General features: G+C 37.2%; 1 protein-coding gene across 2 annotated transcripts; it reads left to right on the forward strand.

Moving 5' to 3' along the window:
- Window positions 1–9,158: 9,158 nt before the first annotated feature.
- On the forward strand, window positions 9,159–49,324 carry LOC122042330 (coiled-coil domain-containing protein SCD2-like). 2 transcript variants are annotated; one of them, XM_042602375.1, is made up of 17 exons: window positions 9,159–9,619; window positions 14,189–14,355; window positions 14,723–14,798; window positions 14,995–15,036; window positions 15,113–15,175; window positions 19,033–19,082; window positions 19,171–19,198; window positions 19,731–19,805; window positions 19,916–20,026; window positions 20,129–20,189; window positions 44,817–44,933; window positions 45,043–45,164; window positions 45,330–45,399; window positions 46,118–46,159; window positions 46,468–46,508; window positions 48,109–48,235; window positions 48,893–49,324. In XM_042602375.1, exons 1-17 carry the CDS (start codon window positions 9,257–9,259, stop codon window positions 48,988–48,990), a joined length of 1,653 nt encoding a protein of 550 aa, XP_042458309.1. In that variant the 5' UTR covers window positions 9,159–9,256; the 3' UTR covers window positions 48,991–49,324. The 2 variants fall into 2 exon arrangements, with proteins under 2 accessions (XP_042458309.1, XP_042458310.1); XM_042602376.1 differs by lacking the exon at window positions 9,159–9,619 and adding an exon at window positions 9,931–10,407.
- The last annotated feature ends 22,765 nt before the right edge of the window (window positions 49,325–72,089 follow it).

The following is a 72,089-nucleotide window of genomic DNA, read 5'->3' on the forward strand; positions in this document are numbered from 1 at the left end:
CATTATTCTGCGAAGAGCAATGGCTTCTAGTTCTGAAGCGGTGCCTCAACGTCCATTGGTGAGAGTTCCTGAACCAAAGTCTTTCGGAGGCACGCGGAGTGCCAAGGAACTCGAGAACTTTCTGTAGGACATGGAGCAGTACTTTGTTGCTGCCAAAGTGCCTGAAACCGAGAAGGTAACAATCTCTAGCATGTACCTTATTGGCGATGCGAAACTCTGGTGGCGGACTCACATGGTAGATGATGCAAATGCGGGCCGACAGAAGATTGATACGTGGGATCGGTTGAAGAAGGAAATGAAGGACTAATTCCTTCCTGGCAATACTTCCTGGATTGCGCGCGACGGCTTGAAGCGTCTCAAACAAAGCGGTTCTGTGCGAGACTATGTCAAAGAATTCAGTTCTTTGATGCTGGACATTCAGAATATGTCCGAGGAGGACAAACTGTATAATTTCTTGTATGTCTTACAACCTTGGGCGCAGGTTGAACTTCGTAGGCAAAACGTGAGGGATTTGCCTAATGCAATTGCTACTGCTGATGCCTTGGTGGACCTTCGCATGAGCAAGGAAAATCTGAACATGTCTTCATCTTCCATGTCCAATTTCGTTCGCAAGGACAAGAAAGGAGATTGGAAGAAGGAAGGCAAGAAGGATGCTAAAAAGAAGGATTCGGGGAACAACCATGGCAAAGGAAAAGCAGAACATTTGGCGGTTCGAGGGAAAGATAACTTGAAGAATCAGGGTTGTTTCCTATGCAACGGCCCCCATTTTGCCAAGGACTGTCCGAAACGCGAGAAGTTAAACGCTCTCTTGTTGGGTGACAAAGAGGATGACTACGAACAGGAAGTTGCTACACTTGTCAATCCTTTAAAATTGCTCAACACAATTGTTGCTTATGAGCCCCTTGAATTACTAACCAATATGTCAGAGGACATGGTGCGGACTCATTCTCAACTCCTGCACATTTCTGTGATGCTGAACGGGAAAAGTGCATATGCTATGGTGGATACAGGGGCTACTCATACCTTTGTATCTGCCAAACTGGTGCAAGACTATGGGTTGTCAATAAGCAAATGCCCGAAATACATCAAGTCAGTGAATGCCAAGGCGCAAGCAGTTGTGGGTATGACTTACAACGTACCTTTAACTGTTGGCACTCAGGTGGGGAAAGCAAACATGATGGTGATTCCACTTGAAGATTTCCAAATCATACTTGGTATGGATTTCTTACGAAAGACGAAGACGATGCCTATGCCTCACTTGGATGGAGTGATAGTGATGCAAGAGTCCAACCCGTGCTTCGTATCGGCTGTGCATCCTTACGGAAAGGGCCAGAACAAGGGGAAAACCAACATAATATCAGCCATATCCTTGGAGAAAGGCTTGAGGCGGGGCGAAACAACTTACTTGGCGGCCATGATCGATGCGAAACCAGATCAGAATGTCGAACTTGTTGGGGTTGCAAGGTTGCAAACATAGTCCCACATTGAAAACACATGGGAAAGATCATGGGTTTATAAGAGAAAGATATCTCCATTTGGCATGAGGCCTTTTGGGTAGAGCCCAAGAGCAAAACCATGAGGGCTTAGGCCCAAAGTGGACAATATCATGTCATTGTGGAGATATCTAAATTCTTTTCGATCCTACAATTGGTATCAGAGCCCGGACTGCCAGAAGGTTTAACCACCGACTGTGCACAAGAGCTATGGTCTGATTGAACCATGTGTGACCTCGAACAAAGAAAGTGGGGGCTCCTATGTTCGTATCAAGAGGACCAGACACCAGGCAGGAAGTCCTAGTTGCGGCTAGGCAAGGAAGTCCTAGTAGGTCGAGTGGACCGAGGGACAGGAAGTCCTAGTTGCGGCTAGGCAAGGAAGTCCTAGTAGGTCGGGTAGACCGAGGGGCAGGAAGACCTGGTGGGTCGAGGATCGGACGTGGAAAGCCCGTGGTCCTTTGTTTGAGGGGGGGATTGTTGGGATTGCAAGGTTGCAAACATAGTCCCACATTGAAAACACATGGGAAAGATCATGGGTTTATAAGAGAAAGATATCTCCATTTGGCATGAGGCCTTTTGGGTAGAGCCCAACAGCAAAACCATGAGGGCTTAGGCCCAAAGTGGACAATATCATGTCATTGTGGAGATATCTAAATTCTTTTCGATCCTACAGAACTGCCAATTGGTGTTCAAGACATTCTGTCGAAATTTGAAGATGTGATGCCTTCGGAGTTACCGAGATGCTTACCACCAAGGAGGAATATCGACCACAAAATCGAACTCGTCCCTGGTGCTGTCCCTCCTGCGAGTTCTCCATACCGCATGTCTCCCTTGGAATTTGTGAAATTACGAAAGCAATTGAACGAGTTGCTGGAAGCAGGACATGTGCGACCATCAAAGGCTCCTTTTGGTGCGCCTGTGTTGTTCCAAAAGAAGAAGGATGGTGACTTGAGGATGTGCGTGGACTACAGGGCCCTGAACAAGGTGATGGTGAAAAATAAGTACCCTGTTCCATTAGTGCAAGATCTGTTGGACAGACTAAGCAAGGCATCATGGTTTTCGAAACTTGACTTGCGATCGGGATATTGGCAAGTTAGAATTGCGGAAGGAGACGAGGCAAAGACAATATGTGTAACTCGTTATGGCTCATACGAGTTTCTGGTCATGCCTTTTGGCTTGACCAATGCCCGTGCCACTTTCTGCAACTTAATGAACGAGGTGTTGTACGACTTCTTAGATAACTTTGTTGTTGTTTACTTGGACGATATTGTTATCTACAGCAAGTCCTTGGAGGAGCACTTGGAGCACTTGGGGATGGTGCTCCAGCGGCTAAGGAAGCATAAACTCTTTGTGAAGAAAGAGAAGTGCGAATTTGCAAGCCAAGAAGTCATGTTCTTGGGACATATGGTCAGCAAGTGCAAGGTGCGGATGGATCCAAAGAAGGTGCTTGCCATTGTTGAGTGGCAGACCCCTTCAACTATTCCAGAACTACGGTCATTCTTGGGCTTGGTGAACTACTACCGCAAGTTTATTGCTGGATATTCAAAGAAGGCTGCCCCATTGACAGACCTCCTAAAGAATAACATGCAGTGGGAATGGTCAGATGCATGCAAGGAAGCATTTGAAAAATTAAAGGCAGCAATAGCATCTGAACCTGTATTGCGATTACCGGACTTCGAATTGCCCTTCGAAGTTCATACGGATGCTTCTGATAGAGCCATTGGCGGTGTGTTGGTGCAGGAAGGTCATCCCGTTGCCTTTGAAAGCAGAAAACTCAATGCGGCAGAACAGAAGTACTCTGCCCATGAAAAAGAGATGGCGGCAGTAGTGCATTGCCTTTAGGTTTGGCGGGTATATTTACTGGGAACAAAATTTCTTGTTCAAACAGACAACATTTCTAACACTTTCTTTGCAACACAAAAGAAGTTGTCTCCTAAGCAGGCCCGTTGGCAGGAATTCTTGGCTGAGTACGACTTTGCTTGGGAGCACAAACCTGGAATGCACAATCAAGTGGCTGATGCATTGAGTCGGAAGGAAGCTTTTACTACTTTCTACTCTATCTCAAGAGTAGAATCTGATATGTTGGACAGGATAAAGGTTGTTGCTGCAAGTGACACAACTTATGGGAAGTTGGTGCAGCAAGTAAGAGACGGAGTCCTTCGGCGGTACTGGATTGAGGACGATCTCCTAATCTACAAGGGGGGAGAGTCTTTGTGCCTGCAGCGGGTGGTCTGCGGAAAGAGTTATTCAAATAAACTCATGATCCACTATGGGCTGGACATCCGGGTGTCGAGCGGATGCTGGCTTTGTTGGCTCGTTCTTACATATGGCCAAAGATGGAGAACGACGTAGAAGCCTACGTCAAAACTTGTCTTGTGTGCCAACAAGACAAGACAGAAAGAAAAAAGGAGGCAGGACTACTTTAGCCGCTGCCCATTCCGGAGAAACCTTGGGTTTCTGTCTCCATGGACTTTATTAGTGGCTTCCCGAAGGTGGACGGCATGTCTTCCATCATGATGGTGGTGGACAGATTCTTAAAATATGCTATTTTCATTGTGGCTCCTTCGGCTTGCCCCTCGGATGTTGCTGCGGAATTATTCTACCGTCATGTGGTAAAGTTCTTTGGCTTGCCTAATGACATTGTGAGTGACAGGGACACTCGATTCACTAGGAGATTTTAGATGACCTTGTTCAATATGATGGGGACCGACCTAAAATTTTCAACAGCAAATCATCCGCAGACGGACGGGGCAAACGGAGAGAATTAACCATGTGCTTGAGGAATACTTGCGGCACTATGTGACAGCAATCCAGAAGAACTGGTTGGGGTTGCTGGACAGTGCACGTCTGCTACAATCTGCACAAGTCCTCAGCAACGGAAAAGAGCCCATTTGAAATAGTGCTGGGCGAGCAGCCAACAACGCCTATGGAGATAGCCAAGTAAAAGTCTGGAGGAAAATGCCCTGCAGCCTACAGATATGCAAGGGAAAAGCAGGAGTTGCTTGAGAAAGCCCAAGACAGTTTAAGAAAAGCGGCTAGAAGGATGAAGAAGTATGCTGATAAGAAACGAAGGCCTTTGGAATTCGCTGTTGGGGACGAGGTATTACTGAAACTCACGCCTCAAATCTGGAAGAGAATAAGCAGCAAGAATGCTCACCGGGGGCTAATTGCCAAGTATGACAGACCCTTCCAAGTTGTGGAGAAGGTTGGGAATGTGGTTTACAGGCTGAACTTGCCTGAAAGGCTAAAGGTACATCCTACATTCCATGTAAGTTTCTTGAAGAAATATCATGTAGATGACATGGATCCATCAAGAAGCTGTGCCAAGAGAGCTCCGCCTGTTGTACGGATGCAATTCAGTGATGATGTTGAGGAGATCCTGAATCACAGAACATTTGGCATGAGCAAAAAGAATAGAAGGACAGAATTCTTGTTTCTGTGGAAAGGAAAACCCAAGTCAGAGGCTACATGGGAAAGAGATGTTACTTTGTGGCAATTCGAGAAGTAGATCCAAGCATACTTACAGAAGCAATCGACGAGGGCGTCGACTTCTTCTGGTGGGGGTGGTTTGTTAGCCCCTTAGACTCGACGGCATGGCTGTGTGCAAGGATTGGCTCGTTGCTCCTTGGATCCAGCAAAGTGGGCATGTGCGCAAGACATGCCAAACAGCGGGTGGACATGGGACAGTGCGAGGGCACTGTCCAAGCACAAGTCGAGCGGGAGGTCGACTTGGCGGTGGCAAACAGATGCGAAGAAGCGGACGCGCGGAATCGGAGCATTTGGCCAAGCATGACTCGCAGAATTCGTGAGCCATGGCATGCAGCGGGTGCATGCAATGCAGCATACGAAAGATGCAGCAAAAGGGGATATTTCGGCCCAAGCCCATGAAGCAGAACCATGGACAACACAAGGGTGCAGGCTTGCTTTGACATGGCGACAAGGCAGTGACGAGGTGGCTGGCGGTTTGGGACATGTGGCATGGCAGTTGAGCCAACTGCCATGCAACTGCTTGTAAACTGCCAAACCAACCCTGCCTATGCATTATAAATAGACAAGGGGGTGGCAAAGGCAAGGCACAAGAGAGATGTATGAGCATTCTGCCAAGAGAGTCACTGTAATCCTTTGTTTGTGAATACAAAAAGGTTGGGAGTTTTCCTGTACGTTGGCTTGTCTTCTTTGTGCGTGGCTTGTGCATTCTCTAGCACATTGGTGGTGCAACTCGGAGGCTGAATCAAGTGCGGAACTTGACTGCCACGCAGGAGTTTTCAAAGGTGAAAATTTACCCCTATGACACCTACCCACGTTCCTAATTGTGAGAGAAATGAACATCTTTAAAATTTAACTACTATTCTTAAAATAAAAATCTCAAACCTTGCGCCTATAGTACTTCGAGTGTTTTGGTTTCACAAACCTAGAGGTGACACATAGGAGGCTAAGGGTGCGTTTGGTTTGCCCCATTTTCATTTTCTGAAAAACGCACGTTTTTCATTTTTCAGAAAATGATTTTTTCGCATTTTTTGTTTTCTTAGAAAGCACTCTCTCATTTTCTTAAAAATGAATGTGGAAACGCAAACCAAACGCATTTTCCATTTTCTCAGAAAATAAAAACAGAAAACAGCGTAGAAAACACAAACTAAACGCCCCCTAAGCTTTAGCCCAAGCTAGTCCTCTTCTTATAGGGATATACTACCTACCCCAAATATTCAAAATTTATTATAAATTTTTTAACTACCTCAGTATATCCTCTTCTCCATTCACTTATAGATTATTTGATTGTTTACATTGAGTGAGATTTTTTCAATTTAATATATGTCAAATCTATAATAGATAAGTTTGATGAGAAATTTAATAGAGTAAAATATAGTATCAATAAACTTGATTACTTGTATTTTTTATTATTGTAGGATTATTTTTTTTATATTTTTTTAATTTGTTTTTGTTGTTTGAATTATTTATTGTTTATATTTTATTGAAATATTATCATTATGATATGAATGACTTGTTATATAATATGTTGTATTAATTAAATTTAAGCCTCGGAATACAATTCGAATCTCACCCCTAAACAAACCTCTCCAAAAACTATGCATAGGAGTTATCCTAAAACTCAAGAATATATGGCAAGCGAAAAGTAATGATGATGGTGAAAAAAAAAATGAAATTAGATGTGCAAGGATAGAATAGCAGAAACTATGTGTGTGATACAAGAAGAAAATAAAATCACAACGTAACTTAGGTATTATATTAGGAATGAGTTATGGATAGAGAGAGCTGAAGTTTAAATATTATACATAATGAAGATAGATAACTAGTACCGAAATCAAACCATGTACCACTTGACACAGTAGTGGATATTGAATCATCGAACCACCCATGATTCCGTCCGAAAGCTGAGTCGGATGGAGGCGAGTCTTGGTGTACTGGAAGTTGAAGAAAAGTCGCCGAAGCATCGGATCTACCTGGTACCCCTTGGAAAGATTTGCTCGGGCGGCTGACGAAGGAAGATGACCAGAACGATGATGTTGCGGCTCTGTGCACACTCAGACGAGCTCATGAGTCGTTAGAGATCAGAAACCAGGGAAAAAGTCTCCGGGTCAGGCCCTTCGACGCTCAAGTCAAGTACTTTTTCCCCATAAGACACAGAGAAAGAACGAATTAAAGACTAGTAAGAAATGACGAGTGAGCGTACCTGCATAAGGGACAAAGCATCCTTTTTTATACTGCAACTGATGTTTCTGGGACCTGGCAGGTGTCAGGGAATGCCGGCTGTCAGACTTTGTCTAGCAGTGAATGACATGTGGCTTCTCCTGATAGGCTGGCGACAGAACCAAAGTGGGAATGAACACCGATTGTTAGCATATTCCCTGACACACTGATGATTCTCTAGCATTTTCTGACGAGCAATTACGATTCTTTGGCTTGTTTGTCCGATAGTGTCATCCATGGCTTGTACGTTCCAACCTACCCTACCGGTCTGTTTCCTGACCTGCATTTGTCTACTGTTATCCATGGCTTGCACGTTTCGACCTGCCCGACCGGTCTGTTTCCCGACCTGCTTTCGTCTACTGTTATCCATGGCTTGTACGTCCCGACCTGTACGCTAGGTCTGTGCCCAGACCTGCTTTTGTTTACTATTATCCTTGGCTTGTACGTCCCGACTTGTACGCTAGGTCTGTGTCCATATCTGCTTCTATTTACTATTATCCTTGGCTTGTATGTCCCGATCTGTACGCCAGGTCTGTATTCCGACCTGCTTCTGTTTACTGTTATCATTGGCTTGTACGTCCTGACCTGTACGCCAGGTCTGTATCCCGGCCTGCTTCTGTTTACCGTTATCCCTGACTTGTACGTCCCGACCTATACGCCAGGTCTGTATCCCGACCTGCTTCTGTTTACCGTTATCCCTGACTTGTACGTCCCGACCTATACGCCAGGTCTGTATCCCGACCTACTTCTGTTTACCGTTATCCCTGACTTGTACGTCCCGACCTGTACGTCAGGTCTGTATCCCGAGCTGCTTCTGTTTACCGTTATCCCTGGCTTGTACGTCCCGACCTGTATGTCATGTCTGTATCCTGACCTGCTTCTGTTTACCGTTATCCCTGGCTTGTACGTCCTGACCTGTACGCCAGGTATGTATCTCGACCTGCTTCTGTTTACCGTTATCCCTCGCTTGTACGTCCCGATCTGTTCGCTAGGTTTGTTTTGCGCCAAGGGCCTTCTTCCCTTTACCCTTATGTGGCTTGTGGGCTCAGTCCTCAGTTGTACCTAACCCGTGGGTTCTGTCCTTAACCTGTATCTGGCCAGTGGGCCCTATCCTTGACTACTATCAGGGCTGGCACTTGTCCGACTTATAATCCTATCATTTGACCGCCCCGTCAGCTGAGACTTTAACCCTGGCCACGTAAGTTTGACTTCTGACCTCCACGTAAGCCTGACTTCTGACCTCCACATAAGCTTGACTTCCGACCAGCCATGAAGGCTTGACTTTTGATCACATCATCTTACCGACCCCATGAACATGCGCCGTATCAACCCACTAATTAAAAATGAAGTGAAACCTCACACACACCCACAACAAATCATATAAAAAGTAAAATATAAATTATTATAATTTAAAGATGATTAACATACAAGACTCTAAACTTTTTTTTATAAATACAACTCAATAATAAATATACAAAAAAATATTCTAAATAAAGAAAATAAATTCTTTATTTATTACTAAAATAAAAAAACTAATTACAAATAATAAAAATTAAATCTTTGATTTATTACGGATGCATAAATTTTTAATATTTTTAATTATAAAGTTTTTTATTTTTTGCTTTTATTTGAATGTCTATCTTTAATTTATTTATTTTTTAAAATATTTACATTATTCTTTTCATTGTTTATATAAGAATTTCTAATATAAAAAATTAAAATAGAATATACAAACCTTGACATCAAGTCCAATCTCACGTTCGTTGACATTTTAAAGGTGAGAAGCCACTCGTTGGCACGCACGTCTAACTCATGACCGTTTACCGGCAGTAGCAGCTCTACTAACTCCACCAAACGCAAAACTCCAACTGTTCATCGCGTGGCAGGGTTCCGTTGCTTTTCACGTCCTTTGGAAAGTTCTGGTGGTTCAAGCTTCACAGCGGATCCGTCGGATGTTTTAATTGCAGAACCCACGACGCTGTCATGAGCGTCGCGAGTTTCTTTTAATTTAATTTCCCTCTCGAGTCTTCGTCTTCCGCCGCCCCCTCGCCGCTGCGATGGATCGGAGGAGGGCGAGGAGTCCTGTTTATGCTCGGCAGTACAGCGGAGGATCGGCCCCGTCGTCGCCAGTCCACCCGCTCTCGATGGAATCGGCCACAGGAGCCGGCTTCTCTCACGGGAGGCGGGGTTCCTCACGGGCGGCCGCAGCCAACGCACGCCTCGCGAAGGTGATGATGAAGAAGAGTAAGGCTGAATACGACGAAGACTCGGACGGGGAGGACGTCGACCCTATCCCCGCCATCGTCGGTGGCGGCGGGAGCGGAGCAAGGTACGGGAGCGGATCGCCGCAAGTGGGATCTGCCGCCGCCGGGAGCTATGGAGGTGGAACTCTGACCGCCCCGAGGAATCCATCTCCTATGGTAACGTTTTGAAACCCTTTATTTCTCAATGTACTTTGTTTGTTCCTCTCTTTTTCTTCTTCCTTCCTCAGATTCATTTCATTCGAAATTGAACTTAATTCTCTTATTATACATAGTTCTTTTGACGAAACTCCTTATCGTAAACACATGAGAACGGATTCGGGAACGCGATTTTTGAAATTCAAATGTATTTTCTCCAATAGTTCGTCTAAAGTTCTGACGTCGGTAAGAAGGAATTTTGCAATTTATGGAAGTTTTTTTTCTTTTCTTTATTTTTTGTCTTTTTGGTGAGGATATGGAAGGAATTTACAAGATTATAAAGTCGTAGATGCTCCGTTTCATCCGACTTCGCGGCCGCCTTCACCTCCGCTCGAATCCCGCTGTCCCAACAACACGGTCGCCCGCTGTCCCAACAACACGGTCGCCGGCAGATCTTCCCTGGGCGGTTACCCTTAAATCTCTCTCTGTAAGCGGCGATGGAACACCGGATTCGCCGCACCCCAAGTCCGGCACTCTCGCGACGGAGTAGCGCTGCATCTAGTGGGTCCACTTCCGGGCGGGCAATGCCTCCCGAGTATCCCCGATCGTCATCCATCTCCTGTGTTTCTGGCGTCAAGCGGACCCAGAACCTCGCTGCGAAAGCCGCGAATGCCCGCCTAGCCTTGGTAATGGCGTCGCATACTTCCGAGGATGAGGAAGATGATGATCTCGTTCCCGATGGCGCCGGCACTAGTGCCCGTACGTGGTTCGGGCTGACGAGGCCGGTGGCCAGGGCCCCATCACCTGCGGTAATTGCGAAACTTGCGCTTCAATCTGGAGACTTGTCTTATATCTATAACTTTATCCACCTAATTCCATGATCTTAATCTTTTCTTTAGTTCCGGTCACTTTTTAGTAAGCATCTGCGTGCAAGTAACCGTGGAATTTCTGAAAGTTTTACGCCGTGGAAAAGTGGATATGTGATTTGTGATCTATACAATTTTGTTTTACTATTTATTCCTCAATTTTAGCACTTCTAGTATGGTTCCCACCCACAAATTTATTATATGTTCAAGAAGTTGATTTTCTGACGCATGCACTTTTTTTGCTTAGCAGTCCCCACTTCTAATACGTTTTAATTCTACTAATCGCGCTATGCTGATAATTTGTTGCTGTTTTTTTTCTCAATTTTAATCTGTTTTCATACTATTGGCAGGGAAAATGGAACCAGAAAGTCCATGTTCTACTAATAATGTTTTCTCTTTTCTTACATATTCCCTAAAGTTAAATTACATGAACTCTTGATAATTTAAATTTCATTTTTACTGCTTGGAATGGAGTTGACACTTTTAATCCCAAAGAATTTAAGCCCTCTAACCCCACCCCCATTTTATTGATAATTGTTGAAACTATTGAATGTGAATGCCAATTCCATGATCATTTCATTGTTGTTCGTTTTTTTTTTTTTGACTTGTTTTAACTTCGATGCTTGGCCAAATGGAGAAGTGCTAGTTTCGACCTATACTAAAAACATTAAAAGTCAGCATCGAACTCAAATTGAACATCGGTTCTAACGGACCCAAGAACCAATGACATAACAGTTATGTTAGCTTTAGAACCAAAAAAACCAAAATTGTGATTGACTCAGGTAACTTGACTGAGTTTGGACAAAAATAAAGAACAACATTTTTTAAAAAAGTTAAACCTTAACCATCTTACATCCCTAAAATAACTAATTGAAGAGATTCTTTCTTTAGAAATGACTAAAATATGACTTGAATTTTTATCTCATCTATTAGATATGCCCAAAATAAATAAAATTTTAGAATATCATTATAAATATGTAGATGATTTTTAGGGTTGATCTAGGTCAACCAAACCTATAATATTGGTAGGTTTGATTATTGTATACATGCATTTCATTGCTAACCCTTAAGTCTGTAAGGATCTCGAGCGCAAAACAACACAAACGTAGCGGAATACATTTTCAAGATCCTTCCCAGAAGATCTATGTGAAGGAAACCGTATACTAGTTGTGATGAGAGTTATACCTTTGTTGCGTAAAATACAAACTCCTGACAGCAACTTTGCCCTCGTTGGATCTCAGCACGATCAGGTGTTCGCGCCTCTTTCGGTATCCATACGAACACGTTTCGTCCATCTCACAAACTCGGAGAAGAAAAACCACCTTAGGTTGTGCTAGCAACCAAACAATGAGGTTTCTGCCAAAGAGGAAGAAGGAGAAGAAGAAGAGAAAGAACACGAGTGTATCATGATGAAATGAATCAAAAATCCTTTTGTACTCATTCAATCAATTGCCTTAATGTCAATTGCCTTAATTGACATTAATATTTGTCTTCATCCAATGTATGATCAATTTGAAATTGACCACCTTTTTGCTCTTTATCCAATTCATGATCAATTCTAAATTGAACACTCCTCTTCCTTTATGAATTCAAATTCACCAACACACTCAATGAGTCTAACTCATCAATCCGAATTGACTCAATGAGTGTAATTCGAATTGGACTCAATCCAATAGTTGGATAAAATTGAGTCTAACTCAATAAGTTTAATTCAAATTAGACTTAATCCAATGATCCATCATATGAACCCATCTCCAAATTAACATGTTCATTATGTGTGTGACCCAATATGTTCTCGTAAAGTTGGCAATGTCTCTAAAATCATTTTAGATACATAAGCAATGAGTGACATATAGCAAGGCATCATTGCTATCCAAGTGACGAGAATATCGAGATCCTATCCAACCTTTCCGTGCCTATTATCTTGTATGACTCAATCCTTCTATCCTTGATATCTAGATTGATCGAGGCATAGACTGTGTCATCCTCTTATCAATCTTTATGTTTCTTGATCTCTAAGTAGCACACTCAATCAAATAAGCTCAATATCTCATATTGACTCATTTGAGCATGACCATACATTCTTGTGTCCTACTAATCAAGGGGCCGATAGAAGCGATAGATCCCATCTACATTACTCACATCCCTCGGCATAACTTATTGCATACCCAATGATCGACTTTATAGTCCACCTTGTTACAAGTGACGTTTGCCGATACCAAAGTACACAACTCCTTATGTAGGGAACCGTAGTGACTTCAGGTCTAAGGACTATTTATACTAACAGTCACTATGAAAATATTTATGACACTTATAACGATCCATGAAACATTCTCATGGCGGGTCATTTCGTACATATTCTTTAATATATATTCATGTGTCTCCATATCCGTGGGACCGGCTCTAGGGGGGCCCCTGATGTGGCGGTTCCACATTTTTTTTTTAATATATATCCATGTGTCAACTTGATATCTCATATCCATGACTTGTGAGATTAAGTCATTCGTTGAACTACATGCTAGTCTCAACGCATTAATATTGTCCTTGTATATTAATATTTAACTAGGAATAGTTAAGAGTAGCATTCTATATATATGTATCTATAATATCCCACTATCAATTCAACCAATTGATATGTTATAGACTAGAACCTATTATCTTAGAACATTATTATACTTATTTATTCAACACTGAACTGGAGTAAATATAATAACCAACTTTGTCTTTTATTAATTAATAAAATATGATAAAAATGTCCTTGTCAATCATCTCATAATTGATACTAGGCCTAATGCTAACAAAGTCTAATCAAGAAAGATGGATTAAAAAAAGTGGTATGCTGGTATGTGGGGCATATAAGGTCTCTATTAAGAGATATTAAAAATATTTGTATTGATGAAAAGGATTATAATATATCAAGCAAATTATACTAATTAATCCTTCAATTAATAATTTAAAAAATTGTGGCATGCATATAATTAATATTTAAGGTGGTTATTATTTGTACAACAAATATTTAATTTCACTTGCAAATTGCATCCTAATCCTAGCAAATCGCAAAAGTTGGTTTAGTGGTTTACAATCACAATAATTAGTTTTCTTTAGTAGATAAAAAAACATCAAAAAAATCCTCGTGAAGTTCTAAATGATCGAATGAACCTAACTAAAAATTCCCCCTTTACTACATGATGATCTGCTTGGTTTGCTTAGGTGCTTGCCTAGCCACCTGGTCCACTTCAAACAACCTAAAGGGATTGCATCTTTAGGTAATGCATTCCTTGTCAAAAATGCCTAGGTGGCTGCTTATGTGGTAGCCTAGACTGCTTTACAGAATTCTGCAAGTAGACTAGTGAATTGAAGCCTCACTTTATCTAACCCAAGTCTGATAAGTTTGATTTGGGTTTTTTGTCATCAGCATAATTAACATGAAGTGAACTTCAAAGAGTCATCTGGTGATTACGAAGTTCTACCAATGGCTAAAGTTTAACCTATTAAAAACATAATGCAAGATCTGTCTTTTCGATCTATGGCTATGAATATTTATTTATTTTTTTCTTAAAGAAATGGGTATGTATCATAGTTACCATCCTGAAATTTAGACCAGCAGCCTAGACCATGAAAGCTTTGCTTGTGATCATGAATGGGTAGAATTATTAGAATTCTTAATATAGTTCTCAGATGAAAGCGCATATCATGCTAATGCTGTTATTTTTTAATTGATTAGCTAGGTCGGAATGTCCTTGAAACAGCTCCAGTTAGTCGCTCTATATCAGTCGGCCGACCAACACTACGAGTTCCCAGTGCACCAATGATGCCTCAAACTAAAACAACAATAACGACCCCCTCTTCTATTCCAAATATAGATCCTGCAGAGAAACAAAGAGATAAGAGGTAAAATGGTTGCCTTTACTTCATTTGATATAAAGCACCAGGGCTTGTAAATTCATGTCACATTATGTAGTTCGGTGGTCATTAATTAACTACCTGAATAGTTTGAATTTAATTTCATACTTTGTTCTTTGATGGTGGATGTACCTGCTACTCTGCAACATTTGTAGACGTGGGAGGAAGCAACACTCCTTTACTGTTTACCAGAGCAAAAATAATGCTTATGTAGTCTCCTAAATACATTCTTGAATTGGTTGGTTTTAAGTCTTCAGTTACTTTAGAGCGGTTATATTAATTTCTGATAAGTTATTGCAGATCATATAATATGTTGTGCTCTTTTGGTTCTGGTGGTTGTTAATCTATGTTACAGATTTTTTCCAGATATGAGGCATGTGAAAACTAGGGAGCATGGTGAATTGCGTGAGGCCTCTGCGCTTCAAGATAAGGTACTTCATCTCTGTCATATCCAAGAAAATTATTTTTGCTGGAGTTATACAATGTAAATGCTCAGAGAAGGCTGCTCTTTCATGCTTTTTTGTCAATTTTACAGAAGAGAAAATTTTGATCAATCTGAATGGTTTTAGTTGCAAAACTCATCTTTAATGGCATTTAATATCAAGACTCATTTTTGTTGACTTGCAGCTGGATATGCTAGAAGAAGAGAACTACAGCCTCCTTGAAAAGGTTTGCTATTACCAAGTTTTTGCTAACAGGGTCACGCTTTTTTGCTCTCATTCTGGCATACTTGGGGTTTCTACAGCTTCAACTTGCTGAGGAGAGATGGAAGGAAGCAGAGATCAGGTCTCGGGAGCTTGAGAAACAGGTTGTGGATGATTTTTTTCCATGACAAATTTGCAGGAATTAAGCCTTTTTTGGTTATCTTAACCCTCTTTCTTGTTACCTCATTCTTTATCCTGTCAGTATGCAGTTAGGCATACCTTTTATAACTAGCATTTCACAAATGCCATTCATTTGTGCATATTACACCATTGTGGCTGATCATGTAGCCTTTGGCAATTTTTTTGGTTTTTTGCTTGCATAAATATCCATAAAACTATATTGCCTGTATAATTTTGGACGTACCACTGGTACTGGCACAGATTCTGACACTAACTACTGAGATTTTAAACCTTGTGTACTAGCTAATTTCGCTCATCTTTTTCATTCAGCTTCCAATCAGTTTTATGTTTGTGGAACATCCATGGTTCATCAAATTTCATAAAAATTTTCTAAATTTCACTGTCATATACATCACTTCACTTTTCCTAGTAAAGTTCACAGCTGTTGCAGCCATATTGTGTTGTTTTTTTATTGAAGAATCAGGATAAACCTTATGTTGCATTTAAGGTTTTGTTTACTGCAGCCATATAATCACAGAATTAGAATAAAACTGCTTATGGCGTTAAGGCATGCCAACATTATGTTGAGCACTAAATATGCATCCAGTATGTATCATAGCTAGTCTGCGGACATATTCAAGGGCCCCTTCTGTGAAATTTAGATACATCTTCAACAGAAACGTGCATTTTGAATAGACCATAGACACCATAGTGACTTTCAGCCTTGCTCATGTATGCTCCAGATCATAGAAATCCAGCAAGGTGCTAGTGTGCAAAGGGTTAAATGATATAGGTGCATGTTAAATTCTTGCATGCCACATTACTCTTGGTTGGAGTAGTCAGAATCAGATCATAGATGGTGTCCCTAGTTAGTCTTGCTCAATCTGACTTGAATCTTGTGTTATCAGGCACAAATTTCATAGCAACTGATTGTCTAATCTTTGATTAAACTACGGGTCAACAATAAGTTCTATGTTCATTTATTGAAATGAATTGGCCCCCACGGGTTGGCGCAGTTGGTACCTGCATGAGTGTTTATTCCAATAGGTCTTAGGGTCAATTCCCAGCAGATGCAAAATGTCTCGTTGGATGCCTGCTATGCTAGGGCAAAATGCCCCTCGTGATTTACTTGCCTATATCTTGCTGTGGGGCCGGCGATACTAGTCGCTTGGGGTGAGCAATGCCACCTTTTGCTCCAATCTATTGAAACGGATTGATCTAAAGAGCTAGTTCTTGGAGGAAATGATGCTCCCAAGTGGTTGCGTTCGAATAAGTTGTTTTAATGTGTTTAGCAGGGTTTAAATTAGTCGTTACTTGTATTTCTATATTTTTGATATGTGCAAGTTAGAGCACTTAAAGCTTGCTGAGCTAGTTAACTTAGTAGAGTTGAATGGTTTGTGCTCAATGGTTCGGAGGTCTCTAATGAGTCTTAGAATTTTAAAAGGGAGGACACTCTAGGGCAAGCATTGAGTAGTTGTGGATGCACCATGAGACTATAGGTTGGTGATTCTAACATCTAGTACAAAGTGAACTTTGAGGCAACGAGGATTAGATGACATTAAACAAGCTCAGGGAAGTTGGTGCATCCGATTGATCGGAGGCCTAGTGAGGTGGATTGTAGAGCAAATAGCATTTAATGATTGCTGATGCGATCATGAGTTCGTAGGTTCAATGGCCCAGAGGCCTAGTACGAGGTGAACTCGAAGCCAATTTTATACTATGCTGGATGACACAATTTTATACTCTCTTGTCACTGGCATAAGTGATCTCTCTTGTACGACTTATGCCACCCATTTGAAGAGAATTATACTCTGTTAGCATTCCATGTGCTTTGGCATCTACAAAATCATGCCATGATGAATTTAGCTAATGGTTGTTAGGTATAATGCTTGTTAAATTTTTGTTACTAGTATCTCTAGAATTGTAATTTAATTGACTATGTAATTGCTATAGTCTTACTTTTAGTAAAAATCAAGATAAGTAGAGGGAGAGCAAAGGAGCAAGGTTTAAAGTACCGACCTATGCCAATTAGTATGGGTAAAATTTACCAATCTGCTTGTCAATTGACATGCGAAATGCTTGGCATTGACATCAAAGTTATGGGAAGAGAGGGAGAGAGAAATAGAAAGATAGATTGAGGGAGAGGAGAGAAGTTAACCTGAGAGAGGGCATGATAGGCAATAGGTAGGGCGAGTAGGGAGGCTATTGTAGGTGGCGAGTACTTTAGGCGGTGGGAGCAACAGGTGCGTGTGTGTGAGCCACAATGACTACCGGCAAGCAACAGGTGGACAAACGATTTGAAACAGAAGTGAGAAGAGAAATAACTTATAAATGGAATTACTTAATAATTCCTAAATTTATAAAATATAACTAACCCAATTAAATATGGTTGAACCAAACAATGCTATATAAACTTGATTTAGCTTTAAATAAATTAAAATAAATCTAATTTGAGTTCCGTTTGAACCTACTTGTTCTTAATTGACATAATAAACTTTATTTAACCCTAACCAACTTCCACTCAATACAAAAGTCAAAAAATTAATTTTATTATCTTAATTAGTTATCTAAATTGTAAATAACAATTCAAAATGCCAAATTTAAGTAGAATAGAATTTGGTATATGATATTGGTGTAAATCTTTTGGTATTCTAATTTTTGTGACCTCAAAAGAGATTGAGAGAAATTTTGTGAGCAAGCGATAAGAAAACTATGATTCATTGAGATTGTGTCGAGCTTCTTGTTTTCCTTTAGGTCTTCTCTCAACTTTGGTTTGAATGTTAACAAATAACTACCTTTTGACACGACATTTTAATTACATTTTTTTTTAATTTAATTAAAAATAATTCATTTTTTCGTTATTTTTAATTTGTCACATTGGAATATCATTTAAGGTACATTATGATTGCAATAGACATGAATTGATTGGAATATTATCATAAAAATAATACTTCATCCGGTTTGCCCAAATCGACAAATCTGCCTATATAGACAACCCTAGTTCTCCAATCCACGCGGTTTGCCAAACACATCTTGTTTGCCTCTTCTTACTGTTGGACTGTTGGACATACTCGATTCCTAGCTGTTTTTGGCTCAACCTGGATTGAAACTTGTGTTATGTTGTGCAAGTTCTGATGATAATATCCTTGATTAAAACTTAGATCACCTAAAATTAGTCAAATGTTTCTCTTGAAATAATTGATCTGGAGAACTAGTAGTTTTTACACAATAACTTTCAGAGACCATGTATCTTTAATTTCTAATGTTTGTTCCCTAGTATTCCCTTAGATCTTGCAATTTGCTTAGTGCATCTCACCGAAAAGAATTATGTCATCTGATTCCAGCTATTATTGGCTGGCTTGAAGCTTGTGCTATCATGTGCAAACTCTTACTTGATGCTCTGCCTCTTAAAATTCCAAGTTGCCATTAATTTCTATTAAACCTTTCTACTTCAGCCAGTGACAAGAGAGTCTCCATTTAGTTTGAAAGAAGATTTCAAACATGACAATGCATCTTGTTCAACAAGTGATTGTTAAAACTTACTTTGTTGAAAGTAGATTCTTCATCCTGCTGACGGTGGGAAATATGTTTTTTCCCCATGTTAAATCATCTCCAGAGTTAGGTTCTTGCTGATGTGAGATGTGTATTTTCTGATCCTAAACTGTCCTCTTTTTCATTTCTTTTTTACCATTATATTTGTGTCATTGCTCTATGCTGGGAAAATTGAAATCAAATCATTATTGCATTCTTGTTTATGGTTCTACTTAACTCTTCATGTCTTTCTTATTTAGCTCATTGCTCTTAATAGTTAGACTATTCTTCTTAATCACCATTGCTATAGGTTACAAATCTCGGTGAAGGAGTGTCTTTGGAAGCCAGGTTATTAAGCAGGTAGATTTTGAGATGGTACTGACTCCATCACAACCTATCTGTTTTCTTTCCTCTTGTATCACAAACTAAGATGATATGTTTATCGCAGAAAGGAGGCAGTGCTACGCCAAAGAGAGGTAATAAGAGTCTGCACTTCTTGAAAGTCATTGTGACAAGAATATGTTAGTGCCAAGTTCAATGAACTTCAGAAAAAGGTCTTTGAATTACATGTTTAGATATCTTGCTTATGAACTAGAATTGCAGTAGTTTACTTTGCTTGGTGTGTGAGAAAAATGAACAGACTTCTCAACTCTCAATTAGGTTTCTCGCTATCAACAATTTCTAACTATAGCTCATGATCCAATCTGATGGAACAAACTATTATGATGGCAAGAATTCTTCGGTCATTATAAACTTGGGGTTGCAATAGAACATGATTTTTTTCATTAATATTTTGACATATAGGTGATTACAGAAAAGAAATCTGATGAATCATGTAACTGTATTCTATGCTGGAATAGAATTTCCAGAAAGATTATTCTTTTTCCCCCTCTTTTCTAACGTTTCCTTATGTCCTTAGATTTTTCTGTATTCCAACCTTTTTGTATTAATACTTATTCAACCAATATTAGTTGGATCAATAAATCTAATGTTTGTTTGGTATATTAGGAAGCTTTAAAGTCTACTATGAGGTCAACGGATGATAAAAGTGAGGAACTCATATCTCTTCGTCAACAGTTGCAGGTAACAAGTATCATTTATCATCATTTCCTTTTGTGATAAACATTTTAGTCAAGTGATTATCTGAAGTTCTCCCTGGGTGATGTTTGATTGGGTTTTGCACCTTGATAAAGTTTGCAAAAGATGAGGTTACAACTGTTGCTGATCAACTCAGAGGTGCTGAGTTGGAAGTAAAAGCTTTAAGAAGTATGACCCAAAGAATGATATTAACCCAAGAGGAAATGGTATGCATTTCCATTATAAGTTGTTTTTCCTTGGAACATGTTTTATGCCAAATATAAAATGATAAATCTGGCCAGTTTGTTTGATCAATGGTTAAATTATAGGAGGAGGTGGTTCTCAAGAGGTGTTGGCTTGCTCGATACTGGGCATTAGCGGTTCAATATGGTACTTTCTATTTACAAAATATTTTACCTGGACTGTTGGAAAGTTACCTTTTCACTTGTAACATGAAAAGTTTGGTAAATTTATCTTTAAAAGGTTTAGTATCAACTATTGAAAAAATAATAATGTTAACCCCTTTCAAGCTTGTGAATCAGCTCTATAGAAACTTATAGGCTAATTCTAGTAAAAATTACACTTGAGTCCTTAAGTTTTCTTAATTTATAATTACACTCCATAAATTTCATTTTTCTACCATTGGTTTCATATTTTTCATTACCCTCCCTTCTCAATTTTTAATATCATCTTCCAGATTTCATTTCGCTCCTTATAGATTTTAAATTTTCATTTCATCCCTCATAAATTCAAAAGTTGTTTGTCTTTTCTAGGCATAATATTCATGTTCAAGTTTTATTTCATTCCTTAAGAATTTTATAAGTCACTGCTTTGTCTTTTTTGAAGGAGATATATTCATCTAGTGCTTCTTAAATTGTGAGAAAGATTATGTTTAATGCATATGTTATTGACTTATTAATTTGAACATAGTCCAATTTTCAATCTTAAGGACTCACTATCATCTCAAGGAACATTCGAGTTGTCCTCTTTCTATAGGTTGCATTTTGACAGTGTTGACTCCTACATTCCTAGATGTGATAGTAACCTCTTATTAGATTGAGTCAATTGTATATATCTCTAAACAAAAGCACCTATAGATACATAGTTTGTTGTAAAGTATTTCTAGAGATTGAAGATGCTTGAATCACTGAAGATGAGCTTTGACAGTTGTCCCCAAGCTACGCTACTTGAAGAAATAGAGTAACAACCACACGATCCAACTAGAGAGGCACCTCTACTTTGCTCCTTTTTTATCTACGTTCTTGAAAATTTTTTAATTTTAGGATATTGTTGTTGTCATTGCTTGCTTTCTCCTTAGTCAAGCTGCATTCTTCACTTTTAATGACTTGACCCCCTTCTCTTGTTGTGCCCTTGTTGTTTGCTATTTTTTTATTTTTTTTTGCGATTGAGCCTTTGGTGTATATATATATATATATATATATATATATATATATATATATATATAATTTTTTTATAAGCTAAAGCTTTGTTATGCTCATTTTTTTTTGAAGTATTCAAGCTCAAAAGGCCGATCAACTTGCAATTATGTTATGCATTATTGCTTTATGTTTGCCTATTTTAGTTTATTAAGGATGTCCTGTTGTATTTTTTTTCTTGTTATGCTAATATGTTTGCTACTCTCACCTCGAATTCCACTTTCCCTAAACTATTCTCATTTCCATTGCTTTAAATTTGCGTAATCATCATTGGTACTGTAGCTCCCTTGCTACCATTGATATCTACCTATTACTATTTACAAATGGAAATTCATTTTCTCATTCTTTGCTGGTTAGCACGAGTAAAATATCATTCTACAAATAATACATAATCAAAATTGAAACCAAGGTTTAAAAGTTTCATTTTGAATTTAGGATAGACAAAATATCAATGTCATTGTTCTTGACTATAATGTCGATTAGCATTGAAGGGGGAGTAGTTGATATACCTTTTTTTGTTGTTAATCCAGGTATTCGGACCTTTACAAACTCAACTATTAATTCAGAAGCGCTCGCGATAGTGCACCTAGTGACCTCGACAACCCTCCCCCATTGTAGAGTTGTATACGCTTTTTAATTGTGTAGTCGAATTGTGCACCGTGCACAACCGCTCCACCAATTAATAGCCTTCTTGCATGCCTGAGCTGGGTATTGAACAGTGGTGCTTTGTGAATCCACCAAATGTCTTTTTGCTGCACCATGCCCGAGGGGTAGTTGCTATATCCTAATGTGGTAAAAGGCGATTTGCTCGCCCTCGCCAACCCGTCCCTAGGCCAACACGAAGGAGGTAAATCACGAGTGGCTACTAGCCATTAGTGCAACAGCCAAGGCATGGGGAAAGGCATGCTTGGACATGCCGAGTTTCGATCTCATGACTTAATGTGGCAACACTTCACGCCTAAACCACCGCACCGCCCTGAGGGGACTGATAATTGCTATACCCTAGCATCATAAGGAGGTGGAGAATGGAGCAATTGCTATATCCTAGCATCATGAGGGAGGTGGAGGAAGAGACACATTTCAAAGTTTGTCTTACATGACCCAGCTGAGTAATGAACCGTGGTGCTCTATGAATTCACTAAACGTCTTACTATTGCACCATGCCCTAGGGGTACCCAGTTAGCCTACTAGCCCTGATATGACCGGTCCGACCCCACGAAATTTTTCCATCGGTCATCAGAGTAAATCGGGAAGCGCTCGCAGCAGGCAGCCAAGAAGCCCAGCATCCTTTGGTTGCGCGCCCCATGTAGTTGCTATATCCTAGCATCATGAAGAAGGTGGAGGAAGAGACACGTTTCAAAGTTCGTCGTTGCCCTTACATTATAGAAATTCAACCTTTGTCAAAGTTTCCTAGGTGGTAGACACACTAAGATCTTAACAAGTGTTAACATCTTAGTGAGGGAGAAGAAAAGAAGTTTTGCATGCATTGAAACAAAATATTAAAACTATGTGTTGAATGCGGGCAACAGAATAGTGGGAAATAGAGAAGAAGAGAAGAGAAACTAAGGGAGAGAAGAGTACCATGTGGTGGTGAGTGTGATAAGCGTGGCAGTGGGCAGAGGGTGTAATGGCAACGACAAGAGACGAGATGGATTGAGAGAGGAGCGGGATCATTGAAGAAGAGGGAGAGGCATGGAAAGAGAAAGGAATTATATATAATTTTTAACTTATTTTTTAAAAAATACTACTATTCTGATTAATACGATTAAACTGAATTATCTTATATATAAACTTGGTTCAATTTTAAACTAACCAAAATAAATTCTAATCGAGTCTAGTTTGAATCCATTTGATACTAATAACCATGTCTACTTGATGGATTCCACCTAGCCCTGGATTCACTTTCATGCAACCCTAAAACTTAAAATATTAGTTGTATTCAGCTTAATTAATTATCTAAAAAATTTAAAAAATAATTCAAGAGAGATTTTGTGAGCAGTCAATTAGAAAACTAGGGTTTAGAGAGTTTCTCTTCCTCTTATCATTGATTCGAGCGTCATGGAACAACTGGAGTTTTATATAATGCTTTGATTAAATAAAACTTTATTTAATTAAGAAAATAATTTATTTATTTAATTTTATTAGAATATCAGTGAAAATCTAGAATGGTTGCAATCGGCATGTATTGTCAGATTATTATTATTATATAGAAATTCTATTTGATTCAATTTTAAGGTATAATAAGATTTTAAAGTTGAATTTATTTTATCAAAAAAAAATTAAATGCAAAATTTTCAAACTTGATTGAGTTGAATATGAATGGAATTTTATGTTTTTATTTTTTTAAAAATTTTATACTTATAAAATTAAATAAATTCAATTTAAAAAATAAAAAATCTAGTTAAATCTAAAATCTAATATTTTACATTCAAAATCTTGAATCTCTTTATTTTTGTTTCCATGCTAATAATTGCAATTACGTGAAAGAAACAAAATCATAAAATTTTATTTAGCTTTTATCAAACAAAATACCAAAAATAAAGGGATATTTAGGCCCTATTTACTTGGGAGGACAAAAATAAAAACTATGAAACGATTTCTATGGTGGAAAATTTTCTATGTCTACTTCATGAAAAATGGTAAATTATTTTCTTTTGTTTTGTTTACCTAATGGGTAGACGACTTTACGAATTTATGTACCATAAATTATTTTGATCACTTTTTAGTACGTCCACATTGGGCGAAATAGAATTTCCTCCCACCCAACTCCTTATTCAATCGAATTTCTCCTTGTAAGAGAAAGAAAAGTAATTGGGTAGAGAAAAAGTACAAGGAAAGATGTAAGATAATAAATTTCTTGATATTTTGGTTTGTCCATGAGATATACAATTTATAGAAGCATTACAGTGCTCGACCAATAGACAGATTAATAAAGGAGCAATACTTTGTTAATAGATTAATAAAGGAAAGATTTATTCTAATAATTAATGCGTTCTAATGCTAATTTGATTTGGTGTAGTCATGCTAAATAGTTCTCTTTTACCCTCGACAAACTCAATGAGAAGTCTCTAATGTTTAGATTGATTGCTAACTTGTTAAAACACTGTCTAGATAATAACTTAGTGAAGATAACAATAATTGGATCATTTGTAGAAATAAGAGATAGATAATTGTTTAGTTGTGATACGTTCTCCAACAAAATGAAAATTAATTTTCACATGTTTTGTATGTGCATGAAAGATTGGATTTTCTATAAGATATGTCGCTCCGATATTATTGCACCAAATTTTTGGTGTAGTATATAATGCAAGATGAAGTTAAGAAAGAAGTGATTGTGGTTAAATAATTTCAAACATTGTATTGGTTGTAGCTTTATATTAAGTCTTAGTGCTTGAATGATATACTATAAGTTGTTTTTTCAAATTCCATAAGATAGGTTTCGTCTAAAAAATATTGCATATCCACTAGTAGAGCGCCTATCTTCAGGAGACTTTGCCCAACCTATATCACTATAGGCATGTAAGTCTCGAAATGATTGACGAGATAAAAGAAGACTATGTAAAATAATACCTTTAAGATAACAAAGTATTTTTTCACACTTAAATTTTATTCAGTAGGAGTATGCATGAAATATCAAGTTGTGTGATAGTAATGTACCGTAAGACTCCAACATTGCTTCGATAAATATGTAGATCAAACATAGCTGGAGAGGATAAAGTTGTAAAGAAATCGTTTACAATAATTGGTATGGAGATTAGACGCTCTCCATCCATTTTAGCTCGTTGGAGAAAACCTTCATCATGTGGGATAACTTCAATAACGAGAAAAAATGAGCATTATCCAGATCTTGAACAGGAAATTATTGATTAAGAAGACTTAATAAAGTTGTGATGCCCTTTTAATCATTGTTGGTTATTAAAATGTCATCTACATAAATAAGGAAAAATATCATGGATCCATCATTGTATTTGTGGAATAGAGAAGAGATTATCTTTGATTCAGAAAATCCTTGAGCTTGTAACTAGTTAGATAAACGATGAAACCATGCACGAGGAGCTTGTCGAAGACCATATATGGATTTCTTGAGTCGACAAACATGAGTTGAAAATTGTATATGGATGCACAACTACATAAATAATCCTTCTAGTGGTTGGAAATTATCCATAAATATAGTTTCCTTAAGATGAAATTGTAGTGGTCAGTTAATAAATCCTAAGTGGTTGCTCCATAAATACAGTTTCCTTATGATGACCATGAAGAAATGCATTAAAAACGTCTAGCACATGTCAATTAGAACTAATAGCTACCGATAACAATAATCTCACATATGTAATTTTGATGACTAGGCTAAAGGTGTCATTGTAGTCAATACTTTGTTGTTGACTAAATCCTTTGGCTATAAGTTGAACTTTGTACCTTTCAAGAGAACCATTAACTTGATAGTTAAGTTGGAATACTCATTTAGAGCCCACAATATTCATAGAGGGAGTGCACAGAACTAGGCTCCATGTTCCGTTGTCAAGAAGTGCGTCAAATTTTGTAGTCATTACACTACACCAATTTGGATCCTTGTTCACTTATGAAATATAAGTTGGTTTAACAAATTTTGAAGATACCACTTAAGCTTGTGGAAGAGGATCTTGGGTTGTCATGGGTAGACATCATGCATAGATGTCACTTAAAAGAAGTATGCATCGAGAAGCATCTTCATTAGAGTCATTTGCTAGAGAGTGTGAGGAAGTAGGTTGGGATTGTGAAGATACGATATGTGGCACATCTGACGAAGGAACTTGAGCATTTTCTTGATTGGATGATGTAGCGAAGGAATCAATAGCATAGGCCCTAGAGAGAAGTGGAAATGGAGTTAGACCTATAATACCATCGCTTTCGATATTAGCAACATTTCTAGTCAAAGGAGTCAAATATCTAAGGTCTGGTACAATGTTAGGTGGTATCAAGAAGGTGCCACTTATATCTGGAGGATAGATTGAAGAAGGTGCTAAAAAAAGAGAACAGAGACTCATCAAAAGTAACATGCCGTGAAATATATATCCGTCTAGTTGAAATATACAAGCAACGATACCTATGGTGTAAATTGCTATAACCAAGGAAAACACATTGTAATCAATGCGAGTTAAATTTGTATTTAGAGTAAGGGCATAACCACAGATAACATAACAATAACCAAGTCTTTTCCCATTAGGTGGAGTTGGCTATATGGATTTTTTTACGTCATTGGACTCTATCTCCTATTATATCATCATTTATACTTAAATAAATTTTATCTTATTTTATTGTTACTAACCAAGTCTTTTTTGTCTTCCTCTTTCTCATTTGATATGTGTATTTGTCATAGTTTCACATCGCCTAACTGGAGCATTTATTGGTCATCTAAGTACATGTCCATACTATCTTAAATGTGTCTAGAGTTTTTCCTCAATAGATGCAACTCTGACTTTCTCTCTAATGCTCTCATTTCTTATTCTGTACATCCTCGTATATCCACACATTCACCTTAACATCTTTATCTCTGCAATTTTCATCTTTTGCTTACGTGCTCGAGTCATAGGCCAACATTCAGCATCATATAGCATAACAAGTCTAATCATTATTTTATAGAACTTCCCTTCAAATTTTAGAGGCACTTTATGATCACATAAAACACTCGACACTCCTCTATTTCAACCATCCTGCTTATATTCTAGGTAAGACATCTCTCTCAATCTCTCTATCATTTTGTAAAAATGATCCTAAATACTTAAGACACTCAATTCTAGACAACTCGTTATCTCCTATCTTAACAATTGTCTCATTACATCTAATATTGCTAAACTTAAATTTCATATATTGTGTCTTACTTTACTAAGTCTAAAACTTTTTACTTCTAGTATTTCTTGCCAAAATTCTAGTTTAGTATTTACTCCTTCATATATCTCATCTACCAAAACTATATAATCTGCAAACAACATATGCTATGGTACTATGCCTTGAATATGTCTAGTGAGTTTGTCCATAAATAGTGTAAAAAGATAGAGATTTAGAGTTGATCCTTGATTTAATCCTATATTTATTGCAAATGCTTCAGTTAATCCGCTTACAGTCTTCACTTTGGTTGTTACATTTTCATACATATCCTTAATTAGTTCAATATTATTGGTGTAATCAGCCTCTAGGGTTTCGATGTTTGACAATGTATCTAAGTTTGATCAGTTTGACTAAGGGTTGATCCAAACAGGACTTGATGTTTGGAAGTAAGTCTAGTCAAGACTAAATGACTAGTAAGGGTAAGTCCTAATCGGAGGTTAGGCAGGTGAAAAGTCTATGAGTGATTAGTACTAATCGGATCAGCTCGAATGGAGGCACCCTAGGTCATCAAAGGCGCCTCCAATGTAGTATAAAAGAGGGATTCAACCAGCTCTTTTTACATAACTTTCTACAAGTCTTCTAGCTCTCTCTACTGCACCGTCTCTCTGCTACGACTCTACTACAACTAATTGCTATAGACATATTGACACCAAGCTTCGTTCTTCAACTACATTTTCATGTCAGTAAAATCAGTGTTTTTAATTAATTTTCTATTGTTCTTGCATAAGAAAGTGTAGCTTGTTACACTTTCTTCATTTGTAACCGAGGTTTGATTTTTAGTGGATTGCCTAATCGATCCAGTCCAAGGGATCGTGGGCTTTTTAGTAGGAATGATCGAAGGTTTTGAACCAAGTAAAATCAACTCACATACTTATTTTTCGCTATGTTTTTATTACTTAATTTTTCCGCTGTATACTTAGTTTTTCGATAAAATTTTAAAACTGAAAAGAAAATATTTAAAACAAGATTCCCCCCCCCCCCCCCCCCCTCCTCTCGTTTGTTTCAATCCTACAAATATATATTATGCTAATACCTCTCTTTTCTAGAATTCTCTATATAATTTTTCTTGGGACTCTATCATAAGTTTTTTATAAGTTCATGTGTAGATCTTGTTTTTACTCACAATACTTTTCAATTAGTTGCCTGAGAAGATGTATAACTTCTATTGTCGACTTTCTAGGTATGAAACCAAATTGATTTTCGGTAACTGTGGTTTCCTTAATTTTTTTCTATTACTCTTTTCCAAGGTTTTATGGTATGACTCATTAGTTTAATACTCCTATAATTTGCACAGTTTTGTACGTCTCCCTTATTCTTATATAAGGGAACTACTTACTCGCCATTGGTCAGATATTTTTTCGTTTTTAATATCATGTTAAATAATTTTGTAAGTCATTCAATACCTAGACACTTCTATACCTCTATCAAAATATCATTCGGTCTAACAGCACTGTGCATCCCATTTAAAGCTTATTCTGTTTTTGAAGTTTGAATTCTACAATAAAAATTTAAATTTCTATACTCATTTAACCTACTTAAATTACCTAAATTGAGTTAGTCACTTAAACTTTTATTAAAAAGTTGATGAAGATACTCTTTTATTTCTCTATCATTTACTAGTACCCTATTACATTCATCTTTAATACATTTTATTTGGATAAGATATTTGATCTTCTTTCTCTCACTTTAGCTATTTTATAAATGTCTCTTTCCCCTTCTTTTGTATCCAATTTTCGATATAAAAAAAAAGACAGCCCGGTGCACGAAGCTCCTGCCATGCGGGGTCCCGGGGAAGGATCCATTATACGCAGCCTTACCCTGCTTTTTGCAAGAGGCTATTTCCAGGATTCGAACCCGTAACCTTTTGGTCACATGACAACAACTTTACCGTTGCGCCGAGGCTCCCCTTCCAATTTTTGATATAATCATTCAAAAGTTTTATTCTTTACTTCATTCACTACTTTCTTAGCCTCTTTTTTTCTAGTGTATATTTTTTAAAGTTTTCCTTATTCATACAAATATATAATTCCTTATAAGCTGTTTGTTTTTTCTAAACTTTTTCTCTTGTACTTTCTCATTCCACTACCAAGATTCCTTACTTGATGGTATATATCCCTTTGACTCACCAAGTATACTCTTAGCTACTATTTTTAACTTTGATACTATCTTATATCCTGTCATATTAGAGCCACCGTATATTCCATCCTTTAACTTCCACCACTTAATTCTAAGAGTCATATATATTTTCCTTCTATTGATACTATACTTGAAGCTTAAATCCAACACTACTAACATATGTTGGGTAGTTAAGCTTTATCTAAGGATGACCTTGCAATCTTTATAAATCTTTCTATCCCTCTTCCTAACCCTAAGAAAGTCAATTTATGATTTATTATTCCTACTTTTGAATTTGACCAAATGTTCTTCTGTTTTTTTAAACAATATATTAACTAATATAAGGTCATATACAATCACAACATCTAATATAGTTTTCCCTTCGTTTCTCGTTCCAAATCTATAACCTCTATGTACCATCACATATTCCTCATTTTTCACTCTGACATATCTATTTAGATTGTCTCCTATTAAAATCATTTCATTTAGCGGAATGTTTTGTAATACTTCATCTAGGTTATCCTAAAACCTTAATTTAGTAGCTTCATTTAATCCTACTTGAGATGCATATATGCTAATTACGTTCATAGTTTCTTTCACCACTACTATCTTGAGAGTAATAATTCTGTCATCTTTTCTAACTACTCTTACAACTTCATCCTTTAATGAACTATCTACAACAATACCCACTCTATTTCTTGTTTTACTCTTTTCTTATATACCATAACTTAAAACCTGAGTTCTTTATTATCTTTGTCTTCTCGCCTACTTATTATATCTCTTGTACACACAAAATACTAATTCTTCTCCCTATCATCACATCTACTACCTCCATTGATTTACCGGTGAGGGTTCCTATGTTTCATGTTCCAAATCTTATACTATTAGTTTTCCTATAATATTTGTTCTTATCCAACCTATGGTGTAAGAACTCTTATTTATTTAGCACGACATCCAAGTTCTCAGGAAGATATAGCAGTCTTTGCCGATACATTACAATTGGACCCTGCAACATAAACTCTTATATATTTAACACTACACCTGAGTTTTGGAGATATAGCGGTCCTTGTCGAGACGTTATAGTCGGAACTTGCAATGCAATCCTTCTGAGGAACAACTGAGCATTCACATAATAGTTTAATGGATTCATTCATTGAACATTTCCCTTAGTTTTAATGCTGGCGGGCAACCTAACACAACCCTCCTTTATCCGGACTTGGGATCGACCAAGACTGGTTCGTCATGGGCGAATTTTTAATGCTCGATGGCAACCTAACGTAACCACGGATAACATGCACAACTAAAAATTCAATTCGAAGGAAAGTGTAGTCAGAAGTATTAGTAAGTTTTTCTAAAGGACACTTATAATTGAACAATATGGTAGGAAGTCAATTTATGAGATATACTGTAGTATTAACGACTTTAACTATATATCTATGTTTTCTCTAGCCATTTTGCTTTGTAGTGTGAGGGTAAGAGACTCAATGAAAAATTCCACAAGAGACAAGATAGTGATGGAGAGTTTGATATTCGCCTCCCCAATCCGAATAAAGAGAGAGTATTTTACGATTAAAACAACGTTTAACTTGTTTTTGAAAATGATAGAATATGTCTAATAAATCAGATTTCTTTCTCATAAGATAAAACCAACTATATTTACTAAAATGATCAATGAAGGTAACATAATATAAGAAGCCTTGGTTAGACAATATAGGTGCAGACCCCAAACATCAGAATGAATTATTTCAAGTCGAAAATTAGAAATATAATTGGATGAAAAAAAAGATAACTTATGGCTTTTAGGTTCTATGCAAGCTCTACATGAATAAGATGGGGAGAAGGTAAAGGAAGTACGTAAACCATACCTATTAATGATCGATTGAACAATGCGAAAAAAAGGATGACTAAGACGAGAATGTTAAACTGATTTGTTTGTGTGTTTACCAATAAAGTCTTTGATTGAAAAACTTTGAAGATAATAGAGGTTATTTTTTATTCTATCGTGAAACAAGGTAGTTTGTATCTAATCCTCTATCTTTTATAAAATAATGATAATGATGAAATTCAAAAGCAACATTATTATCAAGACAAAACGGACGTGTGGAGATCAAAATTTTAATAATAGATGGAACATAAAAGACGCTGCGCATGTGAAAAGTACGATTAGATAAATGAATATATGTGTTTCCAAGATTAGTGATTTGCAAACTTTGGCCATCGTCTACATGCACTGTATCTGAGCTATAGTATGACATTACTTCTTCAAGGATATTATAGTATGATGTGATATGATGAGTTGCTCTGGCATTAATATATCATTCAATAGATGAAATTTTGGAAGTTTACTTAGAGTAGGCACACACAAGAGTACTTTAGGATAAACTTGTGAAATAGTAGGTTGTTTTAAAGTTGCAATACCACCAACGAAATTTGAGTCAAATGTTATAGGATATTGAATAACAATATATCCAATTCTAAGACAAATTTGATATCTTCTCCGACTATTTGAGCAATCGAATCTTCTAGAGAAATGATTACCAATATGACCAACTATGCGATAGATTTGACATGGTTCTGAACTTTTTCTTTTGGTCATAATGTAGTTGATTATCTGACATCAAAAATAAATAAATTATTATCCCCGATAGTAGTAGATCCAAATTAGGAGATGATTATGGCTTTCGGCGACGGTGGTTGCTTACTGTCGCTAGTTGAAAAAGAGGGAGAAGGTTCCACGATAGGTTCTGGAATCAAAGGTGATAATTGGAAAGGGGATGCCGACACTACGAGAATAGAGCAGAAGAGGATGGTGAGGTGTTTGACGTGAACCTCTGGGGTGGGCGGCGAAGATGATGCTGAAGGAGGCTTGTAGATGTGACGAGCCCGAGCTGAAAGCTGAAGGAAATTAAGGGTGACAAGATGGGAAAGCCAATATCATGGCGTCTAGCCTTATGGCTAAAGAGCTCGACCGATCAAAAAACCGAAGGAAACCGAGGGCGACTTAAGGTAGGGAATCAATAACCAAAACTTGGTAGTAGATGAAGTTGCTGGTCTTGGTGAAGAAGAAGAAGAAGAATTAGGGTTGTTGTTGCTGGTGCGAGGAGGAGTGTAGCTTGCGGCGGCGGTAGACGTAGAAGGAAAAAAAAATAACGGAGAAGAGAAAGTAATGACTTTGATACCATGTAAGAGAAAAGGTGTAAGGGTATACAATTTATAGAAGCATTACAGTGCTCGGTCAATTTACATATTAATAAAGGAGCAATACTGTCAATTGATAGATTAATAAAGGAAAGATTTATTCTACTAATTACTGTGTCCTAATGCTAATTTGATTTGGCACAATCGTGTTGAATAATTCTCTTTTACTCCAAACCAACTAGCAATCATGCCTCGTGTAATAAATAGCTGGCGACAACCCCTATGCAATATTACCTTACGCAGCCTTGGACAAGGCCCCGTGCGAAGTCGCCTTTAGTGGCTACCGTTGGTGGCCCCGTGTGAGGTCACCTCACATAGCTTTGATGACCTCATATAAGGCTGCGGTTATATTTTTTGTTTTTTTTCGTTTTTCATTTTTTTCTCTTTCGTATCATCTTTCCCTCGAGATTTATTTTGTCTTTCCTTTCCCTCACTTTCCCTAGAAATTTGTTTCCATTGTGAATTGCTTTCCTTCCCTGTTCTATCTTTTGGAGCAAACAGAGGGGTTAATGGTAAAATTTTTTTAAATATTTCTCGAACAAATTTCATATATAATTTACATAACTCATTGAAAATGTAATTTTGTTCCAATATAAGTCTCTCAAGCATAAAAATTTAAAATTGCTCCAATATTAGAGAGTTTGGAACAAAGGATAGCCTAGTTTATAGAGTATTGGGGAAAATCACATTTTTTATATTGTTCATTCCAACATTCTATTTGCAAAGTTGAATAAATTATAAGTGTAACCATTATAAAATGAAAAAAATACAATTTACAAGCAATTAAAGCCAAAAATTAAAATTTAATTTATTGCAAATATTATATTGAGGAGACCAAATTAATCAAAGAATAGATGGTTTATGTATTAGTTGCAATTTATATTATGTAAAATTAATATGTTATTATTAGTTACTCAATTAAATAAGTATTAAAGCTAGTGAAACTCTACAATGTGTTACTAAAAACCGTACAAAGAAAATTATTTGCTTTGCATGTATTGCTTTTAGTCTTGTTGTACCTCCGCTTGATTGAGCAAAATTTACCTGGCTTTAGGCAAGAAAGAAAACATAGAAAGGAAAAGGTTGGTGATAATTGGCCAAAGGCAGGGGACACGTGTGTAAACTTTGCATGAGGCTTCTGTTGTAATTGACCAAGTTCAACCACACCTTGGAGATCAGTATTGGAGGTGAATATTAATGAAGGTCATGAAGTGGCGATCACACAACAGACAATAGACATTAGGAATTCAATATTATTCAATGATTGTAAAATATACTTTTAAACTCAGAACTTGGTTCAACTTGATTTTGGGTCTAAGTTAATCCAAATTGAAGATTGAGCTCACATACCATGTAATTCTAATTTCATCCATTATCAATCTAATTAGATTTTAATTGAAATCAACTAGGTTCAAATTTGATTCTATATTCATTCAACTAGACCTAAACTTTATCAGTCAGCATGGTCTGCTGGTGATTATCAGTGTTGAGTGTTGACATAATTTGATACTAAAACTGTATCATTCAGGCTTATACCAAAATGGAAATTGACATGAAACTGAAATTTTAAATCATGTGCGATGGCTTAGCTACTTTCTTGGTTTTACATATCCTGTAGTTCAATAATATTATTCTCTCTTAGAGGAAATATGTATTAAATTCATTGGTAGAAACTAAAATACATAGTTGATTTGACAACTAATTTCTTCCCTGTCAAGAATTATGGTTTCAAGATGAGGAGTTTGGTGATCCTTCACAGTCCTTCCAGTTATTTGAAAGGTTCATCTCAAGGTGGCCAGATTAGGTTCATCCTTTGTTGTTAGAATTGACATCTTGTTTATGCAACAATAATTTTTTTTGTAATGAAGATGTGTGTCGCATAGATCTCCAGCCAAGGATTTTCTTCACTAAAAAGATGGGCACATAGGTATTGGGTCATATATGGAAACATACTATGTTGGAGCTTTGGTGATTGATGTTCTAGCATTGCACTTATGTTGGTAGAAATTTAGCCATGTGGGGAAATAAGAAACAAAATATGTTGTTTGTTCAATTGCTAAAAATATAATGCTATGGTTCAAAAAGCTTGTGAGACATCATGGCAATTTTCATTCTTGGAGCAGCTTGCACTCATTTATGCATATCGTGTTATAATCAACTATCTACATGGCCTAGGATACAAATGAGTAAACAAGCATATTAAAGTTGATTGTCACTTCAATATGAACGGTACAATGACTAAGACCTCCACTCTTTATACCAAGTTTAAAAATTAACTTGTTTTTGTTGGAACCCCATGGTATTTTTGATGTGATTAACCAGGTTAAGTTAGGTCATGTTGTGTTTGACCCTTGTGTCTAAGTGTGCAGGAGCTTAGGAACACAAGAAGTCGAGCGAAAGACACAGTTAGCAAGAAGGATGGCATGGAGGGAGTCGACGGGCTCGGTGCATCCGAGGGACGAGGTGGTATGGAAGAGTATACCGATGGACGAGAAGGACATGCGCGACGTTCCGAGGGACGAGAAGCTGGAGCGGAAGCCTGCTCGAGGAGAAGATCGAAAAATGGGTCTGGGTGAGCCCTATTTCAGATGGCCGCGATCACCCAGGCAATCGGAGCAGTAGAAGAGTGAAAGGAGGCTAGAATTGCTGCTGGAGGCGCCTTCAAAGTGAATTGAAGGCGCCCCTGCACCTTCACTGTGGAAGGCCTGTTAGGACCAAAAGTAGCTAGAGGGGGGGGGGTGAATAGCTCGTCGCGTTCGCTCGGTGCTTGGCGTTGCTCGGCGTTGCTTGGCGTTGTTTGTTTCTTCAAGAATATGCAGCGGAAAATACAGAAACAAATACAACCACGCTAATACTAGGATTTTACTTGGTATCCACCTCCAAAGGAGGTGACTAATCCAAGGATCCACACCACGCACGCACCCTCCACTATGAAACACTCCTTTTCGGTAACTACTGGAGGAGAAGCCCTACAAGACTCTCGGTACAAGAAGAAGGAAAGGGAAACAAAATAGCTTATAAGAATGCAGAAAAACCCTAACCTCGCTTCTTGCCTTTGATCCGCCTCTTGACTGGAGAGCTTCAAGAACCTTCAAGAGCTGGCGATCACGAGCTTTGAAGTCTTGTGGAGGAGCCGCGAAGATCCGAGATGAAGCGGTGAAGTTGTCGAAGGAATCGCCGGCGGCAAGCTATAAGCAGCGCCGGCGGTCGAGTCGATCGATTGATTAATCGAGATCGGGATCGATCGATCCCGGAGCGATCCGTACTTCCGTGCTGAAACAGATCGATCCACGGATCGATCCGGCGCTTATCGCGCGAAGCAGGCGTCGATCGCGATCGATCGATTGGGGATCGATCCACGGATCGATCGAAGAGATGTTCGCGAGGACTCACCGGATCGATCGGCGGATCGATCGAATCTTCTCGATCGATTCGATCGGAGGCTTCGGATCGATCCACGGATCGATCGAACTCTGGATCAATCCACGGATCGATCGAACTCTTTGGATCGATCCGGATCGATCGAACCTTGGTTTTGCCCGAAACCAAGTCAAGCCCCTAAACCAACATCTAGTCAACCACGACTTGTTGGTACATAAGACTAGCATCCGGTCACCAGCTAGGACTCTCTCACCCAGTGTCCGGTCAATCCTTGACCCACTTGACTTTTCTCTTCTTGCAGTATCGGTCGGTCCCTCGACCTACGGACTTTTCTTTCGTGCCAGTATCCGGTCAATCCTTTGACCTACTGAACCTCACCAGATGTCCGGTCAACCTTGACCCTTACGGATTTCTCTTGCACCGGCTCACGGGACTTTCCCATTGCTAGCTTACGCTCACTAGGTCTTTCACCGCCACTCACTGGGATTTTCTCCTGCCAACCATCACTAGGACTTTCCCAATTGCCTAGCTTCACTCACTAGGTCTTTCCCGGCTTCACTCACTAGGATTTTCTCTGCCTAACATCCCAGTTGACTTCCGAATTCAAGCTCCATCCATATCCAGTGCATCACTCACTGATTTTCCTCTGTCCTTGAGGTCAACAAGGACAAGGTTATCCTCGAGAGCATAAAGCGGGCAACAATCTTTCGTGCAGCTCTCTCATTGGCGTGATATGCAACAAAACTCGAGTGATTGGAAAGATTCCATATAGCTGACTTGACTCTTTCACTAGCAGAGTTGAACAATACTCGGCAAAAGAAAGATGAGTAAGCCCTTTCTTATGTTAGGTAATGAATTCATTTTCCCCTAAGAAGGCAAATTCCCTCTGGGTAATGAAAGCCTAACTTACTCCCTTTCATTCTCCCCCTATTGGCGCACATCAAACCATCTTTGAGCACACATCAACCCGTGCCTCAATTTTGGGCACTCTTGACAAATGCCCATTGTTGAAAACTCTCCCCGAAGAGTTGCTCATCGTTGTTCACAACTTCACTCGTTGTGACACAACAATAATGAAGGTCCCATACCATTCATTTTAATCACATTCCAATGTAGGCAAATGCCCATCCTTGAGCATTATCCACTTAAAGCCACTTGAACAATGAGGATATCCACTCCCATTAAAGTTCAAACGCTCAACTTGACGTTAATGAAGGTTGACCACCTTCCAAGGTTCGTGAAAATAATTTTCATGTCTTTAAAGTCCTCCCTAAAGACATGGTGGTAACTATCATTGCAACAATGACTTGGAATCCCCAAAACTTTAGGAAACCAAAATTTAGAAGTTTGAGGTTCAAATATTCAAAATTTGAAACAAACCTCAACCTAAACTTCAACTTAGCCTTCCCTAACCAATCCATCCTTGTTTTCCACACGAAAACACCCTTTTATGTATACAAATGTATTTTCAGGGTTTGGAATGGTTACCTAGACTAAAATAGGTTGAAATGCTGAAAATAAGCTTTCCAATCAAAATCTTGATCGATTTGAGTTGGGTTCCAATCGATTGAACCTGTGAATCGATCCACCGATTCAGTCTTCTTGGATCGATCGGTGATCGATCCAGCGAGCTTCTGCTCGCTAGAGAATTGCCGAATCGATCCATCGATCGATTCAGACACTCCAATCGATCCATGGATCGATCGGAGCTCTGATAGTTGCTGAATTTCAAATTCAGTCAACTTCAGAAACCCCTAGAAAATTCTACAAAACTCCAAAAATCATGAAATTTCGTGTAGACATTATTTAGGGCATACTTTATCATGGAAAAATAGTTTTCTATGAAAATATATCATATCTTCAAAGATTGACACAAGCTTGAAAACTTGCTAAAACTTTAGCGTTTTCTTCATGTTTGTGTCTAACTATTCAATGGTGATTACTATCAAAAGATAGCCTTCACCAAGGTTTTCCAAAAGTCTTTTAAAACAATTTTCAAAACCAATATCCCATCACATTCCTTGGGCTTAATGCACATGACTTGTACATTAGCTTTCCCAATGATGGGAATACACATAACTATGTGTTTTGATGAACCTAAACTCAAAAGAATGCACTAAATCAACATGTTGAGTTTTGTTCATCATCCTAACATCTCACTTGTATCTATTGTGGACAAAACACATACAAGTCATCTTATAGGTCTTTGTGAGATGTAAAATTTGGTTTTGCCCTATTCTAGGGATCATGCATATCTATCTAGGCATTTTAGAGATATTAGACATCCACCCGTGATGTCAATAAGTGTTGTTAAATGTCATTTGTCCTTAATTACAAGGAATTAAACTTAATGCATGATTATGCTATGGCATACATCAAAATGAAATAACTTTCAAAAGAAAGATTCCTATAATTACATGATGTATGTATGACATGACATGGTATTTTTGTATTTTCATAATAAGTTATGAATGCACAAATAAACTTGATGTCATGGCATATGATGGGCAAACAATCATGGCAAGATTTAGCATTAATAAAATATACCTAGATTAACTATCTAAGTATCCTTAAAAACTTAGCTAAACTTACAACTTAAACCTAGATTGCCCTAAAGTGCTTCAAGAAAATGCCAAAGCCTAAGTTTGCATTTCTAATTCCCTTGATTAATTTATGCCAATTAAAATTAAGCATATTCCTCAAATGTTGGCATATTCCATTTTTCCACAAGAGTAGCACTTTTAAATTAAGGCTCGGATTGCCTTAAATTGCCTAAGAACATACCAAAATCCCAACTTGATAGTTCTTATGAATTTCCCAATATGTGCCATTTAAGATTAAAATCAATTCTTCTGTTAGGCATTTTACTCTTTCGGTAAATAATAATTCCATTTCATTTAGGTTATGACGAAAATGCTCCTTAATGCTCGATTTCCTCAGTTGGGTTAACTACCCTTCAATGAGTTGACACTCTACAACTATCATGGGGTAGAGAAGATGCTCTAGGAACCCAAAACCTATTGGTGCTCCTTGGATAATCCTCTATCTTTTATAAAATAATGATGATGATGAAATTCAAAAGCGACATTATTATCAAGACAAAACGGACGTGTGGAGATCAAAATTTTAATAATAGATGGAACATAAAAGACGCTGCGCATGTGAAAAGTACGATTAGATAAATGAATGTATGTGTTTCCAAGATTAGTGATTTGCAAACTTTGGCCATCGTCTACATGCACTGTATCTGAGCTATAGTACGACATTACTTCTTCAATGATATCATAGTATGATGTGATATGATGAATTGCTCTGGCATTAATATATCATTCAATAGATGAAAAATTTGGTGGTTTACTTAGAGTAGGCACACACAAGAGTACTTTAGGATAAACTTGTGAAATAGTAGATTGTTTTAAAGTTGCAATACCACCAACGAAATTTGAGTCAAATGTTATAGGATATTGAATACCAATATATCCAATTCTGAGACAAATTTGATATCTTCTCCGACTATTTGAGCAATTGAATCTTCTAGAGAAATGATTACCAATATGACCAACTATGCGATAGATTTGACATGGTTCTGAACTTTTTGCTTTTGGTCATAATGTAGTTGATTATTTGACATCAAAAATAAATAACTTATTATCCTCGATAGTAGTAGATCCAAATTAGGAGATGATTATGGCTTTCGGCGACGGTGGTTGCTTACTGTCGCTAGTTGAAAAAGAGGGAGAAGGTTCCACGATAGGTTCTGGAATCAAAGGTGATAATTGGAAAGGGGATGCCGACACTACGAGAATTAGAGCAGAAGAGGATGGTGAGGTGTTTGACGTGAACCTCTGGGGTGGGCGGCGAAGATGATGCTGAAGGAGGCTTGTAGATGTGACGAGCCCGAGCTGAAAGCTGAAGGAAATTAAGGGTGACAAGATGGGAAAGCTAATATCATGGCGTCTAGCCTTATGGCTAAAGAGATCGACCGATCGAAAAACCGAAGGAAACCGAGGGAGACTTAAGGTAGGGAATCAATAACCAAAACTTGGTAGTAGATGAAGTTGCTGGTCTTGGTGAAGAAGAAGAATTAGGGATGTTGTTGCTGGTGCGAGGAGGAGTGTAGCTTGTGGCGGCGGTAGACGTAGAAGGAAAAAAAGTTCACGGAGAAGAGAAAGTAATGACTTTGATACCATGTAAGAGAAAAGGTGTAAGGGTATACAATTTATAGAAGCATTACAGTGCTCGGTCAATTTACATATTAATAAAGGAGCAATACTGTCAATTGATTGATTAATAAAGGAAAGATTTATTCTACTAATTAATGTGTCCTAATGCTAATTTGATTTGGCACAATCGTGTTGAATAATTCTCTTTTACTCCAAACCAACTAGCAATCATGCCTCGTGTAATAAATAGCTGGCGACAACCCCCATACAATATTACCTTACGCAGCCTTGGACAAGGCCCCGTGCAAAGTCGCCTTTAGTGGCTACCGTTGGTGGCCCCGTGTGAGGTCACCTCACATAGCTTTGATGACCTCATATAAGGCCGCGATTATATTTTTTTTTTTTTTTTTTTTCATTTTCTCTTTCGTATCATCTTTCCCTCGAGATTTATTTTGTCTTTCCTTTCCCTCACTTTCCCTAGAAATTTGTTTCCATTGTGAATTGCTTTCCTTCCCTGTTCTAGCTTTTGGAGCAAACAGAGGGGTTAATGGTAAAATTTTTTTAAATATTTCTCAAACAAATTTCATATATAATTTACATAACTCTAGAAAAATATACGTTAATTTTAAACAAAATTACATTTTCAATAAGTCTCTCAGGCATAAAAATTTAAAATTGCTCCAATATTTGAGAGTTTGGAAGCAAAGGATAGCCTAGTTTATAGAGTATTGGGGAAAATCACATTTTTTATATTGTTCATTCCAACATTCTATTTGCAAAGTTGAATAAATTATAAGTGTAACCATTATAAAATGGAAAAAAAATATAATTTACAAGCAATTAAAGCCAAAATTTAAAATTTAATTTATTGCAAATATTATATTGAGGAGACCAAATTAATCAAAGAATAGATGGTTTATGTATTAGTTGCAATTTATATTATGTAAAATTAATATGTTATTATTAGTTACTCAATTAAATAAGTATTAAAGCTAGTGAAACTCTACAATATGTTACTAAAAACCGTACAAAGAAAATTATTTGCTTTGCATGTATTGCTTTTAGTCTTGTTGTACCTCCGCTTGATTGAGCAAAATTTACCTGGCTTTAGGCAAGAAAGAAAACATAGAAAGGAAAAGGTTGGTGATAATTGGCCAAAGGCAGGGGGCACATGTGTAAACTTTGCATGAGGCTTCTGTTGTAACTGACCAAGTTCAACCACACCTTGGAGATCAGTATTGGAGGTGAATATTAATGAAGGTCATGAAGTGGCGATCACACAACAGACAATAGGCATTAGGAATTCAATATTATTCAATGATTGTAAAATATACTTTTAAACTCAGAACTTGGTCCAACTTGATTTTGGGTCTAAGTTAATCCAAATTGAAGATTGATCTCACATACCATGTAATTCTAATTTCATCCATTAAGCATCTAATTAGATTTTAATTGAAATCAACTAGGTTCAAATTTGATTCTATATTCATTCAACTAGACCTAGACTTTATCAGTCAGCATGGTCTGCTGGTGATTATCAGTGTTGAGTGTTGACATAATTTGATACTAAAACTGTATCATTCAGGCTTATACCAAAATGGAAATTGAAATGAAACTGAAATTTTAAATCATGTGCGATGGCTTAGCTACTTTCTTGGTTTTACATATCCTGTAGTTCAATAATATTATTCTCTCTTAGAGGAAATATGTATTAAATTCATTGGTAGAAACTAAAATACATAGTTGATTTGACATCTAATTTCTTCCCTGTCAAGAATTATGGTTTCAAGATGAGGAGTTTGGTGATCCTTCACAGTCCTTCCAGTTATTTGAAAGGTTCATCTCAAGGTGGCCAGATTAGGTTCATCCTTTGTTGTTAGAATTGACATCTTGTTTATGCAACAATAATTTTTTTTGTAATGAAGATGTGTGTCGCATAGATCTCCAGCCAAGGATTTTCTTCACTAAAAAGATGGGCACATAGGTATTGGGTCATATATGGAAGCATACTATGTTGGAGCTTTGGTGATTGATGTTCTAGCATTGCACTATGTTGGTAAAAATTTAGCCATGTGGGGAAATAAGAAACAAAATATGTTGTTTGTTCAATTGCTAAAAATATAATGCTATGGTTCAAAAAGCTTGTGAGACATCATGGCAATTTTCATTCTTGGAGCAGCTTGCACTCATTTATGCATATCGTGTTATAATCAACTATCTACATGGCCTAGGATACAAATGAGTAAACAAGCATATTAAGTTGATTGTCACTTCAATATGAACGGTACAATGACTAAGACCTCCACTCTTTATACCAAGTTTAAAAATTAACTTGTTTTTGTTGGAACCCCATGGTATTTTTGATGTGATTAACCAGGTTAAGTTAGGTCATGTTGTGTTTGACCCTTGTGTCTAAGTGTGCAGGAGCTTAGGAACACAAGAAGTCGAGCGGAAGACACAGTTAGCAAGAAGGATGGCACGGGAAGGGAGTCGACGGACTCGATGCATCCGAGGGACGAGGTGCTGTGGAAGAGTACACCGGTGGACAAGAAGGACGTGCACGACGTTCCGAGGGACGAGAAGCCGGAGCGGAAGCCTGCTCGAGGAGAAGATCGGAAAATGGGTCTGGGTGAGCCCTATTTCAGATGGTCGTGATCACCCAGGCAATCAGAGCAGTAGAAAAGCGAAAGGAGGCTAGAATTGTTGCTGGAGGCGCCTTGAAAGTGAATTGAAGGCACTGTTGCACCAACAAGGCCTTCCATGGCCGGAAGACGCCTTCGATGAACAGTACGAAGACGCCTTCCAGCCTTATGGAAGGCGCCTTCGATCAGGCTAATATTGCCATTGTCAAAGGATAAAGCTTTATCCTTTGGTGCCTCACTGGAGGCGCCTTCCAGTCCTATGGAAGGCACCTTCAAGCCACAGATAAGATTTTCCAGGGGCTATAAAAAGACCCCTGGACCTAGGAAATAAACAACTCTTGTAATCATTTCCTAGCAACTGTCTGAGCTTTTCAACAAGTGTAAGAGACTTCTCCACCTTCAACGAAGGAGATTTTCTTTTAGTGCTTTCACTGGTCTTGGAATAACAACCACGTAGGTTGTAACCAAGTAAATCTGGTGCCTCGTCTTTAAGTTGTTATTTTCATTTATTATTATAGTTGCTTTTAATTAGAGTTGGAAGAACGAGAAAGGTTTTTTTTTTATTTTTTCAAGCAATTCACCCCTCTTGTCGGCCTCGTTGCGTCAACAGTTTTCTTAATAAGCCACTTACTCTAGACACATTTCTCTCTCTTTTTTTTTTTTCATATTGTGCATGATTAATATAGGTTGACAATATAAGTTATACATCTTAGACAATTGATTGAAAAATATTAAGAAAAGAAGCAAGACTTACATATGATGTTCATTAATCTCGAAAAAGCTTATGATAAAATTTTAAGAGAAATTATGTAGAGAATTTTAGAAAAGAAATGTGACAGCGTAGTTATATCGAAATAATCAAGGATACATATGAGTATATAATGACAAGAGTGAAGACTCCAAGCGGATTAATTTATTTTTTTTTTATAAAGATAGCTTAAATCAAGGATCAACTCTAAGTCCATGTCATTTTACACTAGTCATAGATAAATTCACTAGACACTTCGAAAAGTTCAAAACTCCTTACCATAGTACATGTTGTTTGCATATGACATTTGTTTGATCAATAAAAACACGTGAAATAGTAAATTTTAAGTTCGAATCTTGGAGGGTAACATTGGAAACAAAATATTTTAGATAAAGTAGAGTAAAAACATATTATAAAAAATTAAATTTGATAGTAGTAAATGTAGCAAAATAATTATTAAGATAGAAAATGATAAGTTACTTGTAATTAAGAGCTTCAATATCTAGTTTTGTTTTTACAAAAGGATGGAGGGGATTCAAGCAGGATGGTTGAAATGGAGGAGGGCGTTATATGTTCTTTATGATCATAAGGTACCTCTAGAACTCAAAGAGAAGTTTTATAAAATGATAGTTAGAGCTGCTATACTATTTAAAGCTAAATGTTAGGTTATAAATCGAGCACATGAGCAGAAGATGAAAAGTCGCATAGATGAGAATGTTAAGCTAGATGTGCAGGCATACAAGGATGGGCAGATAAAAAATGAAAACATTATAGAGAAAGTCGGGATTACACTTATTGAGGGAAAACTCTAAAAAATGTGTTTAAGATGATAGAACATGTACTCTAATAAGTGTTCCAGTTAAGCGATGTAAGATAATAACAAATACCATTAATCGAGGAAGAGGAAGATTAAAGAAGACTTGGTTAACCAACCATAAAATATAATAAAATTTATTTGAATATAGATGATGATATTGTAAGAGAACAAGCCCAATGACGTAGGTGGTTGACCCTACTTAGTGGAATAAAGATTTGGTTGTTGTATTGTACATGATTAATATCTATTCTTGAGCTTAATAAAGTGTTCAATATTATGCCACATTATTATAGAATTTAATGATGTGATGATTAAGAAGAACCTCATTCCTTTTACTAGGTGGTTCCTTCACTAAACCACTAAGCTGCTCTTTTTTTTACCTTTTAAGTCCCAAACTACTATTGTCTATGCTCCAGTTAGTGTTAAAAAAGTCAATACAATAATGGTCATTGGTCATGCATGATCTTGTTTTATTCTCTTTACGTGTGTTACTAAACTATATAAGGTGTACAATAACTCCTACCATTTCAACCAACTATTTACAGTCTCGTTTCTTGAAGCTTCTAAGATACAATTCTTCTACATTGAGCATCATGCATTTTAACTCCTTTCTACATTTAGCTATTTATTTATTCACCTTCTACATTTGCAGGAATATATCCAGAAGTTGCAACAGCTAAGAATGAGTATTGGTCCTCATTAGCTCCCCTTCCACTTGAGGTTGTCACTTCTGCTGGGCAAAGAGCAAAGAAACAATCTTTGAGCAATGGCATGTCATAAAGTGATAGAATTATCAACACTGCTGTCATGTTTTTTTATTATTTTTATGAACAATAAGATTCATAGCTTTCCTATGAATTGTTATCATATTTCTGTAGGCTACCTTGAACCTGATTGGAGAAATAAACAGGGTCATGATATTAGTGATACAAACGCAGAAGGAAACATAGAAAACATGCTTGCAGTAGAGAAAGGTCTAAGGGAACTCTCTTCACTAAAGGTCTTGCTTCATTTTCTTTGTTCAGCACCAGCTTTTGACACCCCTTTCTCGGGTTTGTCTTTGCAGACAGCTCAATGAAGAAACTAGCTTCTTATAAATTCATAGTTCAGTGTTGTATTTTCTCTTCACTTTCTCTCCAAGTTATTGATAGTCATCAATCTTTAGGTTGAGGATGCTATTGTTCTTGTGTTGGCCCAATACCGCCGTCCTAATTTACTTCGACAAACAGCTTCAGGTTTCCCTGTTCTTTTATACAGATTTTTTGTTGTGTAGTTTGTATCTTCTGAAATCTTTACCTTTATTCGTCATATTAATCATAAAGACAAATAATGACTATATAAGTATCTTAAGCCTGTGTATGAATTGTTCTAAATAAGCAAAAGATTCATTAATTTCTGTTAGACTTGGATTTCTCATGTCTTCTCATTTCTGTGGGAAACCCAAATCAAAATATAGGGTGGCTTACCCCATAAAATGAAGTAAATCAACTGTGCAGAGGGATATTGAATGAGACAATTCTAGTTTCTCCCTGTCAATTGACAAAAAAATATTTATTTGAAGTTTTAGTTTCAACTAATTTACAATGTTCTGATTGTTATCTGATATCATAATGGATTTTGGATCTTCAGACCATTGACTCTCCACATAATTACATATTTGTGATGTTGAATATCCTTCTGTTGGTACCATACAGGCATTGTACATGCGTGGGTTTGAGCAGCAAAGTGTGCAAGCCAATCCTTTTTCATACAACTCTACCTTTCTGCAATCCTTAATTAAATAATTCAGTTTTTAGTCTTGCCAGTAGTTGGATAATGTTTGAGACAGCCAAGACCTGTCCCATTGATTTTTTACTGAACCTTCTAGATATTAGTTAACTGCAGATTTTTCATCTTTCCCCTTTGTTTTCTCATCTACTTATCTATGGCTAAATCCTAATTTTTCATTTGCAGACATAAGATCACCTGGTGATCCAAAATTCATGGAAGAATTTGGTAAGTATTAAGTTGTTTTTTCCCTCAATTTCTTTGCTTTTGTAGTAGCCTTACCCTTGTGACACCGCCATATAACCTTACATAAAGTTTAATGGTAGGATAAAATTCACTTTGCCGAAAAAAAAATAGTTGGAATAAGTCCTTGTTTCACATCAATTCCCAAATTGTACAGTTCTTTTGCAATATGAACTTCCATCATTTAGCAACTTTGCTCATGTTTTTCTAGTAATATGTACTTTAAATTTTTCCTCAAGTTTCTTAAGTAATCTAGGTCTTCCGTGACACCATATCACAATGTTCCTTGACAGAATTAAGCGAAGAAGAAGCAGAAGATGTCTTGTTTAAGCAGGTAACAGTCACAAATTTTCTTTATGTCTACTATTTATATATATTCTTAGTCCACTATTTACATATATGTTTAGCGTTAATATTGATGGGTACCATCATTATATCCTTTTTCAAGCACATATAACTGTATCAAATTGCTCTTCAATGCTTCATTCACATTATGTTGGCTACATTCAGCTGCAATGTGAAACTCCTGTTTTTGCCCGTACATTTTCATGTTTTGTGAATCTGTATAATACTTGGAACTTTGGACTGAACATGAAGCTACTAACATTATTCACAGGGTACTCTACTTGCCTGGCGTGAGTTTTTATTAAATTATCTCTAATTCTAAATAAAAAAGTGGAATTCCATGCGTAGTTCTTTGGTAGTTTACAGAGACGATCTGAAGATGATTTATCAATCAGAATATGCCAACCTTTATTTAGGGACTGTTCTTTGCTTCACTTATATTTTTAGGGACGAGTGGAAGGAAACCAAAGCTAATTTGGAGTTGAAATTTCAACTTTCTCATCAATCATGCACGCTTGAGTTGCAGGTTTGAAAGGCTAATTGTATTACCTCGATTGAGATTATCTGGTCATGTACTAGCAGGTTTGAGAAGAAGCAGGTTGGATGTATCATTACCGAAGAGTACTTGGGAGAGTATTTAAGAAGATATCCAGAAGGAAGTTGAAGCTTCTTTAGACATCAATTAAATTAAGTGGCTATTATAACAATTTTGAGTTGATCCATATTCAGTTGCCCGTCTAATTGAACAGATTGACTTGTGAATCACATTGTCATATTAGGATACAAGCATGTATCATTTTGAGTTTTGTTTAGAACACAATTTTGCACTGAAATCTGCTTATATGATACTAATATTCTTGTTTATATCGTACGCCGGAACATTTCTTGCTAGTATTGTTGTACCAATATTTGTATTTAGCTAGTAGGGTTGTAAATAAACCAAATGTTTGTGACCAATCTTGATATTCAGCTTGATAAATGTTTGTTTATGTTTGTTCAATTTACATAAGGTTAATTAAATGAACAAGTTTGACAACTCATTAAACTTAATAAAAGAGCTTGAACACAATAAATTATTCATGAACAATGTCCATGAACAATTTCAACTAATAAAGCTTATGAACCTCTTTATCAACAAAACTCTTGTCAAACTTATAAATAAATAAAAAGAAGCTCTCAAAATGAACAAATAACCTTATAATATCAAGCTCACTAACCAACTAAATAAGCTTGAAAATGTAAAAATTTTAAATATCAAATAAGCTTGAATTAAGAACTTGAGAACATCTAAATGATCCAAGTTCAAGTCAAGCTTGAACCAAACATAAGCACGGAAAACAAGAAACTAGGCTAAGCTTAAACAACTATTTCAAATACTTGATTTATTTTAGGCTTGACTTGTCTTGACTTGCCTTGGTTACCTTATCAAACAAACTTGAATGACACAAAACTAACTCAGTTTGACAAATTAGTTTACAGCCCTATTTGCTAGTATTGTCTGCACCAGTATTAATATTTCTTAATACTGTCCATGATTATTGCCATACTATTCAGCTATCTTACACTACAAGCAACTATTATACCTGCAGTCGTGGCTTACATACTTCTGGAGAAGATCAACAGACCATGGCATTGAGGAAGATATAGCTGAAGAGCGTCTGCAATTTTGGATAGACAGCATTGGCCAGGCGCCTACACCACAAGATGTTGTTGATGGTATATTTTTCCATTTGCATAATCACCCTCTTTTCTCACAGAAATGAAAAATACCAGAGATTTCTAGGTCTTGTTTTTCATGTAAGAGCTACCATTACTGATTTGGGGAAATTAGTACTTTCAAATTGCATGTATAGACATGAATAGTAGTTCCGTTTTCCTACTTAATTGATTGTAGCATGCACGCTTTCATATATCTATGGCAACCTAAAAAATTGTGTGCACGGCCGCACACATAGCATCTCTTTTAGTTGACATTCATATTACTATTAGCTGGAGGATAACATCAATACATACCAACATTGTTTCCTTTTTCAAAAAGAAAAAGAAAACTAGAACTACTACTACTAGTTTCTTGGATAGATGGCAATGTCAGATATAATGTAATATTTCCAAACAATCTTTAATACATAAAACCACTTTTATACTAGGCTAAGAATCTGCCAAACCTTGATTTCTTGATTGGTTGTAGTAACACAATGGTCACTGGTAACTGAGATACGCTCTAAGACACAACTGGTTGGTAGCAATATACTGCTGTTACAGTTGACATACCCTTGCTAATTGATTTCCGTTACAGAGGCAATTAATAAACAGGAATCTAGAGTTGTACCTTATCTTACAGGTTTCTTTCTTTTCTCACCTCTTTTCCTTCAGTGGAACGAGGATTAATAGAACTGAGGAAGCTAGGCATCGAACAGCAATTGTGGGAAGCTTCTCGTTGGGAAACTAATACGGATCAAAAGCCTCGCTGAAAATTCATCAAATACATAACCCCAGCACACCAGTGTCAGATGATTGGCTTTCAAATCTCATTTTTTTCTTGTTGCTTCAGCTTTCCAAAGCACAACTATCCTTTTCAAAGTTTTAGGACTTCAAACGTCATCCAAAATTCTACTCTTTTGATTTATTTACATAGAATGCAACAACCGAATGCATTATTTTTTACAAACTTACCCACAGGACATGATTCCACTGTGCATTGTTTTTACAGCAAGAACAATGGTGCAGATAAAATTGTGCCTCAATATCATATTAATTGTTACAAAGTTCAGATTCAGTTACGGAATGAAGCATGTGGTTTATCAAGGTGTTTTACTTTTCATGCTCTATAACAGTTACAAGTTTGATTGAGAAAAATAACTGTCTCTCTTTATGCCAGGAAATACGTGTACACTTTAAATTGATTTTTATACTTTTTCACACTTTCATACTGACTTCTGGTAAAGAATTGTCAGTAAACGACCAAGTAAATGCAAGACCACGAATAAATTAGTGTGTGACAGAGAGAATCGCAGAGATCGAAGCGATGGGAAGAAGATAGATATGCTACCGCATGCATTGCCGTGCCCGTATCGACAAGCAAATCGAATCCAGCAGCGAATCCAATCCAGCAGACTCAACCTCGCACGGTGTGAGTCTGCTGCGTCGCGTCGTATAGTTGGAAGCAGAGGGGCAGAGCGAGTGTCGTGTCAACAGAGAGGCAAACTCCTGGGCCTATCTCAGCCCAGCAAATGACATTCCAGGCTTCGTACTTGTCAGTGCCAGGAAAGCTAAGCGCAGGATCAGCCGAGCCCAAGCCTAGGACAAAGCTTTGGGGCTCGCACTTGATGTTAGTCTACACATTCGTTAGTATGCTTCTTAACTATTCTCATATGTTTGAATGTTCGGGAGTACTCTTGAATATTCCAATTCTCAAGAGTAAATCGGAGTATCCAGAAGTACTTTCCGACACCCAGATATGTGAGGATCGTCTAGGAGTGTGCATCAAACTGATATACAAGCTAACAAATATATATGTATATACACACACTCTTACATTACAACATGGCCGACCCTCTGCGTCTCTATAGTTCAGGTGCTCGAAAGCCCTCCTAGATGTTCCGATTCTAAAAAGTGAATCAGGGTGTTTGAGAGTGCTTCCGGGAGCCCGAATTTAAATTTTGATTCTTTTAATTGCTCTTTTAAATTAAGACGTCATTAATTGATTTATGTTTGATTTGATTTAATGTCGCAAATAAGCGCATGCATAAAAAAAATTATTCTGGCGCCTCATCAAACAGCGAAGAGGAAAGATGCAGGTAAGAAACTTCATGATTTGATAAAATAGGAGCATGACTACAAATATAAAAGTGAATATTTCTAAACAAGTTACAAAAGGTAATTTGTGACTTTTCACTTTCAAACATGCTTCATGAGAATGGGATGAGAGTGTCAAAGTAGTTGGTAAGTCAAATCAATTAGTGATTTTTTAAATAAGATGCAGAAATGGATGACCAAGTCATGTGTGTCAAAAGGATTTATTTATGCATTCTCTAATGAGGACTTTGGTGGATGTAAGTTGAAGGTAATAAAGTATGTCCCTAATTCCTACTCTAAATAGAGTGGTTTCGATTGTAGAATCCTTCACAAGATAATAATGAGGGTGAAATTCAAAGAATACATTATTATCACAATAAATTGAGGGGGCGTTTGGTTTAGGGGAATAGGAGTGGGGAATGGGAATAGGAATCATTGATTGCCATTGTTAATGTTTGGATTATAGGAATAGGAATACAAATAAGGGAATGAATCCTTGAAATTGGGTAATGACTCATTCCCATGTACCTCCCCTTCAATGAGCCATTACCCTATTTTCATCAATCAAAATATTCCCTTATTCCCAAAATACCCTTCACTTAAAACTAAAATTTTCTCCATTAATATCAAATATCAAAATATATTTATTTATTTTTTCTTTTATATCACTTCTCTCTCCTTGTTCTCTCTCATCATATTTTCTCTCTCATCATTTTATCACATACTTTCTCTCTCCTTAATCTCTCATTTCACACTCTCTTTCCTTTTTTCTCATTACACTTTCTCTCTCCTCAATCTCTTCTATCGCATTCTCTTTCTTCTTCTTTTCTCATTACACTTTCTCTTTCCTCAATCTCTTTCATCACACTCTCTTTTCTCTTTTCTCTCTCATCACACTTTCTCTCTCCTCAATCTCTCTCATCACACTCTCTTTTTTCTTTTTTCTCAGCATACTTTCTCTCTCATCACACTTTCTCTTTCCTCAATTTCTCTTGTCACACTCCCTCCTTTTTTCCTCAACACACTTTCTCTCTCAACACTCTCTCTCATCATTCTTTCTCTCTCCTCAATCTCTCCCATCATACTCACTGTTCTCTTTTTTTCTCATCACACTTTCTCTCTCATCACACTTTCTCTCTCATCATATTTTCTCTCTCACCATAGTTTCTCTCTCCTTAATCTCTCTCATCACACTCTCTCTCCTCAATTTTTCTCATTATATTTTCTCTCTCTTCATCCTCTCCCATCCTACTTTCTCTTACATCATATTTTCTCTCTCATCTTCTCTCATCATGCTTTCTCCCATCATACTCTCTTTTCTCATTTTCTCTCATTACACTTTCTCTCTCTTCATTCTTTCTTTCACACTTTCTCTCTCATCATTCTCTTTCATCATATTTTTCTCTTACATTTATCTTTATCTCAAATCTAATTTTTTTCTCTTATTTTCCTTTAAGGGTAAAAAAGGAAATTTTGATTTATTCCGATAGAAGATATGCAACTAACCAAACATTGCTTTTAAGAGTGATATCCATATTCATACCCATTCCCATTCCACAATACAATGATTCCCATTCTGATTCCTATTCCTAGGAATGAACCAAACGCCCCCTCAGGGAACATATATTACTAGAATGCTAATGAAAGTAAATTGTTAATGCTAGAGGGAACATATATTACTCATGTGAAAGAGACCACATGAGCTAAAAAAAATATGTTTTCAAAGTGAGCAATTTACAAACCTAAATCATTACCTACTTGTACTGTGTCAGGACCATAATAGGAAGAAGTTTCTATATGAATGTTATAATCTAGTGTAACATGATGAGTTTCTCCAGAATCTGGATGCAATCTAGAGGTTGAAGAATTGGCCACAGTTATATAAGGGTTGCTTGCGAGAGAGAATGATCCTAGGTGAGATAATGAAGTTGTTTATTGCCATGATGAGGATGAAGATTGATTTGCAGATGCAAAACCTTCAAGAAAACTTAAATCAAATTTTCCTATAGCATTCATGAGCAAAGTGACCATTGTTGAGACAAATATGGCAACATCCTCGGCCTCTTTCTTGTCCTCATCCCCTTCTTCTATTTCTTCCACCTTGATTTAGTTGATTGTGTTGATGGATATCAATATTTGTTTTGCTAGTTGTATGTACTAAAAGAATGAGAGAATCTAATATCTTTTGAGATTGTAATTATATGAGTATTTCATGAGAGGATAACATGTCATGCAAAGTTTTGAGTGACATTTTATCGATACGAGTTGTCACGCTAAAATAAAATTGTTATATTGAGATCCCAAATCTGCAAGAACATGTATTAGTAAATCTTGTTTTGAAATTGGATGTCCAATTGCAGCTAAATTATTAGCAATGATTTTGATTGATTGCATATATTCATTGATAGACTTATCTTCTCGTTGCACCGGTTGTAGTTGCATGAAAAGTTGAAGGACTCGTGCTTAAGAGTGTGAGCAAAGATTCAAGCAAGTGCTTCTCATATTTGGCTTAAGCTATCAAGCTCTACAATTGTAAGAAGTATAGACTCACTCAGCTTCGAAATTAGTCATGCCATAATTAGTTAATCATTCTTGTTCCAAATGGTATAATTTGGATTGCCTTCTCAAACTTGATAGAGGTACCATCAATAACTCCAAGTAGATCATGGGTATGAAGTAACAAAAGAAACTACATCTTCCAAAGCAAATAATTATCATTGTTAAGTTTAATGGATAAATAGGATATGATGTATATAGATAAGGAAGAGAGTTGTGTTGTTGGGCCTGTTTCTGTGGACGATGGAGATGAAACTTCTAACATTGTATATATAAGAATGATTAAAAGAGAGAGTCAGAATTTCACTAGCTTGGATCACATGAAGCGGGAAGTTGGTGGTGTTGGGACTGTTGGGTCGGCTAGAAGGGGGTTGAATAGCCCTGCACAAATAAAAATACAACCCTTCTCGGACTTTCAAAAGAACACTTGCATTAATTAAAGAAAGAACTAAAAAGATAGAGGCACAAGAATTTTTACTTGGTTACAACCGAAGAGGTTGTTAATCCAAGGAATGAACCGCACTAGTATCTCCTTCAGGTGGAGAAGCCTCTTACAGCAATGACATATAAAAAATAGAATCTAGACTAAAAATGAAAGCGCACAAGTGTTAGTTTGCTAATTGTTTGAATGAATGAATAGCTTCTGGACCAAGGCTGTATTTATAGCCTTGGTCGAGGCGCCTGGAGCATTCCAAGTGTTTGTTGATACTCGGAATATCGTACCGGTTCTCCTGTACAAAAATTTTGTACAAGTCCTGAACCTTCCTAACAACCTATTGTGTTCTTTAGAAATTAAATTAGGAATCGCAAGCGGAACTTAACATTATTGATTCCAAATTTAACTTATCTGTTCTTAGAGGTTTAGACTTGGATCGCAAACGATACTTAACATTATTGATCCAAATCCACCCATGTTACAAATTCAATTAAATATTAATTTCAGAGATCGGCTTCCAAGTTAAACATGGTGAGGCACTAGACCTTCTTGGGTATGAGAGCATCCACCACTTCTTAGACAAACCCTTTCAATGAAATTTAATATTTAATTTCCTTATAGTAACCCTAGGTTTAACCAAAAGGAGCAATTGAATCACAAGATTGAAAAAAAATAAAAGAACACAAACTCGAATCACAAATTCGAAACCTAGAATCATATGTCTCTTGTGTTTGGTATTTCAAAATCCATACAAAGAAAACTAGTATGATGCGGAATAGAATTACTAGTTATACCTTTCTTTGTAAGAAACAACCTCTTGATCTTCTATCGTATTCCTCTTCTTATCTCGGGCGTCGTGTGAGCGATGATCTACCGAGACGAGAACCACCCAAGCTTCCTAGCAAGTTTTCGGCCACCACAAGAACTCCAAGAGAAGATGAGGTTCGACGACCACCAAGCTCTAAGGGATGCTAAGAAACAAGACATCCTATCTCTCCTTCTTCCTTTAGCAAGATCCGGCCACCAACCAAGCTCCTTGAGATGAAGATACCGCCGACCAAGGAAGAAGAATAGGAGAGGGAGAGGAGGAGAGGGGCCGACCACCAACCAAGGAAGAGAGGATTAATAGAAGAGATATTGTTATGAGGTGAGGCACCTCTACCCTCTCTTTTATATTACTTGGTCTTGGCAAATAAGGAAAATTTTATTAAAACTTCCTTATTCTCTTTACCAATGAAAGGAAAGTTTAATAAAATTTCCCTTTCAAACTATATATGGCCGGCCACCTTAATCCCTCCAAACAAGGAAAGTTTTAAACACAAAATTAAAACTTCCTAATTTGTTTCCAAAAATGTTTAAATAAAAATTTCTCTTTTGAAAATTCCCTTCATGGTTGATCATAAAAGAAAACTTTTATAAATTAAAATCTCTCTATTAAAACATGTGGATGATTTATAAAAAGGAAAATTTTCTCTAAAATTAAAATCTTCCTTTCAATCTACAAATAAGGAAAGATATCAAATCTTTTCTTAATCTTTTGTAGAAACTATAAAAGGAAAGATTTAATTTTAAAACTCTCTTTTAAAATCATGAGGATGGTTACAAAAAAGGAAAGTTTTGTCAAAAATTAAAATCTTCCTTTTAACTAGAAATAAGGAAAGATATCAAACCTTTCACTTAATCTTTTGTAGAAAACTATAAAAGGAAATATTTAAATTTTAAACTCTCTTTTAAAACCATGGCTTCCATATAAGAAAAGATTTTTAAAAAATAAAATCCTTTTATTTTAATGTGGCGACCACACCAAGCTTGGGTTCAAGCTAGGGCTGGCCACCTAATGAAACCAACTCACCTTGGTTTGGTCGGCCCTAGCTTGGGCTCCAAGCTAGGCTTGGCCGGCCACCTTAAGGTGGGTATGGGTGGGTATAATACTTTATAAATAAGAGGCTACGATAGGGACCGAGAGGAGGAATTGGTTTTGGTCTCCCGATGAAATTAAGCTTCCCGTGTCCGCCCCGAAGACCCAACTTAATTTCATCAATAATAATTCATACCACTAAAGAATTATTATTGAACTACCGCACTAATCCCAAATTACATTTTGGTCTCCTTCTTATCATGAGTGTGTTAGTCTCCCTGTGTTTAATTAAATGAGTTATTGACAACTCACTTAATTAATATCTAGCTCCAAGAGTAATACCACTCAACCTTATTGTCATGTCGGACTAAGTCCACCTGCAGGGTTTACATGACAATCCTTATAAGTTCCTCTTGGAGACATCATCAACCTACATTACTAGGACACAGTTTCCTTCTATAATCAACAACACACACTATAAATAATATTATTTTTCAACTTATCGGACCTATTGATTTATCAAACTAAATCGCACCCTTTGATAAGTCAAAGAAATAAATATTAGATATATGTGCTTGTTATTATATCAGGATTAAGAGCACACACTTCTATAATAACAAAGGTCTTGTTCTTTTATTCAATCAGTATAAAAAGAAGTTACCTTAAATGATCCTGCTCAATACACTCAAAGTGTACTAGTGTAATTTTATAGTTAAGATAAACTAATACCAAATTACACTACGACTATTCCAATGGTTTGTTCCTTTCCATCTTAGTCGTAAGCTACTGTTTATAATTTATAAGGAATTGATAACATGATCTTCTGTGTGTGACACCACATACCATGTTATCTACAATATAAATTAATTGAACAACTACACTTAGCATATAAATGTAGACATTTGACCAATGTGATTTTTTATTTCAAAATAAATGTTTACAAAAAGTTAGGCTTTTAGTATACACTCTAACACCAGGCGCCTGGGAGGGGATAAAATTTTATCCCCTTCGCAACGGATCATGTTTGATCGCGATCCAGTCAAAATCTAGTTCCAGGCGCCTGGAATCGCTTTGGGCGCCCGGACGACTAAAGTCAACCTAGTTGACTTTCGGTCTGACCCTCTACTCCGGTGTTGTTCGCCTTGGTCCGGGTCTTCCGCTCCGCTCGCTTGGGTGATTTCATCCAACCGAAATAAGGCTCACCCGAACCTAATTTCGGCCTTCTAGAGCAACCTTCCACTCCGGCTTCTCGTCCCTCAGAAACGTCGTGCGTCTTCTTGTCGTCCACCCGCGTACTCTTCCGCAGCACCTCATAATTCAGACACACCAAGCCCGTCGGCTCTCTCCCGTACCGTCCTTCTCGCTAGCTGTGTCTTTTGCTCGACTCCCTGTGCTCCTAAGCTCCTGCACACTTAGACACAAGGTTAAAACACCACAGGACCTAACTTAACTTGTTGATCACATCAAAACAACCTTAAGGTTCCAACAATCTCTTCCTTTTTGATGTGAGCAATATAAGTTAAGCTAGGGTAAATAGACATAAAATAAAAAAAAATAATATTGCAATAAAATGCAAAAAAATAAAAACAAAATTGTATTCTACCTGTCCCTAGACTTAACCTTTTCCTTCTCCCCTTTGATCACATAAAAAATGGGGTACCAAGAGAAAATCTAAGGGTAATGATTTTGAAAAACTTAAAAAAAAAAATTCCTTTCTCCCCCTTTGTAATAATTTTCAAAGAAAAAATTTCTAATTAAAAATGTTTAACAAATATTTTTGAGAAATTTTTCTAAGTTTTTGCAAGCAAAATTAATTTTGAGAATAAGTAAAAAATTTAAGCAAGAAAATTTTCTAAAAAGAAAATTTTAACTATGACAAACTTTAGACAATTTTGAGAAATTTTTCTTAAAAAATGGTTGAAAAACTTTTTAAAGTATTATTTAATTTCAATGTTTTATCAGTAAGTTAATTAAATATTTTATTTCAATATTTGGCTTCCAGGCAGTGGCAAGACACTAGGCCTTCTTGGTTATTGGAGCAACAACCACTTTCTAGACAAAGCCTCATAAGAAAATTTAACATTTAATTTTCGCTGAAAGCGCTAAGTCTAATTCAAAGTTTTAGGTTAGTGATGTTTAGATTTTCATTTTAGTTTATCATAATTTCTCAAATTTAAAGCAGAGAATTTTGAACATGCAGAAAATTGTATTTGTTCCCTTAACATGTCATTTTCTATTGTTAGTTTGTCGAAATTCTTTAATCGACAAGTTGTTGCTAGAGTTTCTGTTAACTCACTATTCTTTGTTAATAACTTTTTAGGTTTTAATTCGCAAAAATCTTTCGACAATTTAATTTCTAATTACAAAAATCTTTCGACAAAGTTTTGATTGAATTAATCAATTAGTCAGGAGATGGATGTCATACCTGACTTACCTTGTCAGTTATTGATTCTCCCCCTGTTGAGTTATTTTTTTCCGAAGACTCTCCCCCTTCATCGATGCTCATCTGGGATGAGATTTTTGTGTCCTCGGGATGGAATTCGGCTATTAAGGTTGTCCCGGTAATTTCCTCTATCTCGGACTCTTCTGACGACGAGTCGGTGTCCATCGAGCATTCAGATTCAGCTTCAATCGATTCTTCGTAGAGCTTTAAGAACTTTTCTCAAAGTTCTTTTGGACTATTGTATTTTCTGACTCTTTCGAGATCCTGGGCAAGTAGTACACTCAGAAGGCGGAATTCAACCTTACTGTTTATCATGAATCGTCGCGCTGCTCGTCAGTCCATTGGTGCTCCTCAAGTGCTTCTCCTTTTGTGTCCTTTAGAACTTCATAACCATAATTCATTATTAATAACATATTAAAATTGGTTTTAAAATAAACCTCCATTCGTCGCTTCCAAAATGTGAACTCCCCCTCGAATGTTGGTGGATTAATGTTAATTCCGGCCATTTGTTTGGTGCTTCGAGCGGCGGTTATTCCTCCTAAAGCGTCTTGGCTCTGATACCACTTGTTAGGACTGTTGGGCTAGCTAGAAGGGGAGTTGAATAGCCCTGCATAAATAAAAATACAACCATTCTCGGACTTTCAAAAGAACACTTGCATTAATTAAGGAAAGAACTAAAAAGATAGAGGCACAAGAATTTTTATTTGATTACAACTAGGGAGGTTGTTAATCTAAGGAATGAACCGCACTAGTATCTCCTTCAGGCGGAGAAGCCTCTTACAGCAATGACGTACAAAAAATAGAAGCTAGACTAAAAATAGAAGCGCACAAGTGTTGGTTTGCTAATTGTTTGAATGAATGAATAACTTCTGGACCAAGGCTATATTTATACCCTTGATCGGGGCGCCTGGAGGGTTTTAGGTACCTGGGAGGGGATAAAATTTTATCCCCTTCGCAACGGATCGCATTTGACCGTGATCCGATCAAAATCTAGTTTCGAGCGCCCGGAATCGCTCTGGGCGCCCGAACTGGTCCGGGTGCTTGGAATGAGTCCGGGTGTCCGGGCCCTCTACTCCGGTGCTGTTCGCCTCGGTCCGGGTCTTCCGCTCCACTCACTTGGGTGATTTTATCCAACCGAAATAAGGCTCACCCGAACCCAATTTCGACCTTTTCGAGCAACCTTCCGCTCCGACTTCTCATCCCTTGGAAATGCCACACGCCTCCTTCTCGTCCACCCGCATACTCTTCCGCAACATCTCGTACTTCAAACGCATCGAGCCCGTCGGCTCTCTCCCGTACCGTCCTTCTAGCTAGCTGCGTCTTTTGCTCGACTCTCTGTACTCCTAAACTCCTGCACACTTTGACACAAGGTTAAAACACCACAGGACCTACTTAACTTGTTGATCACATCAAAACAAGCTTGGAGTTTCAACAGGTGGAGGTGCCTATCCTAGATTGGAACTGCACACAAATCAAGCGACATAGCAAAGGTATAAGGTCTGCTTTTCTTCAATCTTAGTGGCGTTGAGGAGTCCAACAAGATCTACTTAGCAGAGGGAGAACACAATCAAGAAGGTGATCATGACCGTCTCTATCCATGCCTTAGCTTTGTTGTGGGTGACGCTGTGAGCAACGACTCTCAAAGAAATGTGAGTGGTAACACAAAGTTAATGTAAATACCCTGGGTGAATTTTGATGTGAACAATCGGGTTACGTGAGGCTCTGTTGTTTGATACATTGTGTTCAAGTGTGCAAGGACTTAGGAATACAAGAAGTCGAATGGAAGACGCAGTGAGCGAGAAGGATAACACGAGAAGTGAGTTGACAGGCTTGGTACATTTGAGGGACGAGGAGCTACGGAAGAGTGCATTGGCGGACTAGAAGGACGCGTGCAGTGCTTCCAAGGGACGAGAAGACAGGGAGGAAGATTGCTCTAGGAGAAGGTCAGAGTTGGATTCGTGTGAGCTCAACTCTAGAAGGTCGAATAATCACCCAAGCAACCAGAAGAAAAATCAATCAACCTAGAATTTGGCTGAGTCCAGACGCCCGGACCCGGTCCAAGAGCCCGAGGATTGACACTAGATTCCACGTCATCCATGTCCAGGCACTCGGAAACCAATAAGTTATTGACAAAGAGCTATTGCGAAGTGGATTGAGTCAACCATGTCTAGGTGCCCGAACAAGGTTTAGGCACTCGAAAGTGCCACATCAACAAACGATTAATTGCAACCATTGGAATATAAATAGAGCTCTGGTCTTCAAAGTTTAATATAACACACTCAGTATTTCATTTACTATACTTTCAAGTCATATTTTAGTTTTCCGAACTTTCAAAGTTGTAAGAGGCTACTCCGCCTACACCGAAGGAGACTTTCTGTAGTGGAGCTTTAATTGCCTTGGATTAGCAATATCTCTGATTGCAAACCAAGTAAAACTTTTTGCCTATTCTATTTTATATTTATCTTAATTAACTAATGTGTGCTTGTCCTTGCTAAGTTTGATAGCAAGAGAAATTTCTAAACTTTTATTGTAGGCTATTCATCTAGTCGGCCTATCGGGGACCATCAGTTCAGACAATGCTTCACCAAAGGATTGTGAGTATGATTGGAAAAGAAAGAGATCTCAGGAGCGATGGCGACGGCATGATTGGAGTAGAGAAAAGAGATCTCAACAACAAGAAGTTAAGGCAAGAGAAGAGGGAAAGAGATATAGCTCTCATAGCATGTAAAAGAAAAGCAATCAGACAATGCAGAGGAAACACTACCAAAAAAAAGTAGCAAATAGCAACGGAATTGTCGACGACCATTAAATTTTCGTGGCTAAGTAGTGACGGAATTGTTAATCACTTTCGCAATTAACGATGGAATCAAACTATCCATCACTACTCCATGTAAATTTAGTGGTCAGGAACTAAACACAAATTTTTGTCGTCGGTTTAACGATGGATGGATGATGTCGCTAATAGTGGCAAATAATTAAATTATCAGTCTCTATTAGAGACGGATAATTAGATAGTCCGTCATTGTTTAATTATCCATCGCATCTACTTAATCCAAACATCTTCAATTTTGGCAGATAACTTAAAGCGATAGAATATTAAAAATCCATCGCTAAGAGTGACGGTTTATTCAATTATCTATTGTTATTAGCGATGGATTTTTAAATAAACTGTCATGAATAGCGACGAATAATTAAATAAATCATCGCTATTAGCGACAAATAATTAAATAAATCGTCGCAAATAACAACGAATGACTAAATAAACCGTCGCTATTAGCGACAGATTTTTAATATTATCCGTTGTTGATAGCAACGAATTAATAAAATACCCATCTCTAAATTTGGTATATTAGAGCTTGTGTGCCTGACTCCTTCCCTACGCACACAATTCTCCTGCTTCTCCTGTCCGGCGATTGGCTCCTCCTCCTCCGGCGATCGACTCCTCCTCATCCTCAGACTTCTCCTCCTCCAGCATTCAAGTACTCCTCTTCTCCTCATTTTCTTTTTATTTCCAATTTTTCCCTACTAGCCACGGTCGTAGCCGCTACTGCTCGCCTGCATTCGACAGAGCTAGGCCGCAACTGCCACTACTCGGCCGTGATTGCCAGAGTAAGGCTGCGACCTACATTGCTTAGCTGCAGCCTCCATTGCTCGGTCGCGACTGCCACTACTCGATCGTGCCCGCCAGAGCAGGGTCGCAAACGCCATTGCTCGGTCGCGACCACCAGAGCAAGGCTGCAACAACCACTGCACGGTCGCGACTGGCAAAGCAAGGTCTTGGTCGATAGAGTAGGGCCAGCACTGCTCAGCCTGTCCCGACACTACACAGCCTAGTCCGTCACTGATTGGGCACGACCCTACACTGTCAACCGCAAGCGACACTAATCGGGTGGGGCCGACACTGATCAGCAGACACCAGCACTGCTCAGCCGTGATCAGGAGCAACCAACACATGATTAACCATCTTGATTTATTATATTTGTCCATATTGAAATTACTTGCATAGTTTGAAAATATAATTATGCTTAGTTTGACATGATTAACAATATTAAAAATTTTATTCCTATTAGGATATAATATATATGAACATGATTTGGATGTACAATAAGCTAGACAATGGATTTATCAGTCAATAATTTTTTACTGGGGTTGAAGAGTTTTATGAACTTCGTTAAGTCTCATCCAGAATATTTGAATGGTGTTGCGTTAAAGTGTCCATATAATCAACGTAGATGTAAAAATACAGCTTTACGTGATGAGGATATAGTGAAAACCCATATATGTAGGTATGAGTTTGTTCTAAATTATTATAACTGGTATTGCTTCGTAATCCTACCCGATTGCTCAGAGGAATCATCAAGACATGTGAAAGCAATGTAATCAATGGTTTACAACGCAATGAATGCATATGATCAATCAAAAATAGAGGAAACACCTACGTCCGAAGTTCAGAAAATATATGATATATTGAATGCTAGTGAGAGAGAATTGTGGAAAAACATTCCTTCTGGTTATTCTCAACTATTAGCTACTGCAAGATTACTGAACATGAAGACAGAACATTATTTCTCTGAACGATGTTACCATGAAATGTGTCAATTGATGCCAGAGTTGCTCCCCACTGACAATAATGTAATTTAATTTGGGGATTCACCATATATATAAATATATGGGCATTGTCCGTGGGCTCCTCTCACATGCACAGCCACCTCCAACTGAGAGGCGCTCACGGGCGACGCCCACAGGCGTTGCCCAGGATATCATTAGCACTATGCTCATATATATATATATATATAGCCTCCGACTGAGAGGCGCTTACGGGCGACGCCCACAGGTGTTGCCCAGGATATCATTAGCACTATGCTCATATATATATATATATATATATATATATATAGTGCAAACGGCGCGTCGCGCAACATATCAACATTCTTTTTTTTAATTATTATTTTTTAAGATTTTAAATTTAAAAAACTCAACATTTCCTTATATAAAATATTAATACATAAATATATCCCCTAAACATATTACAATACTCCGTAAATACTTAAATTTATTTCATTTTTAATTTTTCTTTTAACTAAACACTATAACCCAATTGGGAAACCTGAACCCTAGAGGTAAAATCTTAAAAAAGAAAATTAGCTTAAAAATTATAACTCAATTGGGAAACCTGAATCCTAGAAATAAAATCTTACAAAAATATTTTAATTATTTTTTAATTCAAAATTTAAAAAAAAAATAAAAAAACAAAGAAATTTTGAATTTTTTAAAAAATAATATTTATTTATATAAATCCCTAATACGTTAAGATGTCCCCTTAACACATTACAATACTCTGTAAATATTTAAATTTATTTTATTTTTAAATTTTCTTTTAACTAAATACTATAATCCAATTGAAAAGTCTAAACTCTAGAGGTAAAATCTTAAAAAAGAAAATTAACTGAAAAATTATAACCCAATTAGGAAGCCTAGACCCTACAAATAAAATCTTAAAAAAATATTTTTTAATTCAAAATAAAAAAAATAAAGAAATTTGATATACTGCGCGACGCACACAATCGCGCACTGTAGCGTCGTACAATATATCATAATCGTGTGTATATATATATATATATATATATAAAATATAGTGATCTCCTGCGCGCTCGCACAGTGAGTGCGCAGGAGATCACTCAGTTTTTTTTTTGATTTTTTTAATATTTTAAATTAAAAAAATTAACATTTCCTTATATAAATTTCTAATACATTAATATATCTCCTCAACATATTACAATACTCAATAAATACTTAAATTTATTTTATTTTAATTTTTTTTAAAACAAAACACTATAACCTAATTGGGAAACCTGAACCTAGAGGTAAATTTTAAAGAAAAAAATAGTTTAAAAATTATAATCCAAAGTCTGAATCCTAGAAATAAAATTTTTAAAAAATATTTTAATTATTGGTTTAATTCAAAAAAAAATAATAATAAAACGAGTGGTATCCTGCGCTCGCGCATAGTCGCGCACTGTGCGGTCGCGCAGGATATCAAAATCTTTTATATATATATATATAGTTGGTATCCTGGGTGACATAGGTGGGCATTGTCCGTGGGCACCTCTCACATGCGCAGCCGCCTCCGACTGTGAGGGGCGCTCACGGGTGATGTCACAGGTGTCGCCCAGGATACCATTAGCACTATGCTCACTTGTGCGTTATATATATATCTATATACTTTGATACTATGCACACTTGTCCGCCTAGCATGACTCAATTTTTTTAAGCTTTCAATTATTCTAATCAAATTTTTACTTTTAAAGTTTAGGAATTGCGTTATAGTATTAAATTTAAAAAAATTTCAAAACGAAAACAATTTTGAGGTGCTCACGAGTGTGTGACATAAGGGGTGCGACATATCAAATATACAGATGCCTAATGAATTCATTCAAACTTGTTTCATTTAATTGTCATTTTGCTTATGGGACAAATATAAATAAATTTTTACTAAATTGAACATCTTACTTAAGAACATTTAGTTCATTTGCATCCCTAAGGATATTCAAACACATTATCATAGTGACCGAAAAAACAACTCATTCAAACGCCTCCCATTCCAAGACATACTCTGAACTTGTTATTGCCCTCTTGTTCGTTTCTTTGCTTCTTGTCATAATACTCTGGGAACCCCAACAAAATTCAAATGTCAATGTCAATGTCAATGCCAATGCCAATGCCAATGCCATATTCCTCATTCAAACTACAAAGCAGCTATGCTGTGAATATTACTCCAGGAAAAATGGCACAGATAATGATGATTCACATCATTAGCAAATAGGAACAAGAACAATTGTCATGCCATGCTATGCAATGCAAAGCACAACACTCCCTTCCTTCCCTACTCTGCAGAGCTGCAGCAACCAGGTGATGGCAACTCAACCTCTGCGAGCAAGCCTAATGAGATTCCGTGCCCTCCCTCCTCACATGTCTGCTCATTGACTCTTGTCAGAAGAAAAAATATTTAAAAACTACAGGTAGGCAGGCAGGCAGCACCAAACCAGCCAGCCAGCCGGCCTTTCCCCAGTTGCCTCGTGCACCACCAAATATAAATTCATTCAATTCTTATGCATACGTCCATGGCAACGAGCAGTACTGAACTGATTCTCGAGCTCATTCCTCCATGACAGCAGCATTGATTGGATGTGTCATGACAGGCAGCTGCTAGCCTCATCATTTTTGTTTGCGTGCATGCAGTGCAGCTAGTCAGGGTTTTGGAGTTTTAGGCTTTTAAGGTTTTCTGAATCCTTGTGCTAGGAAACAGTACGTCGTTGCCAGTGAGATATTAGATTCCGAGGAGGAGGAGGAAAGGGCCAGGGGCAAAAGATGGAGAGTGCCGTTTCAAGGGGGGAAAAAAAGAAGAAGAGTCATTTATTTATTTTTGTGTGGCTTGTTTGGTTGAAATCATTGAGGCTCATTGTGAAACTTGGAAATTGCAATTATGATGTGGTTTAGTGACTTTTAGTTGTCAGTGTAAATTATTTACTTTCTGGAATGTTTTTTTAAATAAATAATGAATATGATTTGAGTTTCCATTGAGAATTTGTTTCATTAGTGATATTTCCTATGTTTACAAAATAATGATCGTTTATGGGGTGGGTAAGGGTTGATGGGTTCATGCTAATCAACATCATGAATTGTGCTACAAAGGAAAACTCTATAGTTACTCTATTATACAACTTGTGCTACCAAGCTTGCTTTGTTTGTAAAAAGGATGAAGGACAATGGTGGGAATACAAGAAAGTTAATATCGACTTAAAAGTGCCGAGAGCAAATAAAGTTGAGCATTAGAAAACTCAAAAAGAGTGCCCAAATATAATGATTTAAGTTTAGTGTGAATCAAATGCGTATAGGATTATCACTTTATCAGTGATTTTTTTTTTTATCAAAATTCATTAATGATAAAAAACGATCCTATTCAGAATCAAAGAAATGAGAAGACTCGTGAGAGTGCAATGAACTATAAAGTTTAAATTTGGATGTGTTTAGATCCATCAATTGGAGAAGACTCAAATTAGACAAGTATTTGAGTATGGAAAGACTCAATACAATGATAAAATACGGAGCGGGGTCTTATATTGACAAGAGTTTTGTACACCGGATGGTCTTTTTAGACATGTGGTTTAGTAAATCCCCAAATCTAAAATCTAAAATCCAAATGCACACCTAAAAGTATGAATTTGACTTTGTAATAATTTTTGTTGTTGTTGTTTTTTTTTTTTTTTTTTTTGAGAATAACAACACAATACTGCAATAATCGATGCCTATATTTGCACCCATGATAATACTGTTGAATTTGGCGTTTTAATTCAAACTATTTATTGTTTTGGCAATGCATATGTGCATGCATTTTAGTCTCACATTGTTAAACAAAGAAGGTTGGAAGGCCTTATATATGGAGCCCTTCCATCCTTGCTTAGCAATGTGAAGGGGGCCTACACGCATGCGCGGACCAAACCCAAATCAAGTGGTTTCGGGGGGTTCGAAAGGGAAATCCATAAACCGGGCGCGACGCACGCGATTATCGCGCGCAGGGGGGTGCAAGGCCTCGCGCTTGCAGGCGGCCCGGATTGTTTTTGCCAGTCTCCGGGTTGGTCTAGTTCTAGATTCTGACCCGCACGCACTTGGATTTGGTTTTGGTTCTGTCCGCGTGAGGAAGTGAACCGACGCGTTTCTGTCCGCGTGAGGAAGCAACGCGACTCGTAAGGAAGTGAACCGACGCGGTTCTATCCGCGTGAGGAAGAGAAGCGACGTACGCTTTGGTGTGTGCGCTGCTTCGAGGTGTATAAATACACTTCCTCTGTTCCTTCTCAACTCACTCCGAAAAAAGCAAAGCATTCCTCTGCTCTCTGCTTTCTTCTTTCTTCTTCTTCTTCTTATCCAAGTTCTGAGGCTTGGTTCTGCGATCTGAGGTTGAGTCCGAGTGCGACGTTTGTCTTGGAGTGCACCTACGAACGGCGCGAGCGGTTGTCGGATCTTGGGAGGATTTTGTCGGAGAGACTCTGCACCATCGGCGACAATAAATTCTCTAAAGACAGTCGGCAAGCCCGACGCTTCAACCGGAGATACACAAATTCCTTAACCCTACTCTTATTACCGTTTATTGCATGCTTGTCATTTATTGGTGCAATTATAGATTACTGTGTTAGCGTAAATCATATCACTACAATTTTAGAGAATTTATTGTAGCATCAATAGACATGATGAATGATAGGGTAACGGGGTCTGATGAAACTAGCGCCCGACCCGAAAGATTTTTCGGGCAAAACTTCAGACGTTGGCAACAACGGATGAAATTTTGGCTTACTACGCTAGGGATATTCTCCGTTATAGAAATAGATCCTCCTTCACCTGATGAAGAGGAACCTGCCTATAGTGCTGCCTTACAGAGGTTTAAGCAAAGGGATTATCTCTGCCATGGGAGGATCCTGTCTGCCCTCTCAGACGCACTATTTGATGTGTACTGTTCAACCCCTTCAGCTAAAGAGCTGTGGAAATCTTTGGATAAAAAATACAACTCCGAAGATTCTGGTTTAGAAAAGTACATTGTGGCAAAATTCCTAAACTTCAAAATGGTTGAAGGCAAATCTGTAATTGAGCAGACACATGAATTCCAAGTTCAAATTCATGGTCTTGCCGAAGGAGATATGCCCTTACTAGAAAAATTTCAGGTCTTATCAACCATCGAAAAATTGCCTCCGAGTTGGGAAGATTTTGGCATGACTCTTAAACATCGGAGAGGTAAAATCTCTCTAGAAGATTTGATGATTGCCTTAAATATCGAAGAAGAACATCGGAAGCAACATAAAAATGATGATACAAGAATGCCTATGGATTTTATTCCAAAGGCAAATGTAGTAGTCTCATATGACAAGAAGAAATTCAAGAATCAGAAAATGAAGAACAAGATGAAACCCAAACCAAAGGTTCAAAAGAAAAATGTAACCAAGCCGTGCTGGGCATGTGGACAAATTAGGCATTATGCCAAATTCTACCCTAAGAGAAAAAATAAGGAGAAAAACCAAAGCAATACGTCCAACATCAAAGCACAAGCAAATGTCGTGACTACTAGTGACGACACCAGCAATAGGTTTGTTACCTTCAAACACGAACTAAACTTGATCTATCAACCTAATGAATGGTTAGTTGATACAGGTGCAAATGTGCACTGTTGTGCTGATCGCTCTGCCTTCCTTACTTATCAGGTAATTAAAGGTACTTTCGTAACCATGGGGAACCATTCTGTAGCCAGGGTGTTTGGGATAGGACAAGTTGACCTGAGGTTCACCTCTGGAAAAGTCCTGTCACTACATGAGGTGCATCATGTTCTAGCGGTCCGTCGGAATTTGATGAGCGGGTCAAAGTTAGTCCGTGCTGGTTATGAGTTGAACTTTAAATGTAATAAAGTTGTAATATTACATTTAGGAACCTTTATTGGAAAAGGTTACCTTAATGAAGGTTTATTTAAACTCAATGTAGAAAATGCTACCTTAAATAAATCTACTGATATTAGTTGTTCATATAACATTGAGTCTTACGATATATGGCATGACAGATTAGGACATGTCAATTTTAATACCGTGAAAAGGATGATGAACCTAGACATGATTCCTAAGCATGCTATAAATGATAAGAAAAAATATGAAGTTTGTGTGCAATATAAACAAACCCGAAAACCCTTCAAATCAGTTGAGAGAAATTCTGATATTTTAGAATTGATCCATACTGACTGTTGTGAGTTTAACGGTGTAATAACGAGATATAATAAAAGGTATTTCATCACCTTCATTGATGATCACTCTCGTTATTGTTATGTTTATTTGCTGAAAACTAAGGATGAAGCTTTAGATAAATTTATGATTTTTAAATCTGAAGCTGAGAATCAAACAAATAAATCTGTTAAGAGATTAAGGTCTGATAGGGGTGGAGAGTTTACCTCGAACCTGTTTCAAAAATTTTGTCAAGATACAGGTATAATTCACGAGGTAACTGCTCCATATAGTCCTCAATCCAACGGTATAGCAGAACGAAAAAATCGAACCCTTGAAGATATGATTAATTCCATGTTAGACAGTTCTGGGTTACTTAACTTCTTGTGTGTGCGTGTGGGAGGCTCTATACACTACATGTCATGTGTTAAATAGAATCCCCATGAGGTCTAGGGATAAAAGCCCATATGAGCTTTGGAAAGGCCGGAGGACAAGTTTGAAATACCTTAAAGTGTGGGGGTGCCTTGCAAAGGTACTAGTACCTGAACACAGAAGAAAAAAAACTTGGTCCAAAGACCGTAGATGGTATCTTCTTGGGTTATGCTCAAAATAGTATTGCATATAGATTTCTGATTATTAAATCAGAAATTTCTGGAATAGATGCAAATACTATTGTCGAACTTCGCGATGCTATATTTTTTGAGGATATATTTCCTATGAAGACAAGAACACCTGAGTTTATATCTAGTATTCCTACTAGAGATAAGCCTGCTTCCGAAGAGGCCCCATTATCCGTAGAAGGTATACCTTCCTCAAGTCACTCTAGACTAGATGAATCTAGTGAGTGTACAGAACTGAGGAGAAGCAAGAGGCAACGTGTGTCTATGGATTTAGGCCAGGACTTTATCACCTATAATATAGAAGGTGACCCTGTGACATATAGAGATGCTATGGCTTCTCCTGAAGCTAAGCACTGGAAAGAGGCCATTAAAAATGAAATGGACTCTATTATCTCTAATGTCACTTGGGAATTGGTAGATTTACCTCCTGAGTGTAACACTATAGGATGTAAATGGGTGTTTAAGAGAAAACTAAAACCTGATGGGTCAGTAGATAAATTCAAAGCCCACCTAGTTGCTAAGGGATTCAAACAGAAAGAAGGGATTGACTATTTTGACACTTATTCTCCTGTTACCATAATTACTACAATCCGAGTGTTAATAGTATTGACATCCATATATCATCTTAAGGTCCATCAAATGGATGTCAAAACGGAATTCCTTAATGGAGATCTTGAAGAAGAGATATATATGGATTAGCTTGAGGGACATGTAGTTTCTGGAAATGAGAATAAAGTCTGTAGGTTAGTTAAATCTCTTTATGGTTTGAAATAAGCCCCAAAGCAGTGGCACGAAAAATTTGATAGTGCTATGCTATCGTTTGGCTTTGAAATGAATGACTCTGATAAATGTGTGTATGCTAAAATGAAAGGTGATAGTTGTATTATCTTATGTTTATATGTAGATGATATTCTACTTTTTGGTTCTAACCTTTCTATTATTAATGAGACTAAGACCCTCTTAAGTGGTAAGTTCGATATGAAGGATATGGGTTGTGCTGACATGATTTTAGGGCTGAAGTTGACACGATCAACTGATGGAATAGCAATTTCTCAATCACTCTATATTGAGAGAGTATTAGAGAAATATGGCTATAGCCAAGTTAAATCTGTAGTCACACCGTATGATCCTTTAAAAACTCTTCACAAGAATAAGAGTGGTGTGGCAGTGTCTCAATTAAGATACTCACAAATAATAGGTAGTCTAATGTATTTAGCAAATTGTTCTACACCTGATATTTCTTTTGCTATATTGAAATTGAGAAGGTTTACCAGCTGCATGTCCGGATAGAACGCATTGGGATGCATTAGACAGAGTACTCAGATACCTAAAAGGCACTATATCCTTGGGCTTGTGGTATGGGAGATTCTCTGCAGTCCTGGAGGGATATAGTGATGCTAGTTGGATAGCGGACACTGCTGAGTGTAAAGGCGTTACTGGTTATATCTTTACACTTGGAGGCGGTGCAATTGCTTGGAGGTCTGTTAAATAGACGATTATAACCCGTTCTACATCTGAGGTAGAATTGTGTGCTTTGGATACCACAGTAACTGAAGCTGATTGGATGAAGGGTCATCTTTCTGAAATTCCCTTGATGATGAAGCCAATGTTAGAGTGTATACTGAAAGCTTAAGCTTTTGTAAACATTTATTTTAAATAAAGAATCACATTTGGTCAAATTGTCTATATTTAGTTGTAGTTGTTCAATTAATTTATATTGTAGATAACATAGTATGTGGTGCCACATACAAAAGATGATGTTATCAGTACCTTATAAATTATAAACAATAGCTCACGACCAAAATGGAAAGGAACAAACCATTGGAAGGTCGTAGTGTAATTAGGAATTAATTTATCTTGACTATATAATTACACTAGTACACTTAGAGTGTATTGAGGAGGACCATTAGAGGTCGTTTCTTTTATACTGACTTTATAAAGGAACAAAGACCTCAGTTATTATGGAAGTGTGTGCTCTTAATCCTAATATAATAACAAGCACATATATTTGATATTTATTTCTTTAATTTATCAATGGGTGAGATTTAGTTCGATGAATCAATAAGCCCGATAAGTTGGGAAATGATATCACTTATAGTGTGTGTTGTTGATTATAGAAGGAAACTGTGTCCTAGAGATACTAAGTTGATAATGTCCCTAAGAGGAGCTCATAAGAATTGTCATGTTAAACCCTGCAGGTGGACTTAGTCCGACATGACGATAAGGTTGAGTGGTACTACTCTTGGACTAAGATATTAATTAAATGAGTTGTCAGTAACTCACTTAATTAGTGGACATTCGATATCTTAAACACAAGGAGACTAACACACTCATAATAAGAAGGAGCCCAAAAATGTAATTTGGGATTGGTGCAGTAGTTCAATAATAGTTCTCTAGTGGAATGAATTATTATTGATAAAATTAAGTTGTGTGTTCGGGGCGAACACGGGATGCTTAATTTTATCGGGAGACCAAAAGCAATTTCTCCTCTCGGTCCCTATCGTAGCCTCTTATTTATAGAGTACTATATCCACCTATACCCACCTTCTATACCCACCTAAAGGGGGCCGGCCAATCTAGCTTGGGAATCAAGCTAGGGCCGGCCTAAGCTTGGTTTATGGGTGGTCGGCCCTAGCTTGAACCCAAGCTAGAGAGGGTCGGCCATAATTAAATTAAAAAGAATTTTAATTTTAATTTTTATTATGTGGAAGATATAATTTATTAAAGAGAATTAAAATTAAAATATCTCTCTTAAAAAGGATCTACAAAAAATTAAAGAAAGAGATTAGATCTCTTTCCTTATTTGTAGATTGAAGAGATATTTTATTTTCTCTTTAAAAATTATTCACATGTTGAAAAATTAAAATTATAGAAATTTCTTTTTATCAACCATGAAGGGTTTTTTGAAGAGAAATTTTATTTTAAAAATTTTCAGAAACAAATTAGGAAGTTTTAATTTGTTGATTGAAACTTGTCTAATTTGCTTCTCTATGATGTGGTCGGACAATATAAGTTTAATTGGAAATTTTATTTTATTTTTCTCAATTAAATCATGTCAAGGAAATTAAGGAAATTTTATTGGAATTAAATTTCCTAATTTACCAAGGCTAA

This window comes from Zingiber officinale, chromosome 2A (assembly GCF_018446385.1).
Source record: "Zingiber officinale cultivar Zhangliang chromosome 2A, Zo_v1.1, whole genome shotgun sequence".
In the NCBI taxonomy this organism is placed as follows: Eukaryota; Viridiplantae; Streptophyta; class Magnoliopsida; order Zingiberales; family Zingiberaceae; genus Zingiber; species Zingiber officinale.

What these genes read in the sequence shown, in the direction of transcription:
- LOC122042330 (XM_042602375.1), top strand. Translation starts at nt 9,257, where the DNA reads ATGGATCGGAGGAGGGCGAGGAGTCCTGTTTATGCTCGGCAGTACAGC. An exon ending in CCTCTGCGCTTCAAGATAAG is followed by an intron (nt 14,799 to 14,994) that starts GTACTTCATCTC and finishes GTTGACTTGCAG; the next exon opens with CTGGATATGCTAGAAGAAGA. An exon ending in TATTAACCCAAGAGGAAATG is followed by an intron (nt 20,027 to 20,128) that starts GTATGCATTTCC and finishes GTTAAATTATAG; the next exon opens with GAGGAGGTGGTTCTCAAGAG.